At 39.8% G+C, this 72089-nt stretch overlaps 1 protein-coding gene and 1 non-coding gene across 2 annotated transcripts; both read right to left on the bottom strand.

Annotated features, from left to right (window-relative positions):
- Nucleotides 1-12224: 12224 nt before the first annotated feature.
- Nucleotides 12225-12379, bottom strand: LOC136886897 (5.8S ribosomal RNA). The gene has a single exon (XR_011019117.1). It is a non-coding gene; the product is annotated as a 5.8S ribosomal RNA (ribosomal RNA).
- Nucleotides 12380-13694: 1315 nt separating this feature from the next.
- LOC136885956 (uncharacterized) lies at nt 13695-63446 on the bottom strand. The gene is made up of 6 exons (XM_067158656.1): nt 63406-63446; nt 60434-60563; nt 58481-58576; nt 27916-27998; nt 19088-19174; nt 13695-13822 (listed from the first exon to the last, which is right to left on the bottom strand). Exons 2-5 carry the CDS (start codon nt 60497-60499, stop codon nt 19114-19116), a joined length of 306 nt encoding a protein of 101 aa, XP_067014757.1. The 5' UTR covers nt 60500-60563; nt 63406-63446; the 3' UTR covers nt 13695-13822; nt 19088-19113.
- Between the last annotated feature and the right edge of the window lie 8643 nt (nt 63447-72089).

Below are 72089 nucleotides of genomic sequence, written 5' to 3'. Positions count from 1 at the left end.
ATGCGTTAGCTGGGCTTCAAAGACCAAATGTAAGTTATGTTATTCAAATATATTTTATTTAATTTTTCTACTGGAGCTGGACTGAATCGTCTCGAAACCCAAACTTAATTCGTGGACATTACTACGTTCTACGATCTCCTATTGTGGTAATCCTTCATTTGGAGCCTGCTTAAAAATTTCATTACATAAAATATTTTGGCTTACTGATTGCTCGGTTAAAACCGCATCTGTGTGGGAGTAATACCTTTCGGCTAAGTGTTTATCGGACTAAAAGACTTTTCTGTTTCAACGGTGTTAAAGAAGTTTGGAGTAATGTAAACTTTATTTAAAAAAAGGAATTATGTAATGCTACCTTTTATATAGTATGAGATTGCGAGATTATCTCTGTGGAACGGAATGTGTTTCTGCATAATTCTTTTGACCTTGTTTTTCTTGGTGTTAATTTTACTTATTGCTGGGGTAACGCTCTCTCTTGTTTACGTTTGTATGGTTACTGTCGCCCATAGGAACTATTGTTCGAGGTAATTTAAAAATGTTTGAATATTATGGATCTAGAATATTAATTGGTGATGTGCACGTATTTATGTTGAGAGCTGTGGGCTATTTATTCTTCTTCCTAAGTGATCTGTGATTTATTTTCAGGAACTTTTCCTGGTGGATTGAGCTACCTGGCGTTTAAAGCCCATTTGATTTAATGTGTGTTTACTCTGTTATGATTTGAGCTGCTTGCCCTGTTAACTAACGTTTGAACTCTGATTTGGTAGGCGCGTAATCCACCTGGGTGCTATCTTGTCCTATTTTGAAGTGTGGTGGATTTTTGAGGTCATTTGGTGCCCTGTTTCGTGTCTGTTTGGTTTGACGTGTGCCTTCCGATTTGGATATGCCTTTCGGGCGTGTTAATTCTGTTTTCCACTTGTATCCGTTGTGAACCCGTTTAAGAGAAGAATCTCGCGGTCTCACCTTACCATATTTAACCTGATGTACAAATAATTCCTGGAGAAAGTGTTCCTTTTTAAATTATTAATTTTCAAGTAAATCCTTGTACGTTTAAGGTACCTTCTTGAGCCCTTCTGACGGTCAGTAATAGATGTGACCATGGACATTCTTGACTTTTAACTACCTTGTATTTGATTTTCTTTCAAGTTTAACTTTAATTTTGAAATCTAACGACGTCGCACTACTCCAAATACCTATTGATTTTTCAAATCTAATCTATTTTTTAAACAATTTATTGTTACATTAATTTAGTTCAAAGTTTATTTTATTAATCTATTGACCTTTAGGCAATTAATTGGATAGTGTTTTAGAGGTGCACCTCCTAGTCAATGTAGGTTTGTTCTATTATCATGTGTCAATGTTTTTAAATCACAGCAATTAAATAATCTAGGTTTTTAAAAGTAATTAAGCAGTGTTTTTCTTTCTTTCTTCTGTTATTTACCACCGCGAAAACCGCTGGGTTACGATCCGAGTTGCCTCTGTTTTACAGTCCCGTTGCTGCATTTTGGTGAGTGTTGACGTTTCCTGTTTAAATATTTTTCCTTGTTGTGCTATTTCATGGCCTTGTTTACTTGTACCAGTGAGTGCCGGTACGAGCTGGTACAAATCACATTCCCCGTACTATCCAGTGGTGTTCCTCACATAATGGGTACTAATCAAGGGACTCGTACTATCCCGTGGTGTTCCTCACATAGTGGGTACTAATCCCAGAGACCCGTACTATCGCGTGGTGTTCCTCACATAGTGGGAACTAATGACAGGCAAACCCCAGACCCGTGAAGTTCCCGGGAACGCAAACCCATGGTGTTTCTCACATGGTAGTACTAATCACAGGGACCTGTACTATCCCGTGGTGTTCCTCAATAATGTGTACTAGTCGCAGTCACCCGTACTATCCAGAGACTCGCAGTATTGCGTGGTGTTCCTCACATAGTGCGAACTAATGACAGGCAAATCCCAGACCCGCGAAGTTCCTCGGAACGCAAACCCATGGTGTTCCTCACATGGTGGTACTAATCACAGGGACCTGTACTATCCCGTGGTGTTCCTCAATATTGGGTACTAGTCGCAGTCACCCGTACTATCCAGTGGTGTTCCTCACATAGTGTTACTAATCAAGGGGACCCGTACTATCCCGTGGTGTTCCTCATATAGTTGTACATGTCTCAGGGACCCGAACTGTGCCGTGGTGTTGCTCTCATAATGGTACTAATCACAGGGACCCGTACTATCCCGTGGTGTTTCTCACATAGTCCTACAACTCGCAGTGACCCGTACTATCCCGTGGTGTTCCTCATATAGTTGTGTACGCGTCTCAGGCAGCCGTACTACACCGTATTGTTCCTCACATAGTGGTACCAGTCACAGTGATCCGTACAATCCCGTGGTGTTCCTCACAAAGTGTTACAAATCTCAGCGACCTGTACTATCCCGTTGTGTTCCTCGGAAGGCGGACTCATGGTGTTCCTCACTATGTTGTAGAAATCTCAGGGACCCGTACTTTCCCGTGGTGTTCCTCGGAACGGAGACCCATGACGTTCACAGATGATGCTGGAACACACGAGCGAGATTAGCCTCTTTTATCTCCCTGGGATTCCCTAACCGAATGCGGGCAAAGGGATAGCCTCCTCCATAATGGTGCGTACTATACACTGGCACATTAAACCAATAGTCATCCCCCATCAGACCCATGGTATTCGTCTCTTTGTCGTATTAATCACAAAGATAATGGATCAAAACACAGGTAATTTGGTTCCAAATTCAGCATCCCTTGGTGTCGTCTCCCACCCACAGGTGTTTGTGTGTTTGGTACACGAGAGCTATTTTATTTCGCTCATGTCGACCGGAAAACCAGGTGGGACAACCTACTCGCCACCTGGGACGGAGCTCGTGGGAGTCACACCTCTGCCCCCTGCTACGACAGCCTAGCAGGTTCGTGGTTAATCAGATGTTATCTAATGTCGTCTATCCATCCTGGCTCACCGCTCTTACAAATGTCAATGGCTGCCATTCAGAAGAGCCGCATAAGATGACTATACTCTATTTCTTCTGACCGTAACATCTTTAAGTCTGATGGTGAGGTTGTCCCGGGCAGGTTGAATGAGAGGCCGTTCCCAGCTGGATGTGCGAGCACACCGCACTGGACAGCGCTGGTTCTCTAGTCCCTTCGACTGCTGCTGTTTTGGTTTCAGATGAGACATAGAGATCAATTCATGTAAAACATCTTGCATTCATATTTCAAAACAATGACGGACTTGGGAGAGAAATGGAATGCTAGGGATCCTTGGAGTTACACGCTTTACCGTATTTTTGAACTATTTCACTCTTCAAGGAAATTTTATCTTCCTGTGCCTGTCTTTACTCCTATCGGAACTCTTTTCGCGTCAATCGTGTCTCCCGGTTCCCTCATTCCCGTCCTGCCTCCACCCTTCATCTTCTTTGAAATTTTGTACGATTCTACGGTATTAGGTATTTGAAATTTACACCCGACTTGTAATGAACTTAACTATCGCTTGATCAATCTCACTGTTGATTATTTTGAATCGTGTTACTCATTCAGTTAAATTTATATCACTTGTTAACGATTTGAAATAAGAGTTTCCATGTCTATGAATCTGTATTAACTATATAATGTATTTAAATTAAACACGTACCATACACTGTCAATATTTGTCCCAGTATACATGGAATTATATTTGTTACGCTTTGTACCCGCTGGTCGGTTGTGTACGCACACGTATATATATTCTAGTAAAAGGTTGTTGTTATGATTATTGTAATTATCATTTCATTTAGTTGCATATCTTGTTATCATCCTTTACGTCCCGGATCCCTCTGGGCTATATCCCACTGCGCACAAAGTGTTTAGTTATTATTATTATTATTATTATTATTATTATTATTATTATTATTATTATTATTATTATTATTATTAACATTAATATTAAACCTGTACTATGTCACTGAGCAGTAGCTTTTGCCTAACATACGGTCACCACATAGTGCCAGAACAACCCCAAATGTAACAAGGTTTACCATTTTCCACGAGCTGGCGGGCAATCTGTTTAGCTGTTACATTCGCATGGCCATCTCTAGCTGTTGGGTAACAACTCAGACGCTTAAGAGACCTACAGGATTTCTGGCTACTGTTCCTTAGATCAGTCTCCTCCATCGCTCCTGTTATTAGGTATCGCTTTTAAGAGATCTTCCCCAGCTTGGACTGAATCGGTGCTCAAAGGATCGTTGTCTAAGAGATCACGATAGTTTCTCAATATATCCATAGTTTATGTATAGGTAAATAGTGCGCAGCCTCAGGGAAATGAGATACGAGAACAATGCTTGATGATATTCACAAAATCATCATACGATTCAGGAGAAGACTCTATATTCAGAAAGTTCTCATCGAGTGAAATGGTACATTTCTCACAATCAGCCTTCTTAACATGATATTTACTTCGAAAAGGAAGTCAGATTCTAATGATTTAGAGGTAAGATGTATAGAAGGAGATGCCACAGAACTAGCTGCAAATAGAGGATTCTGGTGGCTTTTTGTAAATTCACAGTGGGTCGCAGACTGAACGCTGAAAAGCATAACAGTCTGTAATGAAGATGTATGTAAAGGAACTGTATGCGGTCAGACTGCAGCATATATCTGGCATATAACAGGAATATGCGGGATTGCTTGACCGATTGATTTCGCTGATAACTGAACCATGCTCATTTTGCATGTTTCTCATATGTCATGTTTATTACTCATACAAGTCTTGTTGACTTCAGTTCGAGGAAAAACCTGTGTATATCCCTTGATAGGCCACAGAGCGCAGCACTCTGCGTAGTATGTATTGACGATCTTTTGCCGTACTAGACTACTCTTTTCATCTTTTGACGCAAATCTTTGCCTTCCTCACTCGTGATTTTTTTTGAACAATGGTGGCTAGACGATGTGAAATCGCTTTCCTTTGCTTTAGGTGGATTTTTACCTTATTTAAACGAGGGTTTACCACCATTCGTGCCATAATTAATGTTTTGATTTAACAGGTATGTGCTTTCTGTTGTCACTTTATTATTATTACGTTTGCATTATTTTTTACGATCCTTGATGGCCGGTCGATGTGCATCTTCTATTTCGGTTCGTGTAAATGGCGTGTGTGATTGTGAGAGGTTAATATTATGATTACTGCTAATTTGGAAATTTGGTCTCGAACCCATCACCTTTTTTGGTGCACTTGTTCGGGTGCATTTGTTTTGGTTGTACCTGGGCGCGTTCGAAGCAACGACTTTCGTGTCGACAAAGTTTTATTTGAAGTCGTACGAAACTCAAGCTTAATGTGATTTGGTGCACGATCCTGCCTGTTTTGCCCGATTATACAATATACGTATATTCTTATATTGTGCTCCCATAGTGCACGTTATTAGTTGAATATGCGAGATCTGGAACTGTGTTAAGGTGAGTCATGTGGTGTGTATTTGTACCTCGTGTGAATGTTATGAGTGAATGCTGGTGTCTGATGCAAGTAAAAGATGGGCTATCGATTGGTTTATTCATGTTTTATTTCGGTTTCATTTCGATTTCGTTTGGGTACCTCATTTTCTTATGTTGGTACAGAGTTGTTATTTACTTGGCCATGTGTTTGTTTGGGCTCGGCCTAACCGCCGGTCGGCCATGTTGACATTCTTATTTTTCGTATCTCTGCGCATGCCTGTTTTATTTTGCTGGACCAAAGATGGTGTTCTCAGCGCCTTTGGCCGATTCCTTCCTTTCTCCTTGCGTCTTATGTTGATCTCTGTGGTGACGTGGGTTAAAATGTTTTTTTGTAGTAGGCGGTTTTCTATTGTTGTCGTGCGAATGGAGAATGGAAAGATATGCGCTGTGAATAATTTAATCAGAAGTTTAAAAAAAAAAGGGAAAAGGATATTGCCTGTACTACCGTGCACACGGCAAATTTAATCGAAATATTAATGGTAATGAGGTCACTACTGTATCAGTGAGCTGATAACGAAATATTTGGTGTGTGTTATGATTATTTATGTTGAGCTCACTCCACGACCTCGGCAGGGACGCTTGTGAAGGTATGTTTATGTCTTGATTTTTCTTTTTCTCTGTTATGCGATTGGCTTCCTTTTTCCATGTTTGAATTCTATTATTAATTTACTAATAAACCTTGTCCTTATGTTTATTCTGCGTTTCATTTATAGTAGTGTTCTATAATCGTCCTCGTTGGTTAATAACGAGGCCAATCTTGAGCTCAGGGCCGTTTTCTGCCTTCCCTAATCGCGGTCCGCACCTCATTCTCCCGTTACGTTTGTTTCATTTTCGTCATATGCTATCCGTAAGGGAGGGGTTTGGCACATAACTGAGATATGTCTCAGATACTGTAAGTTAATATTTGGATTATATCTAAGCCTGATGGTGATGATGCTGAAAGTTTGTTATGCAGTACAATTAGATCACACGAATCTGCCCATTCTACCCCAGCATCTCCGCTTTTGTCTGTAACTGGGTAGCCTCATGTTGTATTATGACTGTTGAAATCACCAACCACAAACTTCACATATTGATGCTGGAAGGCTTCACAAATCTAAATACAGTACCTGGTCGCTTATTAATTGAGCTCTACTGTGAGAGTTTCAATGTGATCACGGGAAAGTATCTGGATGTTGGATAATACTGAGGTTGTTCAACCACTAAACGCATGCCCTTGATTTTTGGACGGCGAAGATTGTACTATGTAGTTTCCGTCAGTTTCTTGTATGCATATTATTAGTGTGTGGAGAAAACTGCGAGGGTATATATATATTTTGTGTTGTCTTTCAGATTTATAGAATTAAGTCATTAATAGAAATAAAATAATCAAAATGCAAAATATTATTAGGCAAACTTGCGTAAAATAAACGAGTAAACCCATATATACAGACGGCGGCGATGAACAGAAAATGGGAGCTGATAAGAGTGTGTATTCCAGTAACTTCTAGAACGTAGCCAGGTGTATTTTTCTATGTGTAGGGCTGATTTTACCTTGTATTATTTTAGTGGAAGTTTATCACAGATTCAACTATTAATTTTTGTGCTGAGAAGACACGAGGCGAAATTTACGATTCTTGCTTGTGTTAGAAGTGTCACATTTTTATAACAGAAATGTTGCGATATTTTTCCTTAGGACGGGACGTTAAATTTAGCGCATTTCTCAATGAATTTTTTCAGACGTAATGAGGTACATGTTTTCAGTAGGGTAGTGAAATTTAGATGAATTTTATGTACGTTGATTTGCGAGATTTCATGTCCACATACATCGAATCAGTTGTGTATGCAAACTGGAAAGTTTTGGCCAACTTGTAATTTGTAAATATCAATAATTGTTATGATAATTATTTATTTATTTGGCGTATGGATACACCACAAGAAACAATTAATATTTACAATAATTCTCATACTACTGACATTAATAATAACTATAATAGTAATTGAATCCATTATGCTAATAAGTTGAAGACATAGGAGAGTTCGACTTTAATTTATCTCAGCAGTATAATAAAGGTATTTAGCATTAGATGTTGCCTCAAGACATTTTCCAGCAAGCTAGGAAATGATAAAATTCATATTAAATATTTTGGCTTCCCATATGGTCTAGTTATTCTGTCCAGCAATAGGCATGAATGAATTCAGTCCCCGGAAAATCGTCATGCAATTGCATCTAAAACGAATCTAAATCTTATATTAGAAAACCTAATACATGGAAGGATCTACTCGATACTTACACAAACATAACCTGGTAACTCAGTTTGGCAAAATTCCTCAGCTAAATAATTTATAATACTCGGGGAAATCATCCAACCATCTGCATTAAATCATGAAGCAAACAGAGAGAGATTTCTATATTAAGAGTTGGCCATAGAATCACATGGAAAATGTACAACAAAAATCAATACCCCGGAACGCTAAATTAAAATATTATAACACTGTAACTAAGCCTGAAGAATTACACACGTCAAAAACCTTGATCACTGGAGAAAGATCATTATGTAAAATTATCGAAAAACAAGACAGAAGTCCTCACGGAAATCTTTGGCACAGTATGCATAGGAGTGTGGATGAACAGGCCTCCGGAGTTATAACAACATACTGAGAAAATAACAGATACAATTGGAAAAAGGCGATTGAAATTTGATGACTACATTCAAGGAAAAGATGACAAAAGACTCACCAAAAATTATTTAATTATGCCTCCTCAATAAAAGTCAAGAATAACTGGATAATCGAAATCGAAAAAGACCTTCGCGAAATCAGCATACCAGGTGAAATTATATGGGACACGCCTAGCTTTAGAACGTTGGCGAACAAATATAATTTTGCTAAAAACCCAAGATGAGAACACCACTGCATCGACGGAAGAACGGATGAAAAACACAGCGAGGGTTGGAGAGAATCTGGGAAGAGAAGAAAGCACACTCGTCTGCAAAATAAGTACAATCGCGCTCATTAGTCGGGCACAAAATTTTGAAATAATAATAAAGTAAGGGAATGAGTAATAGTTACTATCCGTGTGGTATGCTTTGTTTATTTGGAAGGTCAGTCTGCTATAAATTTGTCAGGAGGTGATAGCACGGGGTTCAGTCTAATGAGGTTTGGGGTCGATGTTGAAGTCAGTGTCATCTGCGTCTGGAGTATTGTATTTCCAAGTGAAATGGGAAACTTCGTAACTGTCCATAACTGTCGGTGGTAGATATGTTCTATTTGTCCATGTAGTTATGAAACCATGTGACTCAGTGAGACATGTTCCTGGTAGATATCCAGGAGGTAACAGTGTGGATAATGCCGAGGTTTCTTTGTAAAAAGGCCCGAGGGAAATTCGTCAGGACGTAATGTTTTGAAATAGGATAAGGTCCATGGTTTGAACATTGAATAGGATCCTACATACAGAGGGACACGTTGTTCTCCTAATACCTCCAGTAATACCAGTAAAATGCATATCATATTCCATAGATCCCATTAGACTTGAGTTCATTCGTGAAGGCAATAATGTCAGCTGATAAATTGTCTGATAATACAAGGATTTCGACGTAGATTTGTGCTGTAGTAAAAGGCTGTCCGTGGCGATATGTGTTTGCTCACTTGTAAGCCAGTGGAGAGCGGCAGGGATAAATCTGTTTGACGAGATAACAGGTGTTCTCATTTATATGAGGCGGACCCTGTTCGGAAATAGAAGGGCATGTTACATTATTAGTGATGTTAAAATAAATGGGGAGTTATTTGTATTTCAATGCTATTGCGTAGGAAAATGATTGAGTGGTTTCTCAGAAACAGTTTCGAACATTTGACTTTGTAAACACAGTCAAAGTTCATATTCCCACTGAGCATTTAAATAATTATTTTTGTGTCAGAAGGACGTGCTTAGATATTTAGTATTTCCACTTCTTGATGACATAATATGGAAAAGTGATGTGTGAGGAATTTTGGAATAATATGAGCAAAGAAAAACACATATCTATTATTTTCGATGTAAATGTGGATTTTATTTTGGACTTGGAGGATTTTGGTTGGAGCATGGTAGTAATCATCAATCCAAAATTCTGTCATGTACATGAATGAGAATTTAAGACTCTGCAATCAAGTATTTTGCATTAACAATGACAAATTTCAATAATAAAAACCTTTTTAAAAATGTAAGCTCAAGAATAATGGTTAATTGAATTAGTTATGGTTCACCAAATAGATCTTGACAATGGAAACACGCTTGGGTGTTATTGGCACAATGTGTTTCAGTATGGAACTATCCTGAAACTTTTATTCAGGTGTAGAATAGAACAATTCATGGACATGTTTGATGTCGTGCACATTCAGGCGCTTGCATTGAAATGCTTGACGTGGCTTCCCACCATGATTGCAAGCGGCAATGATTTTGCAGAATATGTGTAACAATAATAAACATACAATAAACATAGAATGGTGGTTTCATGTATAGCTTTGATTCAAAATAGTACTAACGTAGAGTCTATGATATCTTAGCTAAACATCTAAACATGCTTGCTTTATCCTCTTTTCTTTCTAACGTTTCTGGTTGCTAGGATACGCTTTTCCCTCCGACCTCACCCTGGATCACATGGAGTTATTTTAACAGAAAAATCTTCCATGTTATTAACCACTTTGTTCATCAGGCACGTTCTATTAAATTCAGTGAAGGATCACTTTGGTCATCAGCCACGTTTAAATAACTTAAATTCAATGAGGCTTCACTTTGGTCATCAGGCACGTTTCCTTAAGGTAAACATTAATTTTGCCGGGCGAGTTGGCCGTGCGGTTAGAAGCGCGCAGTTGTAAGCTCACATCCGGGAGATAGTGGATTCAAACCTCACTGTCGGCACAGTTGAAGATGGATTTCCGTTGTTTCCAATTTTCAAACCGGCTCTACCTTAATTAAGGCCACGGCCGCTTCCTTCCTATTCCTAGGCCTTTCCTGTCCCATCGTCGCCTCAACACCACTGTGTTGGCGCGACGCAAAGCAAAATAGCAACAACAAACATTAATTTTATTGGATGCCCACGATAGCTGAATGATGTAAATTGGAGGTTACTCAGATTCAACTGAGGGTCCAGGTAACTCATCCTATGCTGATGGTCAGATAGTGGACAGCCTCAATTTAAAAGGTCTGGCGATCACTTCCTGATATTTAGATGATTGTGAAACAGGAAGCATAATGGAGAGTTGTTTAAGGAGATAAGCAGATTGAATATCATGATACTGTTCTCTAGTTAACCACAAAGTGGTTTTCTATAAATAGCCCCTCAAGTTTTCTTTGTGGTGGATATTAATTTCATCATGAAATCGTCCAGCCGCAGGTTTATATTAATGTCACTGACCGCATACCACTGTTTAGGCCATATTTGTAAGCACACCCGCCATCATATTTCATTGTTTTTGATTGAATAAACAATCAGATTATGTAAGCATTTAATTTAAGTAAGTGGGTCTTTCTTGATACCCGATTGTAATATCTGGAAGTGACGAAGAGCCATTAACATCACCTGATTCACAAGAGTTGACAATTCATGCTGAAGACCTAGAACAGGCAAATATAAGTTTGACATGACGAAAAGTGTTCAGTATTCACTATGTCCCTTCAACACATGCAACGCTGAGATGTAAGAGATTTTTAGTGACTTATTTCAGGTTCCATTAGAGAAAAGCAAGTGGCCAATTCTCTGTTACGAGTTAAAAAAATGGAGAAACTTATGCACGAGTATACTGCAACTCTCACATAAGAGTCCTTACTTACACCCGCCTCCTCCACAACTACGCGAACTTCATGAATAGCTACGGTCACTGAAGTTGAACTTTCAATTTGCATTCAGAACAGGTTGACAGACAAAATATTATTGTTCAAGAGTCGACGGAACAGGTACTGTTTTGAGCTACAGGTCTACTCATAATTAAAAGAACACACTAGTGACATGTAGGAAGGGGAACAAAGGAGTGCTCAGTTTTCAGCAACAATTTCTTCAATTGCATACCCCATTTTGACTTGATTTGGCACTTATTTATTCCCTTGAAATATTTATTCAATCGTTTGAATACGTTTTACTGCGCTTCTAGTCTTTTACTACATGTCTTTGCCATATGATTCTTCCGTGTTCATACGGATTATTTCTTATTCTCGCATCTGGACGGCTCTTCAATGAGTGTTAATGAGCACACTTCTGCTGAAGTCCGAAAACAGAGAAAGCGTCGTCCATGGCTGAGAACAAGCGGGTGTCATACACTTCGTATCTATGATTGATGAGATAACTATTAAAATGTCCTTTGATCATTTCGCACAAGGACCAGGCATTATGTCATCAGAAGATTCCATCTCAGCGAAAAGGGCACAAAGGGACGGTCCGCTCTCCGGCGTACACCATGAGGTGTGCCTAAAAAGTGGCGTTCTGGCTGAAGAACTTATTACTTATCTGCTGCTGTGCGATCGCATGTTCCTGGCTATATCTACAGAATTGGAGAAGGTCGTGTGGAACATCGAACTCTCTTGCAGTAGTTAGTGGGATGTAAATCAAAATAACATTATTATTTAATCTCGTGCGGCTTCATACCGGCGTGAATTGAACCTGGCGCGCCGCCTCGCCCGAGTGTACCAACTCCGTGCGAACGATTTGCCACAAAACACGGAGCAGTGCGGCAACTCTCCAGTGTGGTTCAGCTCCCACCCTTCGAGCGCAATGCCGCGTTCAGTTTTAGCAACCGACCCTCAGCCAGGCGTGGTCAGGGAACGGAATCCATGGACCGCAATGTGCGTTCGAAATGTCCTTGTTCATGTATCCTGCAGTTCACAAGTAGACGCGCAATTTCCTGTGTTTTTCATCGACCCACGAGCCGAGTGATCCACCGTTCAGGGTTGTGTTTTTCATTTTTCGATCGTTCTCTCCACGGTGAGTGCAGAAGAAACAATCATTTTCATGGGTTTCTCGTCACAGAGCTAAGAAGCGTTTCGAGCTTGGGCGTTGCGTTCATTTAAAACCAGCACGCCGGCCGAAGCTGCACATGTGAACGGTTGTTACATGATCCTTTGAATATTCGCATTCGGATGCAAGCTCTATGATAGACTTTCTGGCTGAAAAATTTGCCACGGACAGTTCACAGTATGGCCTCTCATCTGTGTGCGTCCATATGTGTTGCGAGGGTACAATTCTCCCGAAGAAACACTGCAATAGTGTGGCTACAAGCCCGTGAGAGTCCGCATGTTACCTGCTAGTTTGCCTTTCTGGATGGAATTGCCACAAACATTGCACGGTTCGGCTTTACAACCGTATGAGACCTCACGTGTAGTGCTATGCGGGACTTACTGCTGAATGACTTGCCACATAAGCTGCAACAGTATGGCTTCTCGAGTGTGTGTGTCCGCAAGTGATATGCTAGGTTGCCTTTCGGTGTGAAGGAATTGCCACAGACATTGCGAGAATACGGCTTTTAGCCTGTATGAGTCCGCACGTGCAATACTAGGTGGGGTTTAATGTTGAAAGACCTGCATAAAAGTAAGACTTCTCCCCTGTGTGAGTACTTAGGTGATGTGCATAGTTGAAGTGCTGACTGAAGGACTTGCCACAGACATTGCACCAGAGTTACTTCTCACTTGTATGAATGGGCATATGATCCGTTACGCCAGCTTTCCGGGTGAAGGTTTTGCCACATACATTGCAGAAGTGTGGCTTAACGCCCGTGTGTGTCCCCACATGACGTGCTAGGTTGGATTTCATGCTGAATGACTTGCCACAGATTTTACAGTAGTATGGCTTGTCACCTGTGTGAGTCCGCATGTGATATATTAGATGAAATTTCCGTCTGAAGAATTTACCACATATATTGCAACAGTATTGCTTTTCGCCTGTGTGGGATCGAATATGAACTGCCACATTACTTTTGATGCTGAAGGATTTCCCACAGATATTGCAAGAATGTGGCCTAAAGCCTGTATGAGATCGCATGTGGTTGGTTAAGTGCCACGAATTCCTAAACTGTTTATGACATACTGAGCATTCATTTGCTATCGTACTTTTATGTAACTCCATATGCTCCGTCAGCTTCGTTCTCTTTGTAAAGCATTTATGGCAAAATTCGCATGCTAAGAGCGGGTGCATCCTGAGGTGCTCCAACAAGCTGCTTCCACTGCCGAATAGCTTTCCACAGTGTTCGCACTTGAAGGCACGGTCATCTTTGTGTCTCTTCAGATGTCGCAAGAGGCCCAACTTCCCAGGCAGGACTTTACCACACACATTGCACCTAAAACAAGGCGCTCTGGCATCCGGAGGTTGATGATCTTCGTTGCTAACTTGGGGACGCGATCTACAGTGACAAATTAAAACCATGTGACCAATAGTTCAACAGCTAACTCCACTACAACTCTCACACAAAGGAATTGCTACTGAACATTCAACTCACTGATATCCCATTCAGAGGGCTCGTTACTCATGAACATTACATTCCTGAGGGTAAACATCATCTGAGGTCAAATTCAGAGTGTAGTCTTAAATTTCGAATACTCTTACTAGGTACCAGGATGTGGTGCATCATTTCTCTCGAATCACGATATCATGCTCAAGAAACTTATGCCCATTTAGGAATGTATGTGCTCAACCTCATTTAACATCATTTAAAGAATGCATGAAAAGAGGTCCAGCCTAAAAAGAAAAATTCAAGCTCTTTCATGGAGCACACATTTATACATTGAAACCTTATATATCTGTTCTCCTGCATAGTCAAAGTACCATGGCGTCGAGTGAGATGGTATGGTAAAGTTGCTCTTGCTACCCCCTGTTTGAATTGCAAGTTAATTAGCCAAAAGCTCCAATCCATGTTAACAAAGTTATATATTTAAGTGCCTTTTTCTTCAAAAAGTGATCACCATGTCTGTAAAGTAGCTAAAAAGATATTGGCTCTCGAAGATTGCATGAAAGACTTGCAAGCTCGCCTAGACTCCGCAGTCATTGACGCCAACCCACCGAACGTGCTCCAAGAGCCTGGTGGTGAGTTCCAGGCATTCAAGAAACAGGCCAGGGAAGACATCTCCAAACATAAGGAGGAGTTAAATGCGCTGGAAGATCGGCTCCAGAAACAAGATGAAGTGTTGGACGAGGCCGAACAGTAGTCGCTCGAACTGACTTTTATAGCATGATGTCCCGGAACAGCCGTCCGGGGACGTCTACATTAAAACGCTGGAAAACTGAAAAATAAACTTTCGGTAGAACTTTCAATTCTTGATGTGGATCGCTGCCACAGGCTGGGCCGTCGAAATACGTCTGCTGAGGTGGTCTGAGAGAGAAATCGACCTTTCACTATTATGTTCTTTCAATAGCATGATCCTGATCGTGTGTGACGCGGGAAACGAGCTTTGAAGGGCAGTGGGCTTATGCTAACTGAGTCCCTCACAAGTGTGAGAAAACATATCCTTAATCAGGCAGGGGATTTATGAGGGCTGCAGAAATGCCAGATTCAAGAAGGACGAATTAGTGTATTACGACAAGAAGGAAAAAATCTCAAATATCCACGATGGCACAGTTAAAAATACATTGCAGGGAGAAGGATGAACTCGTGAACTTAAGGAGAAGTAATTATGTGCGTAATAATTAGTTTATATTTGTGTGTAAGTGTGTGCTTGTGAAAATCAGTGGATGTACTCACCAGGTTGCTCGGGTAAGCTTATTTTACATCTTACTTAATTTTTGTTTTCATACTGCTTAATTCCATGATTGTTGACCAGTACAACGGTAATGACACTGACCTGCATTCCTCTCCACAGCCCTCACCCTCCCCTTCTCTTTCGTCCCTACTACCTTCAACAGGACTTGTGTTGCAAAAGCAGCTCAGTATCCACCCGCGGGTCGCCACATTATTGCCAACTAAATGGCCAGTCATTATTAGCCCATGTGGAAGAGGTTCAGGCTATTTTTAAGTGAAAAATATGCACATTACCGGAATCAGTGAAAGCTGGATGCATACAGACATACCGTCATCAGCAGCTAACCTTGACAGATACTCAATAGTACGCCATGACCGCATTGACAAAATAGGTGGTGGGCTTCTACTTTATTACAAAAATGACCTAAAATGTAAGATAATTTCTACTTCTGACCCACGACTTACACTGCGACCGGAATTTATGTTTGTAGAATTAGACCGCCAAAAAAGACATTAATAGGGATCGTATACAAGTCGCCTAAAATAAGACAGACTGATGATTTTCAAGAGGCATTATCAAATCTTATCTCGGCATTATAATAATGGGCGACGTTAACACTGACCTTTTGAAGCAGACTATTGACGTGAACTATATACTGAATTTATTTCTCGCTACAAACACGACAGTTTTACCCCTCAACGCAACGTTCATTACTCTGACTGCACAAGTCATACCTTAATTCATCATCTTGTGACTAACCAACCTCAACAATTAATTAAGCACGGACAGATCCCTTCTGCTGGCATCTCTTCACATGACCTATTGTAACGTGTGTTATTCTACACGAATACCTAAGTACAAACCACGTTGCATTACAATACGAGACTTACGACATACGGACCGGAATAAACTACCCCACGATGCATATAACTTGCCTTGGGACAGTATACGTAATTTTCACAACATTAAAATAAACAAATTCAAATCACTGGTACTGGTAATATTTGACAAGCACGCACCAAAGAAACAGGTATCACCCGCCATTCTTCTGCGTGGCTAACGGCCGAGATAAGACCTGTTATGTACAGTCGTGATAAACTGTACAGACAATAGACACACGCATAGCAGATAATTTCGAACGATACAAGATTCTGAGAAACAGAACCAAGCAGTTAATTAGGAATTCTAAATATAAGTACTTTCAGGAACTGATGAACAGTAACAGCCCGAGTCAAAAATGGAGTAAATTATGCACATTAGGTATAGGTAAATCCGTACAGCAACATGTACCAAGCATATCGCTAGAGTTTTAAATGGTCATTTTGCACGGACAAGAATATCCTCTACTTCCTCCCCTAAAAAATTCAGTACCCTTGTTACAACAGCAGTCTGTGATGAGCAATTCTCTTTTACAAGTGTCAGCTCGAATGAAGTTAAAGGTCTGCTGATATACTCTATTACATCTAATGCCACAGGTAATGATGACATTCCTATGTCGCTTATTCAGGATATGATATTGTGGGAGCTGTTCTGCCTTTACTAACTCATATATTTAACTACTGCCTGACAAATGGAGTTTTCCCAGATTTTTGGAAAGATGTACTAATTAGACCCATCCCGAAGAGCTCCAAGTTTGATTCTCCTTCTCATTATCGTTCAGCGTCCAACCTACCACCCTTATCCAAGGATCTTGGACGTCTAGTTCATACAGATGTTACTGAATACCTTACCAAGCATTCCCTCCTTATTCCCTTTCAATCCGGCTTTAGGAAAGGACATAGCACTGCGACAGCTTTACTACGTCTGACAAATGATATCAGACGTGAAATGGACCAACGGGGCGTGACTGCACTGACATTAATAGATCTCAGTAGTGCCTTCGACACTGTTAATCCTCAGTTACTGCCGCAGAAACTTCGAGAGCTAAATTCTGATAGTGTATCACTTCGTTTCTTTTCATCTTACCTTGACAAACGCCGGCAACGTGTGACAGTTGGAAATTGGTGTTCAGGATGGCAAAGGCTCGGTGTCTCTCAGGGGTCGGTTCTCGGGCCACTGCTATTTATCATCCTAATTAATGATATATCAAAAAATTCTGTAAATTGCAAGTGTACGCGGATGATGTACAGTTATACTATCATTGAAAACCGAGTGATATTGATACTGCAATTAGTAAAATAAATTCCGAACTTCAACATCTTAGTGACTATGCAAATAAAACAGTTTATTAATGAACCCAAATAAGACTCATGCTATTATTATCAGTGCCAGTAAAAACCTATATTCCCTCAAGAAACAGGACATCTCCACAATAATTTTAAACAATAAAATCATACCCCAAAATACGTCAGTGAATAACCTAGAAATTATTATGACTGAGACCCTGAATTGCACTCAACAGGTGATAAGCACATGTAATGAAGCACATAAATGCTTATATCCCCTTAAAAGGTTCACTAATGTATTCTCTGTTCGACTTGAATTACAAATAATTTGCTCTCTTATACCACCTATATTTGACTACTGTGGCACTGTGTTGACTGAAATAACCTGCGATATGATGCTCATATATCACCTGATTAAAAGGAGCTCTCGTGGCTTCGAGTGCACCAGCGCTGTGAACTTTACATGCTATAACTTCTGCACAAAGTACTTTCTACTAATACACCCGAATATCTGTCTCCATCTTTTTCTTACCTCTCATCCTATCATGAACATAATACAAGATCTGGCTCCTGTCTTGCCATACCTGTAAACCGCACTGCTGTGTACACATGCTCTTTCATAATCTCTGTACCTAGGTCATGGAATTTGCTACCTGCGTACATTAGAGACAATCCTTCGCATCACAAGTTTAAAGTGGCTTGACACGAGCATTTGCTGGGTAGATCCCGCTGACTTGCTGGATGTTGAGTGAATGAAGGAATGAATGAGATGAATGTATTACTATAGTTTCATAAATTAAGTGTTCATTATTTTGTGTATTTTAAAATTAAGGATTCTTTCATTATCATTCTTCTGCTTCTTCTCATATTATTATTGCTACTGCTAGTAATATTATTTGTTTTATTCGTATTCCAAATTATGAGTTATGTAAATGTATACTCATCTAGTGGTTAAGTGTAAGAGAGGGCCTTGAGCCCTATCTTCGCCACCAATAAAGACATTATCTATCTACATAAAAGACGGCGTATGCTTTGGAGTTTTTATCTTGTTCAACCACTCTGTGCTTTGTGGCAAGCAAGTAATAATTTTTGTAAAAGCAGTTGTTGTTGTTGTTGAGGTTTTTGAGAGGATCACAGTGTTGTAGATATTAATAATCTTGAGAACATTGATTGCCGACAGTCAGCAAGATCAGCTGAACCATGGCTAATCAATTTTGAATGATATTTGGTGTCATGCAGCCATACATATTGTATTTGTACATTGTTGTCATGTAAGTGAAGTATTCTATTATGCCAGAGCGTGGTTATTTTTAACTACATAGATACAGTACTTTTGCATCCATCTCTTGGCACAGGCCAGAGTAAAGTGTAGCTTCCACCGAAGTCCCAGTCTCATCCATGGCTGTGACAATATGGAAGTTGCTGGGGTATGGGTAGTGCTGAGTAATGACATTCAGAGCACGACTAGTGCATCTGAGTGTTATGAAAGGTGCTACTCATAGGGTCAATCGTGCTGTAATAGTACTTTCTGACCCAGTGAGGAAAGCAATGGCGAACGACCTCACTTTTCATCTTGCCTAGTACGCCTCATTTTGGTACTGCCATTGGTTTTTGGGGTTTTCTTATAACCGCATAACCTTTGGTGGTGCTATTTGAGGATCCAACCAGCCTCTGGGCTGATGACCTAACAGACAGCTTTGATGTGCAATCAAAAAGAGCCGACCTACATAGAGGGCGGTAAGTTTATACAAAGAAGTTCATACTTACTACCATGTATTACATCAGTCTAGGTGCTAATTCCTGTCTTTATCACAGCCGGTATCCAACATGGAAACCACTAATCCTGATGAAATCCTGAAAAAGAAGGATTATAACAAGCATATTACGGCTCTTTTCCTAACACTGACGCTTTCTCTTCTCCACCAGATACTGCTGTCATAGACATAATGAAGGTGACAAAGGATATAGCTTTGGTAGTAGTGCTTTATTACGATGTTCTGATATCCTGTATTTGAACCTAAATGCAAGCTATCATGCCCATGGATATTCTAATAGTGTTCCTTTAACACTTCAGTTAGAAGGAACATGATAATCAAGGCTTGAGAGAAATTCAAGATGACAGGGCCTTGAATTTCACCGGAGGACATATTATTGCTATGTAAAAGAAGAAATGAGATTCCTTTTATTTCAAAAGATCACAGACAAAGTGATTATTTTAGTGGAATCATGATATCGTTGAATAGCATCCATGTCTATGGCTGTCTCCCCACTGCAGGGTGGTTCTACATATTCTACGAAATAAGAGCAAGAAATACAAATGTCTAGGTTAAAGGTGAGATCAGGCACATGGGAAAAGTTCAGGCTAAAATACATTTTAACGTGAAGCGGCACTTCCCAATTCATGCTGTATGCACTGAATTCACATGACCCAGTCGAATGCACGAATTCCTTACAAGCAAAGTAGTGGGAGGCTCGACCACGTGTTGTTACTGCAATTTTAGGAAAACATAAGTGAACAAATACAAGGGGGAAATTGATTCCAGATACGGCAGGCTAGACCTCGTGATCATCATACAAGATATTGATGTAGACACCACTAGAAAACAGGGGGCAGAAAATACGACACTGGATTGTATGTCATACGTTTCATGGCCTATCACGCCAAGCAAAAAAAAGGAGCAAAAATTGTGTGGCCATTCTTCTTTACATGATTATGTGATTTTTGTCACAAGTGATTTATCAGGTTCACAATTAGTTTTACAGTAAAAGGGTATTTTGTTTTGGCCTGATAGATATTCTCCACGAACAATCTACATTGCTGTAACACATGGCGCATCCCAGGTGACGGATATGGCTTCCCCACTTGCCTGCCGGCAGACTTGAGCTAAATATAATAGCTCTCGCGGACCAAATACGCACAAAGTCCTCAATGGAAACTTTGGCGGATATTGAAACGTTCGGTACGAAGCAGTTGAAAGAAGAGCATAGCGTCTCTTCTCTAGAGGAGTGGCTACAAGAGGCGTCAGTTCCCCATGTCCGGAGTGGCGTAACTACCTGCTGCCATGAGCTCTAAAATGCTTCAAGACAAGACGGCCGTAAAATAATACCGTCACATGATTACAGAAATATGTCTCATGGAATCGGAATCAAGGTTAGGGCGTCCTCTGGAAGGGACGCGCGTTGGCAGGGCCCAGTCAGCATGAATATTATGAAAGGTTTACCGCTGCATGGGCTGTGACGGCTAAGCAAGCAATTACCCCCATTCTGTATTGCATCACTGAACTATGTCTGGATGAAGTAGCAAATTAGCCACAGCAATTGAGAACAGGCATACAGGCATCTGTGAGGCAAAGGAAAATTTGGAGTGGAGAAATGTCAAGCAAAATGGGGTGCAGTTACTGAATGATGTACAACGGAAGCCAAAGAACAACTAATGGTTGGCATTGTCATATAAGCAAAATTTGACGGCTTAATCTTCGAGGTACAAAATTATGAAAATCGCTTGATGTAACTCGTCTACATTGGGGAGAGAAGGAAATTCTATCTTTTCAGTGGAACGCTCCAAAACTGGCCAGGGCGCGGAAACCAAAGATGCCTTCTGGGCACAGCCTGACAAGAAGACCGCTGACTATCTTATCGTTGCTGGTAATATGAATGGATGTGTCGGACGGAGGAAAGAAGAACGCACAGTCCATGCCGGACATAGATATGGACAGAAGAACGACGATGGCAAACAAATTCCCGATTATGCAGAAACTGACCATCGCGAACACACGGTTCAAAAAGCGCAATATTCATCTAGTCACGTACTACAGTGGCTCCCATCCAACTCACAATAACTAAATCCTTGTGAGAGGAAGGAATCTCAAATATGCTCTAGAGACAACAATTGTTCCTTACGAAAGCATTGCGATGCAACATCGACCAGTCATCTGTAAGCTGCGGATAACGTCAGCAAGAGCCCAATAATGTGCAGGAAGTGGACCAAATGGGATCTAATGATGGCGTTTGGAGAAGGAGACCAGCGTAGTTGCCAAACTTACAGTGCCACAAATCACCATATTTGAAATGAGCCGGACTAAACTTAAAGACGCCGCATGCCCTATCCTTCGAACAACCAAGTCAGGACGACGACATCAAAGGATAAACTATGACACGTGGCTTCGCACTGATGATGCTAAGTATGCAGTACGGTTGAAGAAACAGCTGTACCACGAACTCCTTGCTCGTTGGAATGCCTATAAAGCAGCCAATAGTAATGCGAAGATATTTTCTGTAACAAAAGCAAACTCGTGAAATTTGACACGCGCGAAAACTTGCGGAATATTTAACGGCTAGTCAAATCGAGGCATCGCTAAACGGAAGAAGTCCAACGTTTTTACGGCATCAATGAGGAAACAGATGATTTGCTATTCGACTGGCGGTAAGTGCGAATACACTGACGGAACTACTTTGAAAATTTTCAATCTTGGAATTTCCATATCTACCCATCTCAATCACCTCCGCTGTAGAAGGTCCAATGTAGGAAATTCACGTCACCGAAGCCCAGGCTATGCTAAAGGAAATGAAACGAGGGAAAGACATCTGTCCTGATTTCCTTCCGGCAGAGTTTGTTTCTCACAATAGGGGAATGCAGCAGTGTGGCTAAAATAAGCTTTTCTGCCAAATCATCAAAGGAGGTCAAAATCCAAAAGACTGGCGACTGAGTGTCCATTCAAAAATAAGGAAAGTCCAGCCTATTTTTCTAATTACCGCCCGAGCATAATTCTGAGCCACGCAATGAAATATTTTTAACAAATCTTCAACAAATGGATTAGCGATTTAGCCAAACATACAACAAGCCAAGCTTGATTTGTGTAAAATTTCGGCGTAACAGGATCAACCCACGCTGCAGGGCTTGAGAGACACTTTCTGGACCCTGGAAAGGCCTTCCGTTGGGTACCTCATAACTTAAAAAGTCAGCGCCACAAGAACATGGTATTCCAGAGCACTTTGGTGAGAGGGTATAATTGCTCTACGAAGAAACAAGAAGTTATGTTCAAGCTGCCGCAGGAGCATCTAATGAATTCCGCATAACTGTAGGAGTCTACCAAGGCCTTGCTTTATCACCACTGCTATTCATTCTTGTGATGGACTCCGTTGCGTCAGAACTGCACAGTCCAATGCCATGGACACTTCTCTATGTAAATGATGTCATTTTGGCTGCAGCGAATAAGCTTGATCTCCAGCGTCAAACAGAAGACTGAAACATTCGACTAGCACAATATGTCCAGCACCCGAACCAAAAAATGACAGAATACATGACATTACATTATCGAGAATTCGGAACCATGCATGTTGACGGTGAAGATATAGCACAAGTAGAGAAATTTAAGTGTCTTGGCTCCACAATGTCTGATGATGGCCAACTTACTGATGAAGTAAAATTCAGGATATACAAAGCTTGGCTGAATTTGGGAATGACAACGGGCACCCTTGCAACCGTCGGATGAAGGACCATTTGAAATCTAAGATCTACCAAACTGTTATCCGTCCTGTCGTTTTCTAGGGCAACGATTGATGGCCAACTAAAGAGGATGTAGAATGCGAACTAAGCATCATCGGTACGAATATGCTTAGGTGGAAGGCTGGCATAACTAGACTGGATCACATTTCAAATGCTGTTTTAGAAAACGTTTTGGCATGGCACCGATACAAAAGAAAATTGAGGAAAGGCGTGTGTGCTGATTTGGGCATGTGTTGCATGCACAGGATGATATATTGGCCGATACACAGAAAGCCGGTGAAAAGAGGCGCTAGGGACGAACAAGACAGAATAGGACAGATAAAGTGCACAACGACCTGAAAGCTGTGAGACTACACACAGACATAGCCCAACACCGAACCGACAGGAGGCAATGAATCACAACACTGCACCCTGCCACCAGGCAGGAATACACTAAAGATTCAGAATAACAACAAGCAGATTGATGAATATTCTGTTATAAAAATGGGATATGATGGATATTTTACACATCCTATCATTTAACATAGTATGCCCAAATTCTCTCCCCTAAAGCCTATGTCCTATAATTATAAAGACTTATTCTCACAAAATAGTGTCTGAATGACAGAACGCTCCTGGATTTCACATTTAAGTGACTCCTATAAATGCATTATAAAGAAAATTATATAACTCAACAAAATAAAAATTTCAGGATTATCTGTGTTAAACAGGAGTGACAGTTTGACTACCCGCTGAAATTTTCGGAGTACCAGCAAGAGGGCATTCCGTCAGTGTATTCTTGCCTGAATGGAATTTGCAATTCATATTTCTGCTTACATCCATCAGAGATAGCATATGATCAAAATAACTAATTTGTTATTTTCATCCCGATCACGTCTATAAATATGAAGACCGTGGAGAAGTGGCACAGACTGATCAGTTCAGGGCCATGCAACACTTGACACTCTACAAGTCGAAGGTAACATCATAATTAAGCGGTTAGTTCAGGACCAAGTCTCTACACAAATGGAAATTTGCCTCATCACTAATTATTTAGCTCAGAGTGATATGTCTCTCCACAAATAGAAGGTAATCTCATCACTAATTGGTAAGCTCAAAGATATGTGTTTTTCCACAAGTCAGCAAATAGAAAACTTTATGAATCTTAAAACATTTTCTTATGTAATTCAGTACCAAATTGACAAGGCAATTCTTTCACACATTTTAAAAGAAGAAACTTAAGTTGCTACATGATATTTATAGACTGCTGAAATGAGAGTTAGGATAACATAGCGCTTGAGGTGAGGTATAAAACGAAGTGGGAAGCAGTAGATAAGATCCGGTCGACTGAATCCTTCAGAAGCATCTAAAATCTATGATATACGATAGATTAAACTACGTAAACAATAGACTGTCCTCTGCGTAACATACCGAGGATAAAGAATACAAACGAAAAGCTTGTTGCTTTGCTGATTTAGAGTGCCTTTGCACAAGATATATTTAGGAAGGAGAAAGCTAATTTAAACTCCATCCAAGAATAGAAATATGTATTTTTTGTGTGAAAAGTATTCATAAGCAACATTTGGTGGTCATAATACGAGATTGTACTCTAACGTAGCCTATTGTGTCCTGTTACACAACAATTACAAAGAAACAGCAGAATATGAACCTCAAATAGTTGACATATTATACCCGGAATACGGTTCTAAGTTAGAGTCCCCGATGTGTGAAGTTACGTTACCCGCCGAGGGAGCTTATCCTGCAGTCTGCAAGCATGCCAGCTGAGAGCGGCGAGGAAGTGTGACGTCACGAACCGGGGAATTCGGTCAAGGCGATATTGGGACAGCCGATAGAATGTTCGATTCTTTCCATCGTTAATTTCTTTTGAGTGAATTAAGGTGCAAAGAAATGAACAACATCGTCGTCTAGCCTAATTCTTTATGATTATGACTACCAAGTTTGAAAGAGATCTGTTAAGAATTAAGGGAGATATTAGTAGTCACAATTTTGGGGGATAGCGTATAATAGGGCAGGCATTTCACCTGTCAAGCCAGTCTGCTTTGTACCACAGTCGAGGCCGGACGGTCGGCTGTTGGTCATTCTGCTGCCGTGATGTAAGTCGCCAGTTCGACTCTCCGTTGAAAGTTTAAGTCCGCGTACTATTGAACTTTGATTCTACGACGCATCATAAGACTTAGAATATTTGCAGTATCGTTTGCGTGTGGTGATAGGAATTGCGCATAATTTGAGAAGTGAACAGGTGGTGTCTAACTATTTAACTATTTACAAGAGCAGTGTGACTCAAATTTACATTTCCTCACCAGTACGATATTACGCTACCAATTACTTAAACGTAATTTGATGTTTGTATTAAAAGAGAAGATAGGATTTGAATGAGAGTATTTAAAATTTACAGTGTTATTTAACATTGAATGCTAAAAGTGATAAAACGTTGTCGTTAGTGAAACGTCAAAACTGTCCATAAATTTTGTATTTAACCTTCACAAGTGATAAACTGTGCTAATAGTGAAACGTAAGTCAGTGTTTCAGACTCTCCAGGGGATTGAATTTGCGGTAGTAAAGTATCAATGTGCACGATTACTCTACCGAGGTGTTGGAACATTTTAACGAACTAAACATTTGTGTTACGAATGGCTGATACAATTAGTTGTATTTAACAGTGCTGTCGAACTTAAGATTTATTTTAAAAGTGACCAGATTCTTGAGTGAACATAGACTCAGTAGATGAATAATCTGGCGCAGTTAACATTCCTTGATTATTACGACTGAAACTATGTTGAACCCAGGACGGCTCGAGGAAGGATAGTGTTTTCTTTTCTGCCATTATTCAATCGTTAACAGGACTAAATACACGGAACTTATTATTTTCCATTTTATTTCAAGAATGAATTCGAACTTGAATTGTGTAAGGTTTGAAAGTGGGATATCTCATTTTCTACGTTGTTATTCGGCCGATGTTCTCACATTTAACTTTGATAAAATGACATTTATTTTACGTAGTTGATACATCACAGGTTTAATTATGAGTTCAATTAATTTATTATTTAACCCAACCCAGGAGTAACGAATGTGTACGTCAAATTGTCTAGTGCAATCACAATGTGAGGACAGTTGATCGCCGCTTGTGATTTGTTAAAAATCGCCATTAACAATAGCTTTATTTGTGCAGATCAATTCTTTTTCGAGTCCATTTCGAATCCTAGTGCAGTGTTACAACAAAGACCACGAGTGCTCCTAGATCATCCAGATCTTCTAGACATTCTAGATTTTCGAGACCTGCTCGGAAGATGGTGCCATTATGAACGAACAATGCGATCCTGCAGGTTACCAGGACCGTTTCAATCCCAGGAGAAATACTCATTGTATTGAGGTGATGTTAAATTCTGATTTCATTTTATGAATAAACTTTTGAACAAAAATAAAACATTCCATTATAATAATTTTACTTCCCTCTCCTCTGTAACAAATCAGATAGAGACCGGACACTCTGTGTCGAGTCTCGTGTTCAGCTAGCCGTCGAAATCAACTTTTACTGTTACAATATATGGGCGATCTTCAGTTGTGTCATGGTTCTACTCTGACTAATGAGAGAGTGTAAGCTGGTACTGGGTAGTTCTGAGGACTGAAATGAATATTTCCTGCCACTAGTTGTGAATGTACAGTAGGAACAATTCAATGCATAACATAACAGTCGAGAAGACTAAAACCACCAAAAGAATCAAACAAACGTATCAGAATCTTTTGTTTCCATTACTAATCTGGTTAGAAGTCAAACCTTAGGCTATGACTAGCCATTGCACGACCTGCCGATACAATGGCTTGGTTAAGAGCACCAATCCGAGATTATACAATCATTTCACAGATATTATTAAAGATCGTTTCACACGGTAACCGACAAAGGTGTGAGAGCAAAAAATTAATTAGCAAATAGTCCAATGGCTCACCTAATGTTCAAAAAACACTACTGCAAGAAATGTTTGAAAACAGGATATACACTTGTGGTACATTGCAATGTCAGTGAGCAATATTACAAAATTACATCATTACATCATTATTTACTTGCTTTTACTTGAAGAATTCGGAATTTTAGGCAACCTGTAGAAATTTAAATCTTCACTTGTAGCTGTCCATTTTATTAGTTTATACTAATTGTGTAAATGTGTTTGCAATGAACACCCTACGAGGACTTGACTGACAATGAGCACTAAAACGAAAAGTGGAAATTGGTGACAATCAGCAAGTGTGACCACAACACTCGATGAAACAAAGTCAATACCACAATTTTTTATGCTTACAACAATGTGGAAATTTTCTTTGAAAACTACGATATCTAAGATGCAGCACTAATGATCTGAACATTTCATGTCAACAACACATTATCTGCTTTAACATCCACAAATGGAGGAATCTGACTTAACACACAAAAGACCAGAAAAGGTCACAAAAAAGAATCTAACCAAATAAATAAATTTAAAATGATATTCTTTGAGTTATCACACTACTTAACTCAACCATTTTATCGATTATCCTAATAAAGTTAGTTTGAAATTATTACGTTGTTTGCAATGTACATAAAACTTTAAAATTTTGAATTTTTAGTTTTAGTTTATAATCTACAAACATGGCTTCTTCTGTGTGTCACCAGTTGTGTGTGAACACCAGTTTGTACGAACGTACAAAATCACTGAGAATATCTGGAGGTAATAGTTGCAGATGGCATTTCATACGATGACAATGTGATGAACAAACGATGCAGTGACAGTGAAAGAAAACCAATTTTTCATTGTTCCTTAAAGGTATTGTAAACAAAAACACTTCAAAAATATCGAGCTTTACCGGAGATTTCTTTTGTAGACATATAGTCAAAAAACTACATGACAGAACATTAAATATGATCTTAAAGTTTCTAAATTTTTGAGACAATTTGAACCAATAGAATTTTAAAATATTACTGTTTAAATATAACCTCGTATAGAAGGTATTAAATGGATGAAAATGGCCAGATTTGGATATAAACCAACCACTATTGAACACCAGTGTGAATAGGTGAAAAATACTCCATATTGCATAGGATTCTTAGTGTATTTACTTTGTTTCTTCTTTGATGTACGGCAATAACTGATCATCAGTATGTTCTTCTATGAATACTTCCTCCTTAATATCATCGGAAGGCTGTAAGTAAAAATTAAGAACAGTAGAATAAAGAAGTATGGGGATAAAAATATATAGGCCTAAACAAGAAACAGCTGAGAAAATATATTTCATAGTGGCACAAGAAGAGTACAAATAACTTACCTCCCATTTTAAAAATAATAGAATGGAAATGAACAATCAAAAATCATTTTAAATGAAAAAGAGGTGGCAAATGGTACACAAAAATACGTTATCAATCACTAAATATTAAATGAGGAGAGAAGAACACAAATTCATGAAATACAGTATTATACAATTTACACTTTTTCCTATTAAACACACAGCTCGTCCTTAATAAATTTATATTATTGACGAATTTCTACTCATATTATCTTCTGTGCTTAAAAACAGAGTCATCTCAAATAGAACATCTGGAATTACTTCAAATCATACTACACAACTGCTATTACATTAAAATTTACTTTGGGGCTGATGACCTTAGATGTTAGGCCCCTTTAAACAACAACAATCATCATCATAATCATCATCATCATCACCACCACCACCACCAACAAAATTTACATTCCAGGTATTTATTTAATATTTTACCCTTTTTGGGACCTAACTTGCAGAACGACCTGCTGCGTCTTAACCCAAGTACCTTTTACCACCATTTTCCGGACAATTGATAAGAGAGATAAAAACTTGAAAAGGAACACACAGTAGGATAGCAGTAGACAATATAGCATAGAAAAGGAGGATCATTTCTGAAAATGTAAATTTAAAACTGCCTACATATTGGTGAATATTCAGCAGAATATATGTACACATAAATGTGGGGATGGAAACGCAGCAACTCCAGAATAGGGAATTTAATGCATTTGGGCTTTAAGCCCCTAATTTCCAACTTTACAATATTGCCAATTAGTGCTTACGTAGACCAGGAGAGAAATCTCCCAAAACAGAGCACCTTGCTCCAACTGATACAAATTTTACAGCCTTCCAGAGGCACTCCTCAATGTTACAGTATTATTGGCACTCTCAGAAAAGAGTTTGCAAGCTCTCCAACTTTACTCATGAGACTGCGCTCCCAATTCCTTACAGCCCACTCAAAGCAACATTATACAAAAAAATCTTACTAAATGCTGGCCTCTCTAGACCCCATTTACAATTATACAATTTTGTACACAGGGTTATTTATTACCCAAGCCACTGGGCCTTCATGGACAGAAGAACAGGTTAAATTACTGGCCCGAACACAAAATGCATGGAGGCGTACACTTCCGCTCCACGAAAATTAAGTATAAAATACTAATTGGGCTCATGGCCCGATGCTGCAAGGGCTAATCCGAAGCTACTGAGGTGACTAGAGTGAAGGTTAATTTAACGCTTTACAGAAAAGAGAAACATTTACAAAATCGTAGTCACCTCAAACTAAATTGAAGGGGAACTCAAGAGGGTAACGCACTCTCTATCCCCGATTTACAATTAAAGTCTTTATGAAATTTTACATTGGCCGAAATAAAGTTTACAATTTAGAAAACAGGAGGTTACATAGTTAGAAATTCGAACCTTCCCCTCGTGTAAGTCTGCAGAGGTAGCTACAGAGATATAAAACTGATGGCCATTACCTGGGCTGGTGAACTGCCTGGCAAAGAATGTGGCGCCCGCCTCATGTCTTAACACACACACTCAGAATTCGACGATCAATAAGACAACGTCGCTTGAAAGGCCACAGCTTATATACCGGAGGAGTTTGATCGAGAGGGTTCTGGACTAAATCCGAACACACTCTCACAAATTCAAAGGGTACAAGAAACCTTTAATTGCTTTAAAAATCATTACAGAAAATTCGTGATTAGCCAGATTAAAAAACTTGCAGAATGCGAAAGAAGTATTGCAAACTTTGAAATAACAAAATAACTGAACATCAATTTAGATGAGAAAACATAAGAACTCCAAACAACTTTAAATCACTAATTATTTTACCTTGCACCAGAGTGCATTACCTCCGTTTTACGTGACGACATCTATGGGGAAAAGTTTAAACGTCTTTACGAAAATCAAAACAAAACAAACAATTGCAGTCAGTTTAGGCAACTTCAAAATTACACATTACCCAATAATTCAATGGTGATATCTTCTGGTCAATGTCCCAACTTCAAGCCGTAGCTGTTTCACGTTTTGTTTGATAGACAGAGTTCCTTAAGGCACTTCTCTTAAATATGCGGGGATAAGGTGTACCTTCCGGTACAGACCTCCCCCACCCCACCCCCAAAGGTCCTTCCTTGGGGTGACACAGAAGAAATTTGAAAGAAGAAAATATTCAAATTGAAGTTTTATAGATGCCGAAAGATTTGTTGCTGTAAGTTCTTTTCGGAGGGAAAAATGTTTGTGAAACTAGTTAGGAAGTCTATGATATGCCAATTCAGTCTGACGGCAAGACCGGACGCCGCTGCCGATACCGAGGTGAGGTCGCCCGGATCCCCCAAATAACCTTAGATACACCTCTCCCGTTACTATGAGAGGGGTTGTCGTGGTGATGGTCGTCGCAGATCAGATATAAATGAGCAGTCCCCAGATAAGTTGGCAGTAGTGTTACCGCACCTCAGCCCTTGCCAGAAAGATGGAGCTCCAGCGCACCGTTCAGAAGGAGGCTTCACTAGAGTGGAGCGGTATCGCTCGCCGGTGTTGAGACACGGCCGCCGATGGCTGAGGAGGTACTGAAACAATAATATCTGGGCGACAGGGATTGTTTTGTTGGAGTTTTAAAAGTACAATAATTATTTGTAGGAGGCAGGGGGGTGGGCGGCCTTGTGACAGCAATGCGTGGATGAAAGAGACGGAGGCTTGGTAATGGCCACCAGGTACTAGCTAAGAGAAAAATTTCTCTGAGGGGAAGGTTTTACAACAGTACACAAAATACCTACTTATAATAATAGGGGCAGACGTCCACCTTATTTCCACTCAGTATACTTTAAGATGGACGACAATTCTGAAAAGAAAGATAACCTTCGACTCCTGCCAAAATTTAGTAGCTAATGGTAAACAGCAATGAATTTACACTGTTTTCACCTGAGAAACGTGAACCCTAAATATCCTTTCCATGGCTGGGTTACTGACCAATAATGTAACCGGTGTTAGAATATCTAGAATGAAGCACGGCCCATGGAATCTGGGAATAGGCTTGCCCGCAGGAAAAATAATTTTAACCATGACCTGATGTCCGACCTTTAAATTGGTGGGCCTCCGTCCACGATCATATCTTTCCCTAACCTTTTCGTGGGAAGACTCTAGGTTGCTTTAAGCCTTCTTCCAAACATTTCTAATATTATCGGGATCTATTGTCTCTGGTAATATGTCGTTAAGTGACCAAAGATTAGAGCGCGGCGTGTTAGGAACAACCTTCAACATGAGAGATGCTGGAGTGAACTTATATGACTCATGAACCGCCGAATTTAGAGCAAAAGCTAACCAATGCAGGGAAGTATTCCACCTGGAATGATCCTCATCATGGAGTGCAATTAAGGCAGAGAGGAGATTACGTCTGACCCACTGAGCCGGAAACGGTTGAGGGTAATAAGCTGAGGTGGTCGTTACGTGTGAGATAGACAGGTCAAAGCAAAATTTGCGGAATAAGTTAGATGTGAAAGCCTTAGCATTATTAGAAACAATATATTTACAAGGGCCAAAAGAAACAAATATAGTATTCAGACAAGAAATAGTAGACTGAGCGGTAGCCAGCTTATTCGGAAACAACCAAGAAAATCTCGTGAAACCATCAACACACACCAGAATACATTTATTTGCGTTGCCTTTGGATTGTGCGAAAGGTCCGACGTCGTCTATATATAGACGTTCAATGGGGCAAGACGCTTGATGAGATGACAATAGCCCTAGCTTAGAGGACTATGCGGGCTTACTAAGGAAACAAAATTTACAAGCTTTTACCGTTTCTCTAATTTCACCCTCCATGCCTTTCCAAATAAACATCTCTCGGATATTTTTCCCAAGTTTTGAAGATGCCTAAATGCCCCCTAATAAGGTCCCATGATAGTACTTGAAGATCCTAGGTACGACCACAGCTGGAACCACTACTTTCATCTTTTGGTCGTGCCTCGAAGGGCAATACAAAACCCCGTTTCTCAACCCATAAGGGACCACATAATCCCCAGAAGAAAGATTTTCCATTATAGGAGCCAGCACAGGATCTTTTTTCAATATTCCGAAATAACATAGGGGCATGAGTTAAAATAGCATTAATCCCCGTATGTATGGGCGTGGGGAGAGAAGACCTATCTTCCTGTTCGGTCGTCTCTACTTCGTGAGAAAACATGCGGCTTAGGCCATCCGCAACTATATTTTCAGATCATCTAATATGCCTCACATCAAATTGGAAAGCAGAAATCCTGAGGGCCCAGCGGGTTATACGACCAGTACGACGAGGCCTACCTAACACCCAACTTAAGGCTCGGTTATACGTTTCTAGGTCGACTTTGACATGTTCCAGATAGAGGCGGAACTTCTCTAAAGCAAACAAAACTGCCTAACCATCAAGTTCATGCACGGAATATTTGGCCTCTTGAGCCGAGAAGGTCCGAGAAGCATAGGCGATGGGTCATCTTCCGAGTTCTGTTTCGTGAAGGAGGACAGCAGCCACTCCGATGATGAGGCGTCTGTTTGGACAATGAATTTCTTCGAGAAATCTGGTATTGCTAATACAGGGGAGTTACAAAGAGCTAATTTCAGATCATCAAAAGCGGCTTGCTGAGACGGTCCCCATTCAAATTTGACGCCTTTCCTACGGAGTAAGTTCAAGGGCGCCGCTCTTTTAGCGAAGTTAGGAATACATTTCCTGAACAAATTCACCATACCTATAAACCTAGCAATGCCATTGATGTCCTTAGGAGGTTTGAAATCACGAATAGCCTGTGTTATTGAATGATCGATGGAAAAACCATCAGGCGACACAATATGCCCTAAGAACGACATCGAAGGTTTAGCAAAAGCTACCTTAGACAACTTCACGGTCAACCCAGCCGTACGAAGGCGATTGAGTACTTCCTTTAGATGATCTAGGTGTTCTTCAAAGGTCTCAGAAAATACAGCAACATCATCGAGGTAGTGAAACAGGTATTCAAATCTGATATCCCAGAATCCTATCTAGCAGTCTAGTAAGAACTGCTGCTCCCGTGGGGATCCCGAAAGGCACGCGATTGTACTCATACAAGTTCCAATCCGTGGCAAAATATGTTAGATGTTTTGATTCTTCAGCTAGAGGTATCTGGTTGTACGCCTGATTAAGATCAAGGATGATAAAGAACTTGGCTTTCCGAAACCATGAAAAACAAGAGTGAAGATCAGGAAGGGGCCCAGATCGTAACACCACTTTACGGTTCAAAGCCATGTAGTCAATGACAGGCCTGAAGCCACCTTGCGATTTCGGCACAAGAAAAATGGGCGAAGAATACGCCGACTTAGAAGGTCGAATTTTACCATCCTTTAGCACCTGATCGATGACTTACTTAAGAGCCTTCATTTTAAGTTGAGATAGCCTATAAGGCGGAAACTTAACTGGAATCGAATCCGTGATCTCAATCTTATATTCGATAAGGTTAGTAACACCAGGAGTATCCGAAAATATATCGGCAAAGGACTGACACAACTTACGAATACTTACAGCCTGCTCTTCTGGTAGATGTCTAAGATCTAACGACATCTCATCCCGGGTAGGCGAAACAGAAGAACATGATGCACAATTCATTTTAAAAGAGGAATCTTACAATTATTAGCAAATTTGAAGGTGCACGACTTGCTCTGAATGTCGAGCACCAGACCAGTATAAGACATGAAATTGGCCCCCAAAATTACAAGGCAAGACAAGTGTTTAGCAACAAATAATTTTATTCTCCAGGTAAATTTTGAAATACGAATTTTAGCAAAAATGAAACATAAAATGTCTTATCGAGAAGAGTTAGCCGAAACACATTTAACAGAAGACGAACAATAATCAGGAAACTTACTAACAGTTTTCAATTTTGAGTACCATTCTCCCGAAATTATGGAACACACACTCCCTGAGTCTAATAGAGCGGTAATGGGTTCATTATTTGCTTCAATTCTAAGGAATGGCACAAATGCAGGGGTCTCTGCCGCAATTCTGAGACATTCTCTGGGGCCTTCAAATGATACATTAGAAATAATTTCACCCTTACTAGAGATTGTACTGGGTTAAACAGGGGCTGAGCCTCCGGAAGATTAACATACTGACTCAGCCGACGACACTAGTCATTTCCTAATATCACAGTTCGCTGAGGTTGCACCAGAAGTTGAGCACGAGGGGGTGCTAAAGACATTAGTGCAATTCTTGGCGAGGTGAGTAAACGAGCCACTTTTAAAGCAACCTTGAGATGACCCTGCTCCATTGTTTGTCCCACTCGGTTTTATCAATGGGCATTTACTTCGAAGATGTTCCGTTGACCCACAAGCATAACATTTGAGGGTGGTGAAAGTTCGGCGATGTGGAGGCCGATTACTCTTAGAAGACGGAGGGGGCTCCTTCGCAATTCGTAAGGTGTCGGCATACCATACTCCTTCAGCTGATACAGACATAGCCTCTAACACTGAAAAGGTTTGAGGACGAGACGCGAAACATAGGTAACACCTATAGGGTGGAGAGATACCTTCAACAATAGTTTGCACTATTTGGTCTTCGGAAAAACGCAGAGCGAACACCCGGGTATAAAACATGATATCTTGGATGAAGTCCGCAAGATTTTCATCCAATCGTTGTACCCTAAAATATAACTTTTGGATTAATGATGACATGGCTCAGGCCGGAATGAAATTTACCAGGAGGTGGGCACGGAATTCTTCTATGGATGATCTAACAGCTATAGGTTTAACTATTTTGTCCAAAAGGACGCCTACGGAATATGGATGCATAATATGAAGTGTTCGAGAATGCAATAGGGAGAACACTAGTGCGTGATCTTGAAATTCTACCAAGAATTTTAGGAAATAAATTACTTCATTAGTTGAGTTGGCAGAGAATTTTGAAATGCCCTTCAGCAACATAGCCAATGGATGAGGCAGACTACTGAAACCGGGTGACACGACTGGTGACGGCATAGAAGGTTGAGAGTTCTCTAACACAGCATTATTTAAAAACTAAGGTGGAATTTGTCTAGGATGACCAGACTCAGTTTCCAATGGGGCAGAAGTTTGTTGAGTTGCCACAGATTTCCTACTTTCTACACCTTTACAAGAATCCTTCTCAGTAGCCAAGTACATTAAAGGGACTTGGCCGGTTTTGGGAGCAGCTGCCCCAGTCAACAATTGACTAACTCCATTAGACATATCCGGGGGATGTTCAACCAGATTACTAGCCCCCTTAGCATGATTCTCATTTAATATGAGAGACAATAGGTCCCTAGCCCTGTTATAGAAATGGAACAGTCTAGCCTGGACTCTCTTAAGTCGATTAGCAGATGAATCACTTACATCAAAAAACTCACTACAGACACTAGCTCAGTGGTATTGTATGTGATGGTGGATAGAGCCTCATCGAAATCTTTTTCACCAAAGACTGAGATGGAAATAGGAAATTCCAATGACTCCTTGACCTTGGCAATATCTGCCACAACCGTGCCTCTAACCGTGGACCTTTCTAATGAGTAACTCATAAATCAATTCCTCCTTGTGCAAGTACCCGAGAGCAAGGACTTCGTGACGACCTGATGTTGAAAGAAAGGTTAACAATATGGAAAAATTTCCAGCAACCGAGAAAATTCTTAGAGGTCAGAGATGATCGTACGTTTAGCTGACAAAAAGGACTTAATCTAGATCCATTCAACCACACACTGCTACCACTTGTTAATGGGTTTTTGTGGATCACAGACAGGTGAAAGAAGGGGTGGGCTGAATGGGTATATCATTTTTATATTTTAAAATAATAAAGGATATATTTCTTTTCAAAAATCAAACTTAACAACAATCTATCAGCTACAATGACAGTTTTGATAAAAAGTAGAAATGCCAGAATAGGGAATTTAACAGATTTGGGCTTCAAGCCCCTAATTTCCAACTTTACAATATCGCCAATTAACTTTTACATAGACCAGGAGAGAAATCTCCCAAAACAGAGCTCCTTGCTCCAACTGATACAAATTTTACAGCCTTCTAGGGGCACCCCTCAATGTTACAGTAATATTAGCACTATCTGAAAAGAGCTTACATGCTCTCCAACTTTAACCAAGGAGACTGCGCTCCCAATTTGTTACAGCCCACTCAAGGCAACATTATACCAAAAAATCTTACAATATTCTGGCCTCTCTAGGTCCAACCTACAACTTCACAATTTTGTACACAGGGTTATTTATTACCCAAACAACTGGGCCTTCATCGAAAGAAGAACAGGTTAAATTACTGGCCCGAACACTAAAATGAATGGAGGTGTACACTTGCACTCCAAGAAAATTACGTATAAAACACTAATTGGGCTCACGGCCTGATGCTGCAAGGGCTAACCCCAAGCTACTGAGATGACTTGAACGAATGTTAATTTAATGCTGTACAGAAAAGAGATGCAGTTACAAAATCGTAGTCACCTGACTGCCATGGCGTTTCATCCCTCCTGCAGCACCACACTTTGGTGGAATCTGGGAAGCAGCTGTCAAGAATCTGATATATTACCAAAGAAGAGTGATGGAATCTTATCGCTTCACGAACGAAAAATGGACCACTCTTAGATGACATATTCACATCCTCTCCCCAAATATATTTAGATGTGTTGTAATAGTGTAAATTGTCATTTGTAAAGTTACAACACGTTTCCTCATTTTTATAACAAACATGTTTCTCTAAGTAAAACTCTGACTAGAGTAAGCAAGATCCTGATATTTATAATTTAGGCATGACATCACTGCTGATGATCCCCATGCAATGGACAAAACATGTCCCGTTAAATTAGTATGACAAGATGTAAATCTTAATTTTCAGAATCCAATGTGTATTGAATAGGTGGATCTCAATAAACTTTTGTAACATCGTTGAATTAATGTACATTTCAATGTGGACCAGTCATGAGATTTGTAACATATTGTAACTGTAACATATTCGTATTGAGTTGAACCCTGTACATAAATGTCATATTAATGTTGTATAGGAAACTACCAACTCATATTATGACTATAAATCCAAGCATAGACCAAGAAGGCAATCTTCTTGTTGGTGGAAGACTGCACAATACTCCAATACTAGTGGAATGGAAACATTAGAAATTCTCTATCATATCACCTCATAAATATAATTATGATCGCAGGACACCTTCAACTACATTATGCTGGCACACAACTTTCTGAGAGACAAGTTTAGGATCTCATCAGCAAGGAGGATGGAAATAAGCCACACTCATGCACATCTCAAGCGTTATAAATTGAATGCAGATACCTTAGAACTATTAGTGCAACATACACAAATGGTGCATGTAATGCCAATGTAACCATTCCTTAAAACTAGCATAGACTATGGTGGTCCAATTCACATAAAAAATGGTGTGAGATTGAACAAGACCAGACTGTCTAACTACCAAGGCTGCCTACATAGACATGATACCTGATCTCACCACAACAACATTTCTCTCTTATCGACATAGTTCTCATAGAGGTCAACCCCTTACCATTTATAGTAATAATGGCATGAACCACTTCAGAGCAGCTAAAGAAATCAAGGACTTTCTGCAAAACAACCCACAGAAAACCAACTCTTCACACAACTGCTGGCATGGGACTGACATGGCATTTCATCCCTCATGTAGCATCACACTTTGGTGGAATCTGCAAAGCAGCTGTCATGGGTCTGATACAGCACCTCAAATGCGTGCTCAATTCGTATCACTTAACCAACAAAGAATGGACCACTCTTACAACACATACTCACAAAAAATGATTTAGAAATGTTGTAACACTTGTAATTGGTTAAAAGATCTTTTTTCATTTGATTAATTTGATTGTACATATGAAAACAGTTCATACAATTTAGTCTTTATACCTACGGCTGCTTCCTTCCAAATTTTATGCGAGATGGCCCCAATTCCATTCCTGGTAGTATATCTTCTGATTTTGGCTAGAAAATGTTTCTCACTTTATATTTTGTTCTCAGTCGCATCCTTTCTCTGACATCACGAGTGCGCAAGAATAGTAACACCATCCCCAGTACAGCCTTTGGTTATAACGATCCTCTGCTGTTAGTGAAATTTTGAAAGTAATGCTGAGTATGAATTGGAAAGGAATGGAGCTGGAACACAGCAATACCCCAGTTTACCTTGGTGTTACCCTTTATCAATTGCTGACCTTCACCACACACTACACGAAACTGAAGGCAAACGTTTCATCACAAAACTTCCTACTGAATATGGTAACAACTGGTTCTGGATGGGGTGCCCATCCCCAGACAGTAAGGACAACTGCTCTAGCACTCTGCTACTCTGCTGCTGAATATACTTATCCAGTGTGATATAAGTCAGCTCACACAAAGAGTCGATATTGCCTTGAATGAAACCTGCAGGCTAATTGCAGGCTGTTTAAAACCAACACCCATACAGAAATTGTATTCACTTGCAGGTATAGCCCCTCATGATATTAGATATTAGGTGGCCACTAATATCGAGAGATGAAAGGTATGCAGAATCTCAGCCCATCCACTTCATGAACATCAGCCATTACCAACTCGACTGATGCTGTGTATACAATTACTTACCCCGTCGACCTTTCTGGTGTTAGTGCACGCGTTCATGAACGTGCCATTTGATGATAATTTTCGCTGTTTTCGGTACCTTTCATATTTCTCTAAATTTAAGTTACATGCTGTTCTTACCTTAATTACTTTTTTCTATCTGGCTACTTTTCGTTGATTGCTTACAAGTTTCCTTCGACGTGCACTCATGTTACCGGTTGAACGAACTCTGTTCACGTATTTTCCTTCACTTTGCGCTGCCCTACGTCATTCCTTCTTGGTTTCTGATTGGTTGCAGCACCTTAACATGAGTGCTTACGTCACTGGCAACTTTTCTCTTGATTGGTACCGAAAGTGTATCCTTCCGCGCTTTCTTGTTCCTTTATTGATTCTTTTCGTTATTTGCATTTAGTATTTATTATATTTATTAATTGTAAATTTTAAGGATATTCTTTCTGGGTTCCCCTTTTCTTAATGTTTGGTTATTTTTTGTTAAGATTTCCATGCACAGTTTGTAAATTACTTTTGTTAGTTTTCCAGTACTATGTTGCGTAGCATCTGGAATCTTCCTTTGTGCTATTTAAGTGACATGCCTGCCTGTATGCTTCGCCTTATCATTCCGGATTTGGCCGGAATCGCCGCCTGGTGTTCCGCAGCAGTTACTGTGCTGTACCTTCTTGAGAAACATATTCGCTGCACGCATATGTAATAGCAACTTCTCTTCAGCGTGCATCTTAGCTACAGTCAACTCGAGGTTGTTTACCTCGCCTTCATCGCTCAGGTCTGGTTTGCTCTAAGCATGTTAGCCAGCCAGCTGCACCGACGTGGCCTTGTCGGCCTCGTACTTTTCATTTGAACATGATAACACCGGCTTAGGCATGGTCTTCGCACCAGTATCTATTCAATTATTTTTTAATGACTGGTTTTACCTAATTTGTGTCTATGGACTTGTTTTACCCAGATGTCGGCTGGTTCGTCTGCAAACTCATTTACTATAGTTCCTAAACGAATAATGAAGATACTAGACAAAAGGTCCCCTTTTTTCTGAACTTATTACTCCCCGGTGGAGACTTGTGTGTTAAGACTCAATTTCAGTACTGTTGCGCTACACCATAAATTTTCTCAAAATTCCTATCTTTAACCTTGTTGTTTTGATAGCTTTACTTTTCAAGTATTTATAATTATTCCACTTATTTGGTCTGGTTTCTTAACCAGCCTTCAACGTAAATTAATTATTTGGAGATTGTAATCTCATTTCACAGCTATCGTAAGACACAGTCTTACCTATTTGTTCTTGTTTGCACAGCCTGTGGCAACTTTTAGCTCAAGGCCAAGTGCTGAAATATAATATATTAATCATTGTTAGAATTTTCCATATTTTCTTGTTATTTCTACATTATTTATTTAATAAACATTGTAACTGCTGATTTCCTTTCTTATTTCCCGAGAAACCCTGGAAACACCCCTCCGGCTTTCCACTGTTTTCTCCATATGGTGCCGAAACCCGGGATCAGGAGATTTTTTTCCCTATTTTGCACTAATTTTGATTCCTACTGTTTCAGAAGATTGTTTTTAAGTCACTTCATACTGGTTACTGATGCAGCCTGCAGTTGCCCCAGTTAACTCGGATGCCAGCATGCCGCCCGAGGACAAGCTGATACGAGCTCGCGCTGCCTACAAGGGGCAGCTAAGCCTGTTTCGTAAGTTCCTTTCCAGTTGGGAAGACGAAACTTGCAATGTTGACAATCTTGTCCAAAGGTTGAAAAATTATGAAGTGGCGTACAGTCGTTATGATGAAGCCCAAACCAATTTGGAAATTCAATGCCCGGAGCAGTCAGTAGATCGGGAGGAGGTTGAGAATCTTTACTATGAAGGGCACGCTCAAGCAGTTCAAATTATTAGACGTCTTACTCATTCCTTGAAGCAGGAAGAGCTTTCAAATTCCACTCACCGTTCAGGATTGCTGAAAACTCCTGATAGTTCTGCTCAAGCCTCTTTGCCTAAAATTCAGCTTCCGCAATTTTGTGGTAATGAAGACGAATGGGATTCCTTTTTTGAGTTATTTGACTCTTTAGTTAACCAGAATGAGACACTTCCTGATATTCAAAAATTTCATTACCTTCCTTCTTCGGTACAAGGTTCAGCGTTGAAACTCATTGAGTCTCTTTCGCTTACTGGTGATAATTACAAAGTTGCTCTAGGGTTCTTGAAGGAACGTTATGCGAACCCCCGTCTGAGGATACATCGACATATGCAAGCCCTATTTAATTTACCTGCTACTAGAATAGATATGTTTCAAACATTCAGAGCACTATTGGATGTTGTCGAATTGCATGTTAAAGCTTTGGCGATTTTGAATCAACCAGCTGAGCACTGGGATACTTTTTTGGTGTGTTTGATTTCTTCCAAATTCGATCAAGATACTTTAAAAATCTGGGAGTCTGAGATTTCCAATTCTCAAACAGTTACTTATAAAACTATTATTCAATTTTTGAAGCAGAGATGTCAAATTCTTTCAGCTGTTGATTTTCAAATGAATGGCCAGCCTGTGAAATTGACGAACAAATTTTGCTGCCGTCAAAGGTTTCTAAGTTCAAATCATTTTCAAAACCTCAGGTGTTGAATGTTCAGACCGAACTCTCGAAATGTGGATGTTGTTCAGAGAGACATTTGTTGTATTTATGCCCTAAATTTAAATCGATGTCCATAGATGATAGAAGGATATTTCTTCAAGCAAACAAGCGTTGCTTTAATTGCCTATCCAGCGACCATTTGCTAAACAAATGCAACTCTACTAATTCTTGTAAGCATTGTGGCTCTAAACATCATTCTTTAATACATCGCCACAACAAAACAGGAGTTAATACTTCATTGGCGGACTCTGCTCAAGATAGTATTCCATCTGCTAGTGCACAAACTTTTACTCAGGGTTCATCCTCTTTGAGAGGTTCTCAGTACTGCTTTCCACAGCTGTTGTTCAAATCAAGGATTCGGGAGGCCAATGGAACTTGGTTCGATGTCTGTTGGATAATGCCGCCACTCACGATTTTATTAGTGAAAAATCTGATAGAGAGGTTAGGATTGCAAAAAAATTCCTACCGATGTGGAAGTCACAGGCATAAATAACAACAGAACATCTTCCACTAGTTTTATGAGGATCTGTATTAGGGATTCTGTTCAAAACAATGTTCTGTTTAATTTGAATTGTTTAAATATGAAAGTTATCAGTAGTAACACACCTCATCTTTCCTTTGATATTAAAGACTGGACCATTCCCCCTCAAGTTAAACTAGCAGACCCTAACTTCTTTGAGAGTGCACCTATAGATCTTTTATTGAGTGCTGATATTTTTTGGCAAGTATTATTACCTGAGAAGGTACAAATTATGCCTAATGTGTTTGCCCGTAAAACTAAGTGGGGTTGGATTCTTACTGGGAGTCTTCCTAAGAATTCTATGACTATTAAACCCCAATGTCATTTTATTTCTGCTCAGGATCAATACAATTTGGAAAGGTTTTGGAAATTGGAAGAGTGTTCTTCAGATTGCCTTCAAATCTCTGAGCAGGAGCAAGTTTGTGAACAGCTTTATAAACAAACTACTTTTCGTAATTGTGATGGTAGATTCGTGGTCCAACTTCCTCGCGTCTCCAATCCCCCTGTTTTAATTAATACTAAGCCTCATGCTCTTAAGGCCTTCATGGCTATTGAATCAAAATTTAAAAATGATTCCTGTCTCAAACTTCAATATACTCAATTTAAGGAAGAGTATGAAGCTCTAGACCACATGGAAGTTGTAAAGAAAATTGAAGACACTAGCGTCGTAGATTCTGTTTATCTTAATCATCATCCTGTTTGGAAGAGTGAAAATGAAAAATCTAAGAAAATTTGAGTAGTATTTTATGGTTCAGCCCTGGATGATCAAGGAATTTCTTTGAATTATACTCTTTTGACTGGTCCCTCTATTCAAGTTGATTTATCTATTATCTTGTTGAATTTTAGATTATTTCCTGTCGCGGTGATGGCCGACATTCAGCAGATATATAGACAAATTCTGATTGACCCTGCTCAGCGTGACCTGCAAAGTATTCTCTGGCGTGATGATCCTAAGAAGCCGCTAAAGGTCTTCAGGTTAAAAAATCTTACTTATGCCTTCTGCCTTTTTGGCGATCAGGACTCTTCACCATCTTGCCAAATTGGATGGTCATCTCTTTCTTCCTGAGGTAAGTCAGGCGCTAACTACGTCCTTTTACGTGGACGATTTCTTGTCTTCTTTTTCTTCAATTTCAGAAGCCACCCAGGTCGCTAAGGGTTTGGTTCAATTACTTGGACGTGGTGGATTCGTCTTACATACGTGGTGTTCCAATCACGACCAATTTCTAAACGTCTTTAAGGATAGAGATCGGATTAATGGTTGCGTAGAATTATTTAAGGAAGATACTACCATCAAAGCTCTCGGTGTATATTGGAGTCCTAAGCAGGACATCTTTACTTATAAATTGACACTCTGCAGAGCCACCTACTACCAAACGTCAAATCCTTTCGGAAATTGCAAAAATCACTGATCCTTTGCAATATTTAGCTCCCATTATTGTCTTGGCTAAACTATTTATGCAGGAGTTGTGGACATTGAAAACTATTTGGGATGACATTGTGTCCTCTAGTTTTCTTCAAAAATGGATCAAATATAGAGACAGCCTTCATGAACTTTCTAATATTCTCATACCTAGAGTTCTCATTAAACATCCCCCCGCTGATATTTTGGAACTCATTTGTTTTCTGATAGTTCTGAAAAAGCATACGGGTGCTGCGCTTATCTTGTCTCTCGAAATGAACCATTTTTTTTCAATCTTGTATCTTCGAAATCCAAGGTATCTCCTCTGAAGGTCATTACATTGCCTCGGTTAGAACTTCGTGCAGCCCTACTCGCCATAGAACTGTCTGATAAAATACAACAAAATATAAAGGTCCCCATTTCTCAAACATTCTTCTGGACTGATTTGACTATCATTTTGTCTTGGCTTGCCAAGCCTTCATATCATTGGTAGCCTTTCGCGTCTCACAGAGTTGCTAAAATTCAGGAACGAACTTCAGTGGATTCCTGGCGTTACGTTCCCACTCGCGAGAATCCTGCTGATGTGATTTCTAGAGGTTGTAGTCCTAAGCGTTTAGCTAACCTTGCTTTATATTGGCACGGTCCTATGTAGCTTATCAAATCTACCTCTCTATGGCCTAGCCATCCTAATTTAGAGTCTGTTGAGCAAATTGAAGTTCGCAGAACTTTAATTTCTGCGCATGTGGCTATTACGACCTATCGATTGCTTCACAAATTTTCCACTTTTCACAAGCTCGTAAGAGTTATGGCTTATGTTCTCAGATGGAAATTTTTTGTGCTAGATCAACCTTTAAGGCCTCGAGAATTTCTAACTGCCTTGGAATTGAGAACTATCAATTCATCTTTTCTTTCTTATGAAGAATTTAATTCGTTACTTGTTTTGATTGAAGGTGTGATAAATTCTAGACCACTCACCCCTTTGACCCTCAAGATCTTCTTCCCCTTACCCCTTCACATTTTTTGATAGGACAATCCATGGTCTCCTCTCCTCCGGCGCTGCTCCAGAGACTCGATTTATCTTTGCCAATTTTGTGGAGGAAAGTGGAGGCTGCTCGTGATAGATTCTGGCAGCGCTGGCGCCTGGAATACCTGGGGCAGCTTCAGGAAAGGAGTAAATGGAAATTTGAGCAACCCAACATCAAAGAAGGCGATTTGGTTCTTTTGCGGGATCCAAGTCCTCCCTTAGTATGGCCATTAGGCAGAGTTGTTCAAGTTTTTTCAGGACAGGATAAAATAATTAGGGTGGTAAAGATCCGCACTAGTAATGGATTCTTTGTTAGACCCATTACGTCAGTATGCCTTCTATCTCTTTGACAGTTCTTGACGAGTTTGTAATCTTGTTTGTAAGCCCCGAAATAATATTTTTTCTTTTCTTTTCTTGCCCTCCCCCCAGTATGGTTCATTCGATCATGAACGTGCCATTTGATGATAATTTTCGCTGTTTTCGGTACCTTTCATATTTCTCTAAATTTAAGTTACATGCTGTTCTTACCTTAATTACTTTTTTCTATCTGGCTACTTTTCGTTGATTGCTTACAAGTTTCCTTCGACGTGCACTCATGTTACCGGTTGAACGAACTCTGTTCACGTATTTTCCTTCACTTTGCGCTGCCCTACGTCATTCCTTCTTGGTTTCTGATTGGTTGCAGCACCTTAACATGACTGCTTACGTCACCGGCAACTTTTCTCTTGATTGGTACCGAAAGTGTATCCTTCCGCGCTTTCTTGTTCCTTTATTGATTCTTTTCATTATTTGCATTTAGTATTTATTATATTTATTAATTGTAAATTTTAAGGATATTCTTTCTGGGTTCCCCTTTTCTTAATGTTTGGTTATTTTTTGTTAAGATTTCCATGCACAGTTTGTAAATTACTTTTGTTAGTTTTCCAGTACTATGTTGCGTAGCATCTGGAATCTTCCTTTGTGCTATTTAAGTGACATGCCTGCCTGTATGCTTCGCCTTATCATTCCGGATTTGGCCGGAATCGCCGCCTGGTGTTCCGCAGCAGTTACTGTGCTGTACCTTCTTGAGAAACATATTCGCTGCACGCATATGTAATAGCAACTTCTCTTCAGCGTGCATCTTAGCTACAGTCAACTCGAGGTTGTTTACCTCGCCTTCATCGCTCAGGTCTAGTTTGCTCTAAGCATGTTAGCCAGCCAGCTGCACCGACGTGGCCTTGTCGGCCTCGTACTTTTCATTTGAACATGATAACACTGGCTTAGGCTTGGTCTTCGCACCAGTATCTATTGAATTATTTTTTAATGACTAGTTTTACCTAATTTGTGTCTATGGACATGTTTTACCCAAATGTCGGCTGGTTCGTCTGCAAACTCATTTACTATAGTTCCTAAACGAATAATGAAGATACTGGACAAAACGTCCCCGTTTTTTGAACTTATTACTCCCCGGTGGAGACTTGTGTGTTAAGACTCAATTTCAGTACTGTTGTGCTACACCGTAAATTTTCTCAAAATTCCTATCTTTAACCTTGTTGTTTTGATAGCTTTACTTTTCAAGTATTTATAATTATTCCACTTATATGGTCTGGTTTCTTAACCAGCCTTCAACGTAAATTAATTATTTGGAGATTGTAATCTCATTTCACAGCTATCGTAAGACACAGTCTTACCTATTTGTTCTTGTTCGCACAGCCTGTGGCAACTTCTAGCTCAAGGCCAAGTGCTGAAATATAATATATTAATCATTGTTAGAATTTTCCTCAATTTTCTCGTTATTTCTACATTATTTATTTAATAAACATTGTAACTGCTGATTTCCTTTCTTATTTCCCGAGAAAACCTGGAAACACCCCTCTGGCTTTGCACTGTTTTCTCCAGGTGTGAACCAGTTGCCTTTGCAGCATCAGAATGTATGACACTTGCACTTCTTGTAATTGTATCTTTGTGGTATTGAGGGAAGGGGTGTGTCGGAGGAGAGGAGATGGCACAAATTTCTTTGGAGCAGCTAAAGAAATCAAGGCCTTTCTGCAAACCAACCTTCAGAAAACCAACTCTTCACACAACTGCAGGCATAGGACTGACATGGCATTTCATCCCTCCTGCAGCACCACACCTTGGTGGAATCTGCAAAGCAGCTTTCAAGGATCTGATATGTCACCTCAAAAGAGTGATGGATTCTTATCGCTTCACCAACAAAGAATGGATCACTCTTATAACACAAACTCACATCCTCTCACCAAATATTTTTCAGACGTGTCTTAATTGTGTAAATTGTTGTTTGTGAACTTACAAAAAGTTTCCTCATTTTTATAACACACGTTCCTCTATGTAACACATTCACTAGAATAATCAGGATAATAATTTTTATCCCTTAAGGGAGGCTGGGACTGAGTTTTTAGTGGAACAAGTAAAAATGATCGATTTTTCAATTTGTGCACATTATTATTGTACACCGGACTATTGCGGAAGATTTGCGGGTGATATTTTCCGGGTTCCGCCATTTTTGAAGTGCTAGCGTGACATTTAAATGTCCGGTTGAGTCCACATCCACTAGCCTTTACTTACGAAAATGTTTTTTTTTTCTTTTCATATATACATTATTCGGTATTTAAAATGTTCCAGCTGAACGAATTTGGTTTCAAATTCCATGATAATTTCATGGGTTGTAACACCTGTATTGTCTTGATATTAACAGGAGGAATTTTTTATAATGTTGATACTTTAAAAGGTAGTAGCCTTCAAGGGGGTATGTTTTTAGCATCATTTTAGGAAAAACATAAACACAAAAACCACATTTTCCCTCAAATTCATGGACTACAGATGCAGACTTTCTCCCTGTTAAAATTGTTTCCATACCTTGAAGTGCCTGTACACCAGTTTTCAATGTGATATTTGAAGTAAATGTTCAGCTGGAGCATTTTTTATGCTTATCGATTTTTAAAAATTTTAAATTGTAGGTGTTAATTTCTCATAAAGTTCTCTTGCTATCTTCATGAAAATTGGTATATGGCCTTACTTCACCACTAGGAGACAACAAACCAAATTTCATTCAATTCTATCAATAATTACTATTTTTTATAAATTCAGTCCTAACTTACCTTAAGCATGAGATCACAGCTGATAATGCCCATGCAATGGGTGAAACATGTCCTCTTAACATAGTATAACAAGATTTAAATCTTCATTTTAAGAACCAAATGTGTATTGAATACATGGATTTCGATAAACTTTTGTAATACTGTTGAATTAATGTTCATTTCAATACGGACCAGTCATGAGATTTGTAAGATATAATTATCTGAGATAGTCGTAAACAACCCACGGAGTGAAATTAAAGTCCACTGTTCATATCAGAGTTGAACCCTGTACACAAATGTTACATTAATGTTGTGTAGGAAACTATCAACTCATATAAATACTATAAATCCAATCACAGATTAAGAAGGCCATCTTCTTGTCAGTGGAAGACTGCACAATACTCCAATACCAGTGGAGTGGAAACATTAGAAATTCTGCATTGTCTCACAAATATAATTAAGATGGCGGAACACCTTCGACTACTGCATCCTGGCACTCAACTCTCTGAGAGACAAGTTTAGGATCTCATCACCCAGGGGGCGGAAAGAAGCCACATTCATACACGTCTCAAGTGTTCTAAGCTGAATGGAGATACCTCAGAAAAATTAATGCAAAATACACAAATGGTGCCTGTAGGCCCAACATACCAATTCCTTAAAACTAGCATAGATTATGCTGGCCCAATTCTAAAAAGAATCATGTGAAATCGAACAAGGCCAGACTGCCTAGCTACCAAGGCAGTCTACATAGACATAATAACTGATCTCAACACAACAACAATTCTCTCCGCACTTTATCGACTTAGTTCTCATAGAGGTCAACCTCTGAACATTTACAGCAAAAACGGCACAAACTTCTTTGGAGCAGCTACAAAAATCAAGGCCTTTCTTAAAAACAACCCTCAGAAAACCAACTTTTCCAACAACTGCAGGCATGGGAATGACATGACATTTCATCCCATCTGCAGCACCACACTTTGGTGGAATCTGGGAAGCAGCTGTCAAGAGTCTGATATATTACCTCAGATGAGTGATGGATTCCTATCGCTTCACCAACAAAGAATGGACCATTCTTACAACACATCCTTTCACCAAAGCTAAATGATGACCCTTTTGACACTTCTTCACTAACTACATCCCATTTTCCTTATAGAAGAGCCAATTACTACACTCGCTGATCATGATTATACAATACTTCCCCTCTCATTACAACCATGCCCACAAGGCTATATTTTCAGCAGCTAACCCAGAAATCCTGGAAGAGATGGCGACATGAATATCTCAATAAATGGGTAATGAAATACCCCATAGCAACATAGTCATACTGAAAGAAGATGACATGCATGCTATGAAGTGGACGATGACAGTGATCAAATGTGTATCCTGGTAATGAAGAATTCATTCATGTAACGAATGTTAAGGTAACTTACAAGGCCTATTCACAAACACTATCCCTTACGAAGTATGAAACAGAAAGGCAAGACAACTCTCAAATGGCTCATTTATTCCATTGCATGTGTAAGTAATATTGTAAGTCACAATGGACAAGTAACACCACAGACCATATTAGGAAGAATAAGAATATTTTTCACTGGGCCGATGACCTCGAAGTTAGGCCCCTTTAAACAACAAACATCAATAAATCATCAATATTTTTCCCCTGCATCGAGATGGCTACAATTTGTGTAGTACATAAGTGAATGCTCACAGCAAACAAGCATATCAAATGCAACTTGCATCACAAATTACTGTATTATCCAGAAATCAATAATTAATATAATCAATAAGGTAACAAAGGTGAATCATGTGGAAGCAATTAGTAAAATATCTTGTAACAGTAACAAAACAATGTATCTTATAACTACTTTGTGTACAAAACTATTTACAAATTCAAAAGTATTAGTAGGAATGATACCAGCTCCCAAATGATATAGAGCAGTGGTCTTTGGAATAATAATAATAATAATAATAATAATAATAATAATAATAATAATAATAATAATAATAAATGTACCGGGCGGTACACCTCCACGCCGCTAATTCAAACTTTGCGCCAGTTGAAACTCCTCTGCTGGAGGAAGTCTGAACTTTATCTAATGTGTTAATTTTCAAGTTTCTCAGAAGATGTCACTACTTGTAAATTTTGAAGTATCTGAACTGGGTCGTTTTCGATGACTTTTTGTTTTGCCTGTAGTAAGAAGTGTGGACATTCTCTTCCAGATGGCACTACCGAAGAATTACAATTATGCACCCTAGTGCGAAGTGAAAGAACTATGTTTTTGTAGAAATTGTGTGTTCATAAGTTTGGTCTTTGTTAAATTTCCTTCAGTCATTGTTTGTGTTGGCAATGTTAATCCTTTCGTTCCGCCAGGTTTGAAATTAGCCAATCCCGAATTTCTTTAATTAATTTATGACCAATCAGGTGTATCTTCTTCAACTTGGATATGTTGCTTAACCCTAACCAATAAAATTCTTGTGGGAGGGTGTTCTCATTCCTGAAACGCCTCGAACTTTCCGCGAGGGTTTATAAACTGCTGATTTTCGGGTCTCCGGGCCACTTCAGTAACACCTATCAGTGTGTAAAGTACGTAGCAGGGGGCGGGAAGCGCCTCTTTCTTCGGGCAGCAGTTCAACCACAAGGTAATGGCCGTTTATTAACTTCTTTTCTTGCTAGCTCAGCAGTTTCACTCTCGGGGCAGGTCCGAAGCCTTTCACCATGTAACTTTCCTCTAATCTGTAAAGACACTTAGTGTCAATCCTATCTTTGTAAACTACAAACTGGGATAGAGAGTGCTTAACCCTCTCGAGCTCCCATTCGTATTGCATTGAGGTGAACTTATTTTCTCAACCGTTTCTTCCTTAACGTAATGTAAATTCTCATATAAGTCACCTCTTTAGTATGAGATTAGCCCTTGCAGTAATGGCCTAGGGCCAAGTAGGTTTTATATAAAGTATATTAGGAGTGCAAGAACGCCTCCGCTCAAGTTGGTATTCTAGAGGCCATGTAATACTTCTGTTTCTTCTCTGAATAGGCCTCAGTAGGTTGGGTATTTTTACCCCTGAGTATGTGTCCTTGGAGGACAACTTGAAGGTGGAATTTGGTGTGGCCTTTGATAGGCTTGAACTTAAAAGAGTGGGTCGCTCTTTCTTAAAATTTGATTATGCGTGCCTCAAGGAGGCGTTACTGTTTAATTGGGAGCAAGTGCTCCAGGGCATGATTGGGGTCTTCTGCCCCTTTGTTGAATTCTGTATATCGTAAGGTTGAGCTTATAGCTCAAGAATTGTGTGTCTGGCTCTCGGAGGCCAAATCCTGTAATCACTGTAATTGTACATTTTCAAATTGTGTTTCGGCTACTAAGTACCTGTTCTATTTGTTTTTTTCTTAATCTTGAAAAGAAAATATAACTTTGTTAAATTTTATCTTAACTTTAATTTCGTATTTTGAGACCTGTTCACCCCCGCACCTTCTTTCACCTCTGCTAATCCACCAAAACGCGGTAACAAGTGGTAGCAGAGCGTGGTTGAATGGGTCTCAATTTAGCCCCTTTTTACGGCTAAACATTGCTTTGATTCGAACTCTAACAATTTTCTCAGTTGCTGGAATTTTTTGATTTTTCCGTTTGTTTTCAAAATTGGTTTGTCATCATGCCCGGCCCTCGCGATGTTCTCCATCTTAACTATTTGCGCAAGGAGGAGCTGATCTATGAATTAACTATTAGAAATGTGCAATCTGGAGGCACGGTTGTGGTAGACACAAATAAGCTTAGAGAGTCCCTTGATTTGCCCATTTCCATCCCCACTTTGGGAGAGATAGAAATTGACGGCTCTCTTTCCACGATCACTGACAATACTACTGAGCTAGAATCTGTCATTACCTTTTTTGAAGAAAATGATCCTTCTCCCAATCAAGCCAGGTTATTTCATTTTTCTAATAGAGTTAACGATCTGTTGTCTCTGAAGTTGAATGACGTTCAGAGGAAGGAAGCTAGTGTGGTTCTTGAAAATCTCTCTGAATTGTCCAGTAAGGTTACCCAATTGTTAACTGGGGAAGTTCCTCCTAAAACTGATCAACCCACTACGGTGAATGTAGGTAGCGAGGAAGAATCTCCTAAGGGAGAGGTCAATAGGAAAACCGTTGGAGCTCAAACAATCTCTGCCCCATTGGACAACGAGTCTGAACACCGTACCTCGTTGAATAATGTACGTTCTGAATTAACTTCTTTGCCACTTAAACCTTTACCTACTATGTCACCTGGGTTCAGCAGCTTGCCTCATCCATTAGCAATGTTGCTCAGAGGGATCTCTAAGTTTTCTGTTAATACCACCAGTGAAGTAATTTCATTCTTAAGGTTTTTAGTTGAGTTTCAGGACCATGCTCTTGTTTTTTCTCTTTCCCCATGTCAAATTTTACAGATAATTTATCCTTATGCAATTGGTGTTCTCTCAGACAAAATAGTAAGAGCCATTGCCGAACAATCTTCTATTGAAGACTTCCACGCCCACTTGCTAGCTAACTTAATTCCGGCTAGGGCAAGGTCCTCACTTATTCAGAAGTACTATTATCGTGTACAGCGGTTGGATGAAAACTTGGCAGATTTCATCCAAGATATTAAGTTCTATACTAGGGTGTTTGCTCTTCACTTCCCTGAAGATCAGATTGTACAGGCTATTGTGGAAGGTATTTCACCGTCTTATAGGTCATATTTGTGTTTCGCGGCGTGCCCGCAAACCTTCTCTGAACATGAAGCATTGGCCGCCTCAGTGGAAGGAGTTAGATACGCTGATTCCTTGCATGTCGCGAAAGAACCCCCTCCTTCTTTTAGTAATCCTCGGCCTCCAGCTCGCCGACCAGTAACACCCCGTAAATGTTATGCTTGCGGGTCGCCTGACCATCTTCGCAATAAATGTCCATTGGTCAAATCTAGTAGGGCAAACAGAACGTACATTATTCAACGAGGTACGGCGTTCAGACTCGTTGTCCAATGGGGCAGAGATTGTTTGAGCTCTAACGGTTTTCCTATTGACCTCTCCCTTAGGAGATTCTTCCTCGCTACCTACATTCACAATGGCAAACAAAGGTTGTTTTAAATGTGGAGCTTTCTCACATATCGCTAAGAATTGCCCAAATTCGAATAGCACCCCCTCCTGCTCAACTTCTAGTGCAACTTCCACCAATGTCACTAATAATAAGTGACTAGCGGCTTTGGCTGAGTCGACTAATTCAGCTTCCCAAGGCTCAGCTCCTTGTAAACAGGTCGAAAATTCAGGGAAAATTCAGTCTTCAAATTCATCTTTTGAATGCCCCAAAGAATGTCTTAGGATTGCGGCGGACTCCCCCGCACCCGTACCTTTTCTCAAAATTGAGTTAAATAATGAACCTGTAACAGCTCTTTTAGATTCAGGCAGTGTTTGTTCAATTATTTCGGCTCAATGGTATTCGAAATTGAAATCTATTTGTAAACTTCCTGACTATTGTTCATTGTCTGTTCAATATGTTTTGGCTAATTCTTCTCCATTAGAAATTTTAGGTTCCTTATGTGTCAAAATTCGCATTTTTAAATTTACTTGGAAAATTAAATTGTTTGTGGCCAAGCACTTGTCTTGCCCCATTATATTGGGAGCTGACTTCATTTCTCACACCGGTCTAGTGCTCGACCTTCAGAGTAAGTCGTGCACGTTCAAATTTGCTTCCAATTGTAAAATCCCCTTGTTAAAGTGTAATTCTGTATCATGTTCCTCTATTTCGCCTACCCAGGATGAGATGTTGTTAGACCTTAGACATCTACCTGAGGAGCAGGCTGATAGTATTCGTAAGTTGTGTCAGTCGTTTCCAGAGGTGTTCTCCGCTACTCTTGGTGTTACTGACCTGATCGAATACAAAATTGAGGTCACGGATTCGGTTCCTGTCTGTTTTCCACCTTATAGGCTATCTCCACCTAAAATGAAGGCTCTGAAAGGAATCATTGATCAAATGTTGAAGGATGGTATTATTAGGCCCTTTAAGTCGGCGTATTCTTCATCTATTTTCCTAGTCCCGAAACCCCAAGGGGGCTTCAGGCCTGTCATTGATTATAGAGCTCTCAATCGTAAGGTAGTGTTACAATCTGTGCCCCTTCCTGACCTTCATTCTTGTTTTTCGTAAGGCCAAGTTCTTTACCATCTTCGACCTGAATCAGGCCTACAATCAAATTCCCCTAGCCGAAGAGTCTAAACACCTTACAGCGTTTGCCACGGATTGGAATTTGTATGAATACAACCGCATGCCTTTCGGGCTCCCCACGGGAGTAGCTGTACTCACTAGACTGCTAGATAGGGTCTTCACCGACATCAAATTTGAGTACTTGTATCACTATCTTGATGATGTCGTCGTATTTTCGGAGACTTTCGAAGAACATCTAGATCATCTGCGAGAAGTTCTCAATCGCCTTCGTAAGGCTGGGTTAACTGTGAAGTTCTCAAAGGTTGCCTTCGCTAAGCCCTCCATGTCATTCCTAGGGCATATTGTGTCGCCCGATGGTGTTGCAGTCGATCGTTCTAGAACACAGGCCATCCGTGATTTTAAACCTCCCAAGGATATCAAAGGTATCGCCAGGTTCATTGGTATGGTGAATTTCTTCAGGAAATTTATTCCAAACTTCGCTAATAGAGCGGCGCCCTTGAACCTTCTTCGTAGGAAAGGCATTAAATTCAAGTGGGGGCCTTCTCAACAAGCCGCTTTTGAAGATCTTAAATTAGCTCTCTGTAATGCCCCTGTCCTTGCTATGCCTGATTTCTCGAAGAAATTCATAGTCCAAACCGACGCGTCGTCGTCGGTGGTAGCTGCAGTCCTTCTTCAAGAGACTGAACTAGGGAGGCGACCCATCGCCTTTGCATCTAGGACTCTATCGGCTCAAGAAGCCAAGTATTCCATTTATGAGCTCGAGGGTTTGGCATTCTTATTTGCCTTAGAAAAGTTCCGTCTCTATCTGGAACATGTCAAATTCGACCTGGAGACGGATAATCAAGCCTTAAGCTGGGTCTTAGGTAGGCCGCGTCGTACTGGTCGTATAGCCCGTTGGGCCATCCGAATTTCTGCCTTCCAATTCAACGTTAGGCATATCAGAGGTACCGAAAATGTCGTCGCAGACGGACTCAGCCGTATGTTTTCCAACGACGTCGAGACCCATGAACCGGTCGATAGCTCATCACCTCCCGACTCCATACTTTCTGAGGTTAATGCCATCTTAACAGATGCTCCCATGCTCTTTAGGGACATTGAGAAATATCAACGTGAAGATCCGACGCTGGCTTTGATAATGGAAACCCTTTCTTCTGGGGAACATGTTGTCCCTTATGTACTGAAGAATGGAGTTTTATGTTGCCCTTCGAGGCATGATAAGATGATGAAAGTTGTCATTCCAGCAGTTCTTGTACCTATGATCTTCAAGTACTATCATGAGACCCCATTAGGGGGGCATCTAGGAATCTTTAAAACTCGAGAAAGGTTCATCTGGAAAGGTATGGACGGTGAAATCCGTGAACTAGTAAAGGCTTGTAAGTCTTGTTTGCTTAGTAAACCCACCATGTCCACCAAGGTAGGCCTTTTGTCTTCTCATCAGGCTTCGCGCCCAATGGAACACCTGTATATTGATTATGTAGGACCCCTCCCCCAGTCAAAGGGAAATGCCAACAAGTTCATCTTTGTATGTGTAGATGGTTTTACGAGATTTTCCTGGTTGTTTCCGACTAAGCTGGCTACCGCTCAGTCCACCATTACTTGTCTAAATTCAATCTTTGCTTCTTTTGGTCCGTGTCAATATATTGTGTCTGATAATGCTAAGGCTTTTACATCTAATCTATTTCGTAAATTCTGCTTTGACCTGTTCATCTCTCATGTGACAACTTCTGCTTATTACCCTCAACCATCTCTGGCTGAACGGGTTAATCGTAATCTCAGGTCCGCGCTTATTGCCTATCATCATGAAGATCATTCTAGGTGGGATACGTCCCTGCATTGGTTAGCTTTTGCTTTGAATTCGGCGGTTCATGAATCTCATAAATGTACTCCAGCTTCGTTGATGTTCAAGTTTGTTCCCAACACGCCGCTCTCTAACCTCTGGTCTCTGAGTGACATTCTACCCGAGACAATAGACCCAGATAATATTAAAGATCTTTGGAAGAAGGCTAAAGCCAATCTTAAAGTGTCTCATGAAAAGTTTAGGGAAAGATATGATCGTGGACGGAGACCCACCAATTTGAAGGTAGGGGACCAGGTGATGGTCAAGAATTTCGTTCCCGCGGGCAAGCTTGCCCCCAGATTTCATGGGCCGTGTACTATTCTCGATTTCCTTACTCCCGTTACCTTATTGCTAAGCAATCCAGCCACCGAGAGGATATTTAGAGTTCACCTGTCACAGGTGAAACCGGTGTAATTTCTGTGTTAACTTGCTTCATATAATTTTGAAAGAAATATGAAGGTTATATTTTTGTTTGAGGGGTTTCACTTTTAAGGCCTTCTGCCCTTGGAATCTGTTTCCTTAGTGTGTAACCGTTTATTGTAAACCTTCCCTGACCAGTTAAACTGCCATCCTGTCCTTACCACGGCCATTACCACGCTCCCGTCTCCTGCCCAACAAACACACAGTGGCTTTCAAGTGAAATAAATATTTCTACGCCGCTGGCCCCTCAGTTCCCCCACAATGAATGTACCCTAAAATCATTCTGGTCAAACAAAATTCTGCCGCCGAGTTTTAATGTTTCAGTGCCCCCGCAGCAGCGCGGTGCCGTGCCGCTACTGAGGTAGGGTATGGGCCCATGAGGCCAACCAGCGTACGGCGAGCCGGAGTCCTTCTCCCGGCCAAGGCTGATGTGCGGCGCACAACCTGTAACTGGCCCGCGACCTGCATGTTCGCCGCGGGCGAGGTTTGCTTCAACTCCACTACTCCTCTCATAGTGCGGGCGAGCGGTATCTCAGGGTACTTGAGGGGTCCGAGCGGCCTTCCCTGGACACAAGCTGCAGCGGCCGGTCTGGCCGTCTAACTTAATCAACCTTGGATATACGTAATCAGCTACATGGACATTTAATATCAACAATTACTACAGTTTTGAATCCAACTGCAATATCTGCTGGACTTAGAAAAAATTTTCCTCAACTTTAAAAACTAAAAGTTCCCTTCTGAATTCAACCTCTACAAGCATAAAGACTTTACATCTAAAGTTACTATAAAGAATTCTGAAACCGAATCAAACCAAATTTAGAAAATTTTTATAAATGCTCCGGCAATTAACTTCTATATCAACATCATAACTTGGACCTTATTTTGAAACAAAAGTTTATGTTCTTCTGTGTCACCCCTTGGAGGAACTTTTGGGGGGGAGGTCTGTACCGGGCGGTACACCTCCACGCCGCTAATTCAAACTTTGCGCCAGTTGAAACTCCTCTACTGGAGGAAGTCTGAACTTTATCTAATGTGTTAATTTTCAAGTTTCTCAGAAGATGTCACTACTTGTAAATTTTGAAGTATCTGAACTGGGTCGTTTTCGATGTATTTTTGTTTTGCCTGTAGTAAGAAGTGTGGACATTCTCTTCCTGATGGCACTACCAAAGAATTACAATTATGCAACCTAGTGCGAAGTGAAAGAACTATGTTTTTGGAGAAATTTTGTGTTCATAAGTTTGGTCTTTGTTAAATTTCCTTCAGTCATTGTTTGTGTTGGCAATGTTAATCCTTTTGTTCCGCCAGGTTTGAAATTAGCCAATCCCGAATTTCTTTAATTAATTTATGACCAATCAGGTGTATCTTCTTCAACTTGGATATGTTGCTTAACCCTAGCCAATAAAATTCTTGTGGGAGGGTGTTCTCATTCCTGAAACGCCTCGAACTTTCCGCGAGGGTTTATAAACTGCTGATTTTCGGGTCTCCGGACCACTTCAGTAACACCTATCAGTGTGTAAAGTACGTAGCAGGGGGCGGGAAGCGCCTCTTTCTTCGGGCAGCAGTTCAACCACAAGGTAATGGCCGTTTAATAAATTCTTTTCTTGCTAGCTCAGCAGTTTAACTCTCGGGGCAGGTCCGAAGCCTTTCACCATGTAACTTTCCTCTAATCTGTAAAGACACTTAGTGTCAATCCTATCTTTGTAAACTACAAACTGGGATAGAGAGTGCTCAACCCTCTCGAGCTCCCATTCATATTGCATTGAGTTGAACTTATTTTCTCGACCGTTTCTTCCTTAACGTAATGTAAATTCTCTTCTTATATAAGTCACCTCTTTAGTATGGGATTAGCCCTTGCAGTAACGGCCTAGGGCCAAGCAGGTTTTATATAAAGTATATTAGGAGTGCAAGAACGCCTCCGCTCAAGTTGGTATTCTAAAGGCCATGTAATATTTCTGTTTCTTCTCTGAATAGGCCTCAGTAGGTTGGGTATTTTTACCCCTGAGTATGTGTCCTTGGAGGACAACTTGAAGGTGGAATTTGGTGTGGCCTTTGATAGCCTTGAACTGAAGAGCGGGTCGCTCTTTCTTAAAATTTGTTTATGCGTGCCTCAAGGAGGCGTTACTATTTAATTGGGAGCAAGTGCTCCAGGGCATGATTGGGGTCTTCTGCCCCTTTGTTGAATTCTGTATATCGTAAGGTTCGGCTTATAGCTCAAGAATTGTGTGTCTGGCTCTCGGAGCCCAAATCCTGTAATCACTGTAATTGTACATTTTCAAATTGTGTTTCGGCTACTAAGTACCTGTTCTATTTGTTTTTTTTTCTTAATCTTGAAAAGAAAATATAACTTTGTTAAATTTTGTCTTAACTTTAATTTCGTATTTTGAGACCTGTTCACCCCCACACCTTCTTTCACCTCTGCTAATCCACCAAAACGCGGTAATAATAATAATAATAATAATAATAATAATAATAATAATAATAATAATAATAATAATAATAATAATAATTGTTTCCTAATTCATAACGCAAGATTGTGGAACAACTTGAAGGAAAAATGAAAATTAGGAAAGTAAACAGTCAATCCAATGAAAAAGTAAATTTTCTGTAGGGCTATCAATCATGTGCACTGAAATGAAGGATCAAACTCTGGTATCTCCAGAGCCATTTTCTAACCATTTCCTTTACCTGACGAAGGCTTATCAAATTATAAACATTACCTCAAGAGAGTTTTCCTGCATCGACCCTGGCTCTGTTAACTCTGATTTAACTTCTTCTTTCAGAACTATCACTTCCGATACATGTTCAATATTTTCCTGCGGAAAATAAGATATATTAGGTATGCTCACAACACACATCTACACATATAGTCACCAGCAAATGAGCATGTTAATTCATTAATTTCCAGAATTACAGTTACTTTCAGAATTTCACAAATGTTTAAGGAAGATTTCTACCAGAAGAGGATTGTTATAACCAAAGGCTGTACTGAGAATGGTCTTACTATTCTTGCTCAGTCCTTATGTCAGAGAAAGGATGGGACTGAAAACAAAATATAAAATGGGAAACATTTTCTAGCCATATCAGAAGATATACTACCACGGATGGAATTGGGGCCATCTCACACAGAATTTGGAAGGAAGCATTCATAGGCACAAACACTAAATTGTATGAACTGTTTTCATATGTACAATGATATCAATTGAATCTTTAAAGTTGTTTGAACCAATCAGAAGTGTTACAACTGTTTTAAAGAATTTTTTGTACTCAGCATAGAGTTTGTTTATAAACAGATTAAAATAACTTGAAAGAATGGAATCACATTCTCTATTCTGGTTTTGCTGAGATCACAGGGGCTACATAAAACACTAAGACAGTTCTGTTTCAAACAACATATTTCAATGCTTCCAAGTGTAAAATAAAAAAATAAACATGAAAGAAGCAGGCTTACCACAGTGATATACCAGCAAAACATGTGATGTAGCCCAAAGTCAAAGCAACCAGAAATGAAATATTTTACTACTACAAGCATGTTATCTAGTGTTCTGTGAAGAACTGTGGGGATGAGGACACTGTCAGTGGAGAGTCAGCAGTGTTGGAGTGTACATCTGCAGTTACAAAAGATCTTTAATGATCTACTACGAGACATTTAAATACTCACTTGGATTCATAAAAGCTTGTCGGCACTAAACGAGGAGGGGAGCGGGGGGGGAGGGGCTATGATCCAAAGCTTTTGTTCTAATATAAGTTAACTTACTAAGTTCTAGAATATACCGACTTAACCCATTCAATATAGAAGAGAACAGTAGCTGAACTAAGGAATCAATGAAAAGGATGCACAAAAAAGGGAGGGAAATAATGAAAAAGAGGGAAGAAATTTTTTTGTTTAATGTGCCTTAAGTCCTTAAAGTGTTAGAGACCACAAAGAAGGAACACATTAAAGAAATTATTCTCAGAAATTGTGCATTCTAGAGCCTATACACATGGTTCTCTATATAACATAAAATCTGACCCGCAATTCAAGAATAAAATGCGCTAAGCACTATTCTGCCCTTCTAAATTAATTCAACGTCTATGTAAAATACTTTTGAGAGAATGTACATTCAGATTTTGAGCTATTTTATTCCTCATATGCCATGGGCAAATTTGCTCTTTCCTTAATACACACATTTGCAGCACATTGTGGATCTGAGGGTAACACAGAATAATCACACCTGTGTTGACTTTTTGTTTAGCAGACTGGAGTATCCAGTCTCAAAAACACGAACAAAATATTTGTGATTGAACTTCTTCTACACTAATTATGATAGAAGTAAATAATTTTAACATGTGGTACTAATGGTGGTGCAGTAGTGTTGGAAGATATTAGATCAAAAATAGAAGAGGTGCAACCCCTAATCCAAAATAATTTTGATATTGACAGTAAAGAGTACAGACTTATCCAACCCCAATCTTAACTTCCTAAGAGCTGGCAGCTTTGTGTAGTGCATTGTGGTGTATTCCTAGACAAGGAAACAAAAAGAGTCACACTACGCATAAATATTCATGCAGCAATTGGTGACTTCTGGTGTTAATATTGAGGAAGCACATAGAAAATTATGCTCCTGCCAAACTTATTCAGCTATTAAGGGTTAATTTCTACACTCTATAACGTTATCTGGAATGAGACTTACAGGTGATGCAGTTGTTGTTTCTTCAAGCCAGGCTGGTTCCTCTTTGATCTTTATTTCCGGATCCATTTTACACTACAGCTGAAGTAGTTGGAAGGTACTGGGATTGTTGATTTCTTCCAATGACCTTACACTGAAACATAAACCAGAAAAATATATTACCTTATTGCTGTCATTGCTACTTATGTTGTTTGTCAACAGACTAAGCAACAAGCTTGTAATTTTAAATGACCATCAATATGATGATCATACTGAAAATCTCAAAATTTTACATGACTGTTGATATTGTGATCATACCTATAGGACCTCAAGTTTTCTATGACCGATACTTCGATGAAAGCTAAGGACCCCAGTTTTACATGACTTCTATAACATTGATCACTTTCATAGGAAATATGATTTAATACATCTGTCAATATCAAGATCATAGTGAAAGGACCCCTAGTATTACATGCCTCCTTATATCGTATTAAGAGCTATCTCAAACCATTCTCCTCTCATCAAGCTGATTCAGTGTCTCTTTATTTGAGACATGTTCTGTCAATATGATCTTCAAGTTCTTCTGAAAACACAGCCTTTCAAAGGCTTCAACTCTGTTTTTCTTGGCACCAGTTATTATCTGCTTCACTTACATATGGTGTCATACTCCATACTCAGTGCAAACATAATTTTTAAGTTTTTTAATCCGTTGAACCTAAAGAATGTGATGGAGGACAGATGGGAATTTACGCAGGATTCAGTGATTACATTTATCGATATTCAGAAGGCATATGTCAGTGTACCATGGCAAGTGATCTCGGATGCATTGATAAAAAAAAGATAAAAGCAGGAAGAGGAGAAGAACCTAGAAGCCATGAACAAAAAGTGCATAGGTAGTATGAATACTACGATAGGACAAACAAATTGGTTCAAAGTAGAAACAGGACTTCAAAAAGGATGTGTTTTATCCCCTCCAATCTTCATTGCAGTCATGAATGAAATCCACAAAAGTATACAACAAAAAATGGGAAACCAAGGAGACTAAGGCCTAACTCTTTGCAGATAACACAGTAATATGTGGAGAAGGTGAAATGGAAGCACAAGAACAAGGTACTGTATGGAATCAGGAGATAGAGGAATATGGAATGAAAATAAGTAATGAACAGGGTATGATAGTAGTGGTGACGTGAGGTAATAGAGAAGGAATTGGGAATATTAAAGTAAATGGAAGACCATTAGAAGTTGTGGAAAGCTTCAAGTATTCGGGGAGAATAATTGCAGAAGATGGGAAAATAAATTAAGAAATTAGAAAGTGAATTTAACAAGCCAATGAGTTTTACCAATGTGTGAGATATATAGTCTGTAAGTGGGACGTCCCAAAGGAATGCAAGAAAATGTTGCACACAATGTATTACACACCAATTTTGACATATGCATCAGGCACATGGATAACAATAAAACATGATGAAAGCAGAATGCAAGAGGCCAAGATGAAATTCATTAGAGAAATAATAGGGAATGCATGAAAAGATAAAGTCAGAAACATAGAAATCAGGGAGGGAATTGGATTCCCTGAATGAAAGGCAAGATGGAGACCCATAAGCTGAAATGGTAATGGACACATGATGAGAATGGAAGAGGACAGAGATCCAAAGTAAGTATTTATAGAGAAAGTCATAGGAGAAAGGCATTGGAGAATGCCCAGAAAGGGGGGAATGGATACGGTAAGGAGAGTACAGAGAAGAGTGGAGTAAAAGTAGAAAAAATATTTAAGAAAGAGAGTGTTGGAGAGAGAAAAACTGAGGAGGTACTTGATTCACATTTCAACCCAGAAGACCCTAATGGAAAATGAAGAAAATTCTGTTGAGACGAAGACATAAATTTATACAATACTTCTATCAGCTCATTTCATCGAACAATGCCACCAACCTTGACTTAAGTGTCCTTCCTTTATTTTTCTGTGCATGCCATGTCTAATGACCCAACCTAGTGGTGCTTACCAGAGCGCCCCTTGAAGGGAGTTCCATGTAAAACAATTGGTTTAAATATTTAGCAATTTTTATTGTTCCCCAGGCGGTACAAAACTTGTCTATGTTGAGTACCTCAAGCAGTGCCTCAGAGAATTCATTTCACCCAATAGCAGTGTTCGTTAGTCACTTTGTGATATTTTACTGTAAATGTAAACATACTGCACTAACAATGAATGCTACAATTTCTCCTACAGTTAATACAAGCTTCGTACCTGTGGCTAATTGAGTCGATTCTTACACATTGCCAGGGAACAGATTTCTATGTAAACACATATCTATTTGGCAAACTATGCTCAATTCTACTGTATTTTGTATATTTCCACATATATTTCAACAATACTGAAGTGTGCCGTGTTTACTTGTTCTCTCCATCACAGGTTATTCTATTAATATATTATTGGTTTTACTTTCAAGTAACAACCTTTTACAGTTTCTACATCCAGAATTTATTCCTGAAGATTGTTCTTTCATTCCTGCTAGCAGTTTAATATTGCACCAACAACTTCAAGGGAAAGGGACAAGATTAGGTATGCAGCGGCAGGTGAATTTATTATAAAATGGGCAAACCACAGAAACGTTTTTCAGAGCTGGTGATCCTAGGATTCGGCCCCATGCAAACTCTCCACCACTCGTCCCAGGAAGTCTTTTACACACCAATAAATCAGCGTTACATAAATCATCACGAATAAATACCGAATACAGCTGCTGTGAGGTAATGATGTGATACAGAAGAATCTCCATAACAACATTGATATAACAAGACACAGAATCCTAAATGGAAACCTGAGAATAGTTACTTGTAACCTCTCAAGATTTCAAACGCTACTACCATATGTCGCAGCATACAGTGTAAAGAACAACTCAACATTCACAGCGACACTATAAAATTGCACACAGAGGTAAATAACACGGCATAACAATAATTAAAATTACACACTACACATTGCAATTTATTTTTGAAACTACCATCCGCAGCTGTTCGCCTGCGTAGCTCTTCAGGAAAATTCTCCACTCCACTAAATTTAGATATACCGTCAACTGGGGTGAGATTGGTCCTACATGGTGAGATTGGTCCACTTGGGGAAGTTTTAAATATATTTTTCCCTTTGCAGTCGGTGGGGGGAAACTTGGATTTCGTGGCCTCTCATGTTTTTAAGGACATATGTTGGGCACACTGAAACAACTGTTTGAGTTTCAGGATAATTCCTATTGGGGCAGCACTAGTTTGTTTTGGTTTTATATTTTATTGGCGGGAACAACATCTGAAAACTTTCACATGGGTCATTGTCAAGAAAAGTGGCAAAAATTTGGTAAGTATACATTTAGTGCTGAATATTATGCTGATCAAGAAGCAGCCAATATTTTAAAGAATAAATGTATATATTCTGCAATAATCAACAAATTATTTAAGAAGACAATTTTGAGGTTAAAAAGGGGTGACTTTGGTCCTGGAACAATGTCACCCCATTTTAGGTTAACTAGTTGGAGGAAAGTAATTTGATACATTGGAATTGATGAATTGAATCAAAATGATGTTAATTGAGTTTACGAAATCAAGTTTCTAAAATACAATGAACTTTTCCCCTACTTTCAGCTCACCATGCCTAGAAAGTACAAACGTGTGGTTGGATCTCGTCCCTATATTAGATATTCAGCTGAAACATTAAGCAAATGCCTGGAAGACATCAGATGTAAGCGCCTCTCTCAACGTGAAGCTGCAGAACAGTATGGTATTCCCCGCAGTACAATAATAAACAAGCTGAAAGGTGTGCGCAGCTCAGTTATTGGAGGGCCAACAGTGTTCACTTCGCAGGAAGAGGAGGGTTTCAAGAGCCATCTGTTGAAACTTGCAGGACTTGGATTTCCTGTTACTGAAATAGACTTACGGTTCTCCATCAAGAATTACTTAGTCAAGACTGGCAGAGTTGTCTCCAAATTCAAAAATAATATGCCAGGGCCTGATTGGGTAAAATCATTTTTGGAACGTCATCCCATTCTAACAACTCGCTTTTCTTCAAACATAAAAAGAATTAGAGCTGCTGTCAGCAAAGAAATGATTGAGGAATACCAAGACAATTTGGCGAAAGAGATCGAAAATATTCCACCAACACACATCTGGAACTATGATGAAACGAACCTGCGAGATGATCCAGGTCTAAAACATGTAATTTGTCACAGAGGGTCTAAGTATTTAGAGCAGGTCTGTAATACAACAAAAACATCTACATCAATGATGTTTGCAGGCAGTGCTAGTGGGGAACTGATGCCTCCCTATGTTGCATATAAGGGAGAGCATTTGTGGGATACTTGGACACTGAATGGGCCCAAACATTGCCACTACAATAGAACGAGCAGTGACTGGTTCGACAATTCCACATTCGAGGACTGGTTTATGAAGTTGATGTTGCCAAGGTTGAAACGACTGGATGGTCCAAAAGTAATAATTGGTGATAATCTTGCTTCCCATATCAGTGAGACAGTTCTTAAAGCTTGTGCAGATTTTAATATTCGTTTCATATGCCTGCCACCCAATTCTACTAATTTAACGCAGCCATTAGATGTTGCAGTATTTAGACCAGTAAAAATGGCATGGCGAAAAATTCTCTCAGAATGGAGAGAAACCGAGAGTGGTAGCAGAGTATCCGGTATCCCGAAAGATATGTTTCCTTCTCTCCTAAAGAAGTTAATTGAAGCAATCTCTCCCAATGTGAAGCAAAATTTGATTTCAGGCTTCAGAAAATGCAGTATCTATCCACTGAACAAACAAGAACTTTTGGACAGATTTCAGAGGCTCGAAGAGGTTGACATGAATACCACTGGGGATGCTTTTCTAAAACACCTCCTGGAGAAGCGTAAAGACATTGAAGGAATCAACACTGGAAAGCAAAGGAAGAAAAAGCTAAGAGTGCCTGCTGGGCAGAGTATTACATTTGAAGATTTGAGAACTGAGTCTGAAAGAGAAAAGCCAAAGAGAAAACCTGGACGTCCCAAACAAGCAGTAGATCTGAATACAAGTGATGACTTAAATGATTCCATAGATATTGAACTGGGATCCGACAATTTGAGTGAGACCTTCAGTGATGAAGAAAATCAAGACTTCAATCATTCAATTACCAGTACATCATCCTTGACATTCAAACAGAAGAAAGTTTTGAAGAAAGGTGACTTTATAATTGTTCGTTACAATGGAGAAGAATATCCAGGAATTATCCAGAAGCTACCTACTGATGATGAGAAAGGACCTACTGTCAGCTGTATGGAGAAGTGTGTTGGAAATGGCCTAAAAAAGAAGATTCCCTAGAATATGAATGGGAGAATGTTATCAGTAAAATTGCCCCTCCTAAACTATTAAGTAAAAGGGGATTCTTCGTGTGCCAGAATTAAATTCTTTTGTTTAAGTAGAATTTTAACGGGTGCAGTACTTTAACAAGGTCTTACTGGTACTTTGAACTGTGTTAAATATGTTTAGTTTTTGTTCATTTGACCATTACATACTGGTGTTTAAAGAATTGTTTAGCATTTTATCTTTTTAAAATTAAGTTTTTGACATTTTTCCTTTTCTTTTCCATGTTTTGTACAATAAACTTAATTTTTTGGAGTACTTTAATCATAGATTGTATTCAACCTTACCTGGTGTAGGGGTGACATTATTCCAGAGTGAAATATCCATCTGTAAAAGGTATATTCACAATATGGACCAAAGTCACCCCATCTCTGGGTGAGATTGTTCCACATTTTTCTGACTCTTTATCTCAAGTCCAATGGTGTATTCTTGGTTTATTAAATATTAGATTACTTCTATATTAGTTTATTTTAGATAACAGAATTTTTCGAAATTTTTGCAGTTTTAGATATCAGTTTCAACACAATTGAAACATGAGTGAACACAGATAACTGACCAATCTCACCCCGGTTGACGGTACGACATATTGCTACTACCGTACACACAACGCGAAGGCTGGCAGTTTTCTAAAAAGCAAGCTAGTTATATGCGTAGGGTCTATTCATTTTTCATGCTTAATAAGAAATAAAATCTAAGAAACTTAATAACATTAAATATCAAAAATATGTAGAATGCTAAAACTGAGAAAGATTAGTACGGTATTAACTTCTAATAATCTCAATTGAGATCTATACATTTCGCAACGGTAAATTATTGAACATGAACATTACGGACAATATGATAGAGGTTGTGGACACAGTGTAAAGTGATAGAAATCACAATTCCTCAATGAAGAGAATTCGTAAGTCACTTAACGGAATAAGCTGTAGTATTGGATAATACGCGCCTTATACGAAGCAACATACCAGCCACTTCGAAACCAAACCGGATATTTGAATGTTTAATCACTGAAAACAAATTCTTGAAGAACAAATTTGGTTTCTAACAGTCAGTAGAACAGGCTGAATTTAGGAAGGGGTGTATTACCAGTAACAACTACAGAGTATGCGACACTTACTGAAAAGATACTTACAATGATCCCCAAAAGGAACTTTCACCCCATCAACGCAGTAATTAAAACTGAGAGGACTTTTCTTATTTCTGAAACACACAACCTGACTTTTAACGCCGTTTATCAACATACCATTGCCTGCTGTCCATCTCACAACATTTTCGAGATCACGCTGCAGTTGCTCACAATCTTGTAACTTATTTATCACTCTATAGAAACAAGAAGAGCTGCTCGACTAAGTGGTATGTTCCGAGCTGTCAGCGGAGAGATGGCATGGATTGACATTAGTAAACGAATACGTTTGAGTGGCGTTTATAAAAGTAGAAAAGATCACAATATGAAGATAAAGTTGGAATTCAAGAGCAGTGGCGTATCCTGGAATCTCCACTGAGGCATGCAACTAGTAACCATGCAGTTAACACAATGTATTAAGTAAATTTCAATTCTACTCACCCTAATTACATGTAGGTGAACTCGAGCCAAACAGTTTTACTGCAAGTTTCTGGATTGAACGTGCGTACACAATTCTTGTTTTCTCTTTTTAAATTTACGAGGGTCCGCCTCTGTGGTGTAGTAGTTAATGTAATTAGCTGCCACCCCCGGAGACCCGGGTTCGCTTCCCGGCTCTGCCACGAAATTTGAAAAGTGGTACGAGGGCTGGAACGGGGTCCGCTCAGCCTCGGGAGGTCAACTGAGTAGAGGTGGGTTCGATTCCCACCTCAGCCATCCTCGAAGTGGTTTTCCGTGGTTTCCCACTTCTCCTCCAGGCAAATGCCGGGATGGTACCTAACTTCAGGTCACGGCCGCTTCCTTCCCTCTTCCTTGTCTATCCCTTCCAATCTTCCCATCCCCTACAAGGCCCCTGTTCAGCATAGCAGGTGAGGCAGCCTGGGCGAGGTACTGGTCATCCTCCCCAGTTGTATCCCCCGACCCAGAGTCTGAAGCTCCAGGACACTGCCCTTGAGGCGGTAGAGGAGGGATCCCTCGCTGAGTCCGAGGGAAAAGCCAACCCTGGAGGGTAAGCAGATTAAGAAGAAGAAGAAGAAATTTACGAGGGAAGGTAGAGGTCTCGCGGCTTTAACTATTTGCATCTTTTCATCAAACGAACGGCCAGTAAATGGCTTTTCAAACTGATTTACAATTATATCCGTTTTAGACTCATCCATCGTTAATACCACATTACGCAAAATATAATAAAAACGACGAATAGCACAGGAACAGCACACACAGAATGAACTCACTAATCAGCAAAACACACAATGAATTAACTCACTAGTTAGCCACAACTTAAGCACTGGAGGTAAGTCACCCCAGTGGCATTGGTCAGTTTCGTCACGTTGGGTTCTCGCTAGGGGGTAATCTGTGTGTCCCGTTCGCTGTAAACATGTCGACTTTCTCCAAGTTGCTAACAGATGGCAGAGGGTAGCACGGGTATGGGGTGACAAATTCTGACCAAGTTTCAATTGCAGCGACATCGTTCGGAGGGTTTCAGAACTACGTCTGCCACTGAATGCAATTTTAAGATTGAATGCCTTACGTCGTTAACTCCTGCATTTGCTGTCTCTTTCTTCCGAGAGTGGAGTAGACGGCGAGACTACACCAGCACCACACGTAATCAAGCAACGGAACTAGTACAGTTGCGCGGACCTTTTGAACTTCTGAGAGATGAAATCGTTAATATTTGACCTGAAACAACCTAAAATCGTAAATCAGACAGTTCTTTGTGTTATCATAACGCATGCAATGAATGCCTTGCATTCAAGGAGAATACGCCCCTGTTCAAGAGGACAAACTGGGGCAAATATTCATTTATAGGAAGGGGATTTAGGGATTGGAATAACTTACCGGTACCAAGGGAGACGTTCAATAAATTTCCAACTTCTTTGAAATCATTTAGGAAAAGGCTAGGAAATAAACAGATAGGGAATCTGCCACCTGGGTGACTGCCCTAAATGCAGATCAGTATTGATTGATATTGATTGATAAGAGCACTGGCGGCAGTGGGTGCAATGTCCTGGCTCAAAAAGCATATAAGTTATAAGGGAGAAGGAACATCTCCGAGTGGAAAAAAGAAAACGAAAGCAGGTCCATAAGTCTTAACGTAGGCCTAAGTGGACAGCCATGAAAGGAGGGATCACTGACTGAACGTTACGATCCAATTCTTCGTACGGTTTTCTTATACATAGCCTATATCAAATACAGTAGAGACAATACGCGACACTTACGGATTTCGCCTTGCTAAAATGGGAAACAATTCGACGGTGGCGCTCCTAGTGACTTGACCTGAACAAATCGCGCTAAATTCAAATATGAATGGAAATGTATATACGGAAAAGGATAAATAAATTACGTCTAGAAAGGAAGTGGTATTGAGATATTAACTTCGAAGTTGCTTAAAGCAATTCTGGATAAATGAATGAAGAATTATTTAAAAGGTTATTATTCAAAGACTGAAATTAGACACAGAAACAAGATATGAAATGGGCTGCTGTGAAATGGCTTGATCTTTCATTTATGCATTACTTTTTTAGCTTTAGCATTCCTGTCTGAACTTTTACGGTTGGATTAGTCTTTTTTCTCGTTTAAAAAACATTGTATGATCACATTAAGACACTTGTCAATAAAAATATCGGCACATTCCTTACACACATGACGCAATGAATTAACATTTAAAAGCTGGACAATTTTCCTCTTAACATGGAGCCTACTAACAGAAAGAAAATCTATAAAATTCCGGCTTAAATCTGAGAAGAGGGATTAAGGAAAGAAAAGTATGAAAATGTTGTCGATAGTGATGCTTTGGGGAATATTTACATACAATTAGAGGGAAAATGTAACATACCCTTGGCTGTATAGTCGAGGATTTTTAAAGTCGCTGGCCTGAAATGATCTGAACAGATCTTGTAATTCTTATATAAGCGTAACGTCCCTTCTTTCTTGTACACCTTATCCAAATCACTTCTGTGACATTTCAAAACCTACAGATCACACCAACAACAACACATCGGTATTGAAGGTTAACTGCTGCACTATACAATAAAATATGCGTATTACATTTTATGCCAGTTAAAATATGGGTCGAGCAGGTCAGAAGATTATGAAGTACTATAAAAATCTCTGTCACTGGAAGAATATATATGCAAACACAGTATTACTTACATGTTCTTGTCACGAGGGTACCTGAAGAACGAGCGCGCATTTTTCCGTACTTCGTAATTACTGCAGCCAAACACATCACATACCTTTCCCCTCATGTTGAGAGGAGATATCAAGGAATGACACACGCTACTATTTAATTATGTCAACTCACTGAATACGCATAAATAACACCAAAGACTTCACACAAAAATACACGTGCTCTTATGAGAGAATCAGTACTGTTCAGGTCTATCCGCTAGAGTGAAATTTAATAGCTGTCCCTCGATATCTCGCTCAGTGTCGCGTATTGTCTCTACTGTATTTGCCTATATACAAGCATTTTCATTATAGTCCGTTATACCTTTCAGCGTTCAGTCTGCTAGCCTCTGTGAATTTACGATAACGGCACGTCGCGACAATCCTCTATTTGCAACTAGTGCCGTGGCCTCATTTCGTTCGATACATCTTATCCTTAAATCTTTCGAAATTGAGTCAAAACATTGTGACTTTGGTCTCCCTCTACTCCTCTTGCCCCCGATAATAGAGACTATTTTTTCTCCTAGGTAATTTATTCTCTTCCATTCGTCACACATGTCCCCACCACCGAAGACGATTTAATTATGCGGTACCGGTACAGCTTCATCCATCGAGTTCATTCCTAACTTAGTCTTTATCTCCTCCTTCAGAGTACTCCGTAGTAAAAGCAATAATTCTCGCTACTTACATGTCAGTTACTTCTAACTTATGAGTAGAGTACCAAAAGGAATTCTGGACCACGGGGATTCTGGACAACCGCAGTCTCTGCGCTAGCGCGCGGGCTCCCCCTGCGGGAGCCCTCGGCAGAACCACGGACAGCAAGGCCATGCGGGGTCCTTATGTAAGGGGCTATTATTTCTTGAAGGTTATTGTGGCAGTGACCATGGGGCAACGACTGGATTTGCTTTAAAGTTCACTTCCTGGTGACAGGTGAACCGAGGGGTGCTATGCAATATAGCTGCTGTATACTCTATTCGTATAGAACTAGATCCTTAAGTGTGATAACCGTCTATATGCAATCGGGTACGAGCATTCGAAATTTCCAATAAAAATACTAGGTTTTTATGGTGGTCAGCAGACGTCAGTTTTACAGCTCGGTACCCTTCTTGACATAACATTCTACCAACCGTTTTCGAGATATTGTCTATTTAATCCAAGAATTTTGAAGTCGGAACACAATATACCAACTTATCGATATATTCTGTGACTGAAAACAGTGGAAACATCAAAGCACGTAAATGTCGACTCGAACCGTCGACCCTTCAGGTAATTAACATAACTTATTAGGTTCGTCAATACTCGTGTGGCGTTACTGAAAGGGTGGTAAAATGATTGCTCCTTTTTTGCTCTAAAACCAACCGTTTATGAGATATTGTCTATTTACACTAAGAATGTTGAAAAATTCAAGTTGGAACACTTATCGATACATTCTGAGACTGAATAAAGTGGAAATGCTAAAGGGTCCAAATGACGAATCGAACCGTTGACCCTTCCAGCTCTTAACACAACTATTTTCGTAGTCAATACTCCTGTGGGGCTACTGAAATGGTGGTTTAAAATCGCTCCTTTTTGCTCTAAAACCAAAACTTTTCGAGAGATATTGTGTATATAAACCCGGAATTTTGACAAATTCAAGTTAAAACACAATTTGTCAGCTTATCAATACATTCTGAGATCGAAAACAGTAGAAATGTCAAAGGACCTAACAACATTAATGGTTCCCTTTGATGAGACGGTATGGAATTTGGGAGATGCTACTAAGGCAATTCTCTTCCGTTAGTAACAGGGGAACAGGAGATATGAAATGGCCTCCTGTCTTACCTTCAACAGAGTAAGGGAGATGTAATGTGTTTATGAATATAGCACATCTGCAGAGGAATCTCGGGAACATGGAGGCTTACGACCATGCTGTAGATAACTCTCAGAGGTCGGCGGCTCTGTAGCCCTTAGCCCATATTAGGGAGATGGCAGGTCGATAACTCTTGCTTAGTGGCTACGCCAAGACGCTGTGCTTTAACCTGG

Source organism: Anabrus simplex, chromosome X (assembly GCF_040414725.1).
Source record: "Anabrus simplex isolate iqAnaSimp1 chromosome X, ASM4041472v1, whole genome shotgun sequence".
Classification (NCBI taxonomy): Eukaryota; Metazoa; Arthropoda; class Insecta; order Orthoptera; family Tettigoniidae; genus Anabrus; species Anabrus simplex.
This window is presented reverse-complemented; position numbering and strand designations above follow the sequence as displayed.

Bases quoted from the DNA above. Each gene is read 5' to 3' on its own strand.
- LOC136885956 (XM_067158656.1), bottom strand. From the start codon at position 60,499: ATGGATCCGGAAATAAAGATCAAAGAGGAACCAGCCTGGCTTGAAGAA. The intron at 27,999-58,480 runs GTAATGTTTATA...TTTTACTTACAG, and splicing joins TGCAGGAAAACTCTCTTGAG to CCTTCCGATGATATTAAGGA. The intron at 19,175-27,915 runs GTAAATACACTA...CTTCTTTTTCAG, and splicing joins TACATCAAAGAAGAAACAAA to GATTTCATCAGGATTAGTGG.